Here is a 53,170-nt window from a genome sequence, read left to right as displayed (position 1 = left end):
TGTGCAGCCAGTTTATCACTGTAAATAAATAAACACTGTTATTTTTTACTCTGAGTCTCGTGTCGTTCCGGGTCTCGTTCGATTGGGTCACTCCTGAGATACCAGACTTTCAGGAGGATCAATCCACACAAGGCAACTGGCCCAGAAAACATTCCCAGGAAGGTGCTGAAAGACTGTACCGATCAGCTCTGTGAGGTGCTGGCAGACATCTTTAACACCTCACTTACCCTGGCAACAGTTCCTACCTGCCTGAAGACCACCACCATCATCCCAGTCCCAAAGAGCTCTACAGTGACTGGTCTGAATAACTATCAGCCAGTAGCCCTCACCCTGATAGTCGCTAAATGCTTCGAAAGACTGGTCATGACCCACATCAGTACAACCATCAACATCAACGAGGACCGTCACCAGTTACGCAAACCGCGAGAATCAATCAACAGAAGACACCATCTCCTCTGTGGTCCACACTGCGCTCACCCACCTGGAGCAGAAGGACTCCTACGGCCGTATGCTCTTTGTGGACTTGATGTCTGCTTTCAAGACCATGATCCCCCAAACCCTGATGGACAAACTATTCACACTAGGACTAAGTCCCTCCATTTGCAACTGGATCCTAAACTTCTTAACAAACAGACCACAATCTGTGAGGATCCACAACCTCTCCTCCTCCACCATAACCCTCAGCACTGGCTCCTCTCAGGGCTGTGTTTTGAGCCCCCTCCTGTTTACTCTGTTCACGTATGATTGTGCAGCTACCCATCCAGGCTGTCACATTGTAAAGTTTGCAGATGATACAGCGGTGGTGGGCTGCATCACAAACAATGATGAGTCCAGCTACAGGCAGGAGGTGGAACACCTGGAGAGCTGGTGCAGGAAGAACAACCTTCACATCAATGTGAAGAAAATGAAGGAGATGGCTGTGGACTTCAGAAGGAACACCCCACCCTCGAACATAGAAGGATCTGCAGTGGAAGTAGTCTCCAGCTACAAGTACTTGGGTGTGCACCTGAACAACAACCTCAGCTGGAGCAACAACACCACCAGCCTGATGAAGAAAGATCATCAGAGACTCTACTTCCTCAGACGGTTGAGACGAGCTGGTCTGGAAGCTCAGTCCTCACCTCCTTCTACAGGTGTGCAGTGGAGAGCATCCTGTGCTCCAGCATCAACGTGTGGCATGGAGGCTGCACAGCTGCAGAAAGAAAAGCTTTGCAGAGAGTGGTGAAGGCTGCACAGAAGATGTTGGAGTCAGTCTCCCCACCATCACAGACATCTACACCTCCAGATGCAGGAAGAGGGCCACCTGCATCATGAAGGACCCCACTCACCCAGCACACACACTTTTTGCCTCGCTCCCCTCAGGAAGGAGGTTGAGGAGCATTAAGTGTAGAACCACTAGACTGAGGAACAGCTTCTACCCTGAGGCTGTTAGACTCATGAATAATCACATATTGTTGCTGCTGATCTGTTTCATGTTGCTGCTGATCTGTTTCATGTTGCTGCTGATCTGTTTCATGTTGCTGCTGATCTGTTTCATGTTGCTGTGTTCATGCGTGCTCATCTGCTCACACAGACTCATGTTCGTGCTGCTGTTTGGCGTATTGTTTTTATACTATTAGTGCTTAGTGTATTTTCAGTTGATGTTTTTCTTAGTTCATATCTTAGATCTTATTACTGTTTTTTTTACATTTTAATACTTTTGTTGGATGTAACTGGGACCCTGTGAGTTCCAGTACAATTTCGTTCCACCACATGTGGGTGTGTACGACAAATGAACTTTGAATCCTTGAAAGTCCATTCTGATCTGAGTCCTTTAATGCAACATCTGACTCAGACGTCAACTAACCTGGGTGTTAGAGTGGAAAATGATTTAAAACGATGTGTTAATTAAATCAGTGATCAAGTCCAGCTTTTATCACTTAAGAGATAGTCATAGTCCAATCATTTTCCAGTATTTTACAGCATCATTTTGAGATTTTAATTCATGCTTTTATTATGGAACTTGGCCCATTTTCCTGTGAATGGAGGCATAACGGCTCTAGATTTTCATTTGCAAGACCGAGGCCTTGGACTTGAAAAGTACGTGATCTTCAAGATTCAAGGTGGCTGCTGGTAATAGATGTGGTTTTCTTGGGCTCCATATTCCAGCCAGCTTTTCTTCTAGTTTTAATGGGATTTTGTTTAATCTGTCATTATTTCTCCTGGATGTAATTTCTATATTTGGTTCTGTTGTTTTGGGTGTTCTTCATCACCTTTGGGCCTTGTAATTGTTTCATCGTGAAGACCATACGATCATTTGGAGACGTAAAAGCCATAACCAACAACAAAGAAGGGGTATGGTGGGTGTTTGTTTGCTGTGTTTTTGGCTACTGAGCACCCTGTTCAGGAAAAGTCAGAGCCAAACGACCCCAGAGAAAACTTCTCTACACATGGACAGCGTTCAACTTCGTTTTTTGAGACATGGTTATTTAATTTAAAAAAACTAAATTTAATTAATTTTTGTAATTTTCTCTAACTTCTGGCAAAATGCCAACGGAGTCGATCCACCAGACCAGCTCAGTCGTCACAAGGTAAATAGCAAGGGGCGCCTGCAGAACATCTTATTGGCCTTGCTTCTGTTGAGTGGGTACGTACACCTTAACCCAGGTCCAATAACACAACTTAAAGGTGGAGCCGCGACTGTTCACCAGGTGGAGAATTCCCACTCTGCAATCGACTTCTACACCCAGGTCACACAGAAGATAAAGACAAGTTTGGTGGGGACAATAAATCAGTTGCTTGATACCCCCCCCCCCCAGTGTGGCTGGAAGGCTCCCCTGGCCTGATGGAGAAGTGTAATAATGGGACCTCATCCTGCCGGAACATCTCAAGTCGCCATCAGCCGGTGGAGTACCAACACACCGGCACAGAGCCGCTATGGGACAGAGGAAAGGGAGGAAAGATGACACCAAGCCACACTTCTCACACAGAAACCCCCCTGCACGTACTTTCAAACTGTTAATCACACAAAATAATCTGGGACAAGAACACCAACCTTAAAGGAATTGTTGGAGGACATTTAAACACGAGGAGCGTTTTTTCAAAGGTAGATCAGATTCAACACCTGCTGATCAACTCAAACCTGGTTGAATGGTCATGTGCCCACTCACATACTTGATGTCCCTGGATGTCTGTCTCAGACAAGACAGACTGTCAGGGAAAGTGGGGGGGGGGGGTGTTCTTATTTACATCAGGGACACCCTCAACTGCTCTAAAATCAACGTGCACACTTGTGGACCGGAAGGTTTGGCTGTGAATATTGTTTTATCGCCTAAGATGAACTTTTCTGTTGTTGTTTTGTACAGTCCTTCATCATTTAATGTGTCATTTTATTTTTTTTAAAGTGCCATTTTATCAAAATTTAGATGAATTTCTTAAACAGTTAAACTGGAAAAGTGAAAATATTATTTTTGGTGATTTTAACATTAATTGGAGAAAGTAAATTGAAATGAAAAACAACTGCATCCAAATATACATTACATCAAATGATCAAAACTCCCACAAGAATATCAAAAAAGAAGCACACTCGTTGATTTAATCTTCACTAATAAACCTGAGTGTGTAACAAAAACTTATAATCTTATTACGGGATTATCGGATCACAACTGCACTGTAATTATCAGAAAATTGTCAAAAAAAAGTCTATCGAGGTTTTGTTTTCGATCAGACGTTGTTGTCCACCACACGGGGATCAGAAGGAGTGAGATAAAGCAATTTGACAGTGAAATACAGGATGTGGACTGGGATTTGACTTTACAAGCACATTCAACCTTTATTTATACTGGTTAATCCCACTGAGCCATGACCCCAATACCTGTTGTTCTTACAGAATCGCTTGTAAAGATAATTCATAAATGTACAAAGCCAATTAAAAGTAAGCAGAAAAAGCCTTCACTGCCATGGATTAATAGTGAGTTACATCAGCTGATGACAAAGAGGGACTTGGCATTGAAAAAAATCTCTGAGAACTAATCTGAACACAGACATTCTCATGTTTAAAGGTCTTAGAAATAAAGTGGTTAGTTGTCTAAGAAAAGCAAAAGCAGCATATTTGACTGAACTGATTCTCGATTCAGGAGGCCGGAGCTCCTCTCATTGGTCACATTTCAACAAACTTACGAAAAAAGATATAACTCAGAAAAAAGGTGAACTCAGCTGAACATTAAGGGACACACAATATTGGACTCGACAATAACGGCAAATGCTTTTAATTATTATTTTATTAAATCAGTAGACGAAGTGGCAGTACCCAAAAAAGTTCAGTCTGGTCCTCTGGACATTCAAAAAAATCAAAACAAAGCAAAAAAATGTAGAAATGTTTCGTCTCTCATCCGAGAGACTTCCTCAGTGTGAGGTGCTGAATTGGCAATAAATTTTAATCCCATAGATCCAACAGAGAGTTCAGTTATTGATACATCTGTTGCTTTTCCTTTTAACAAGATCAGTCTTTGTAAAACTCAGCATACCATACCATTTTATTTATAGAGCACTTAAAACAGCAACAAGGCCAACCAAAGTGCTGTACAGACAGAACAACAGGTAACACACAAAGCAAAATACAAAATGAGGTAAATCAGAATATAGACATAAAAACGATGCAGATAATGACGACTAACCAGTGTGGAGCATACAGGATCAAAACACAGATCATCTGGTGTTGAAAGCTACTGAATAGTAGTGGTTTTTTAAACAGGACTTGAAAACCGAGAGGGAGGGGCCTGTCTGACAAGCAGAGGTAACTCATTCCAAAGTCTTGGTCCTGCTACAGAGAAGGCCCTGTCACCTCTGCGCTTAAGACGAGTTCCTGGAACTGTGAGGAGCAACTGGTCCGCTGACCTCAGGGAACGTGGAGGGACATACGGTATATAAAAAAAAAAGCTAAAGATGTTTTTGGGAAAGATACAGAGTTTATAAAGAAACATACCGTTTTGCCAAACCCTATAACCCACTTCATAAATGTATCTTTTACAAAAGGACAATTTCCTGATTCCTTCAAAACAGGACTTGCGACTCCAGTTGTGAAATCTGGTGACTCTGAGCAAGTCAGTAACTATAGACCAATAAGTCTTTTACCAGCAATATCCAAAGTGATGGAAAAGCAGTAGCAGAGCAGCGGATTAGTTATTTAGAAAAAAAAACAGCTTAATTGTCCAGTCTAGTTTGGGTTTCGTTTTGGTTATTCAACAGAACTGGCTACCTCCGACCTTACAGACAATATTAAAAGATCTCTAGATGATGGTAAGGTAGTTGGAGCCGTGTTCCTGGACTTGAGAAAAGCCTTCGATACAGTGAATCATGACATGCTCCTCCATAAACTTAGTAAATATAACTTCTCCCAGTTAGCTACCAGTTGGTTTAGCTCATATCTAAAAAAATAGAAAATAGTGTGTCAAAATTAATGGAATGAACTCTGGCCTTTGAAAATGTATAATGGGAGTTCCACAGGGTTCCATCTTAGGTCCGTTGCTTTTCTGATTATACATTAACGACTTACCGGACAGTTGCAAATACGTCAAATGTCAGATGTATGCAGATGACGCCATCATATATGTATCTGCAAAGACTCCACAACAGGCAGCAGAGTTACTGAACAGGGAGATGGAGGGAGTGTCTCTGATGGGTATTTTTGTACCTAACTGAGAAAACTAGAGCAGAGCACCCATTTTTCAGTCACTTTGGCTCCCAGTTTATTTCCAGATGGATTTATTTTGTGTTAGTTAGTGTTTTTCCACTGTCTTCATGCTCTTGCCCCACAGTACCAGTAGTTCAAAAATACAAATTTATAATGTGTTCTTTTTTTTACAGGTTTTATGCATTTTTAAAAAAATCTGTAAATACAAATTTAAGAGAGGACAAGCTTCAGTAAGTTAGCTAGAGACCATGCTTTTCTCAATAAACAACATGAACAGTAAGTAAAAGAATAAAACAAGTAGATGCATATCACAAGGTGGTTCCTTTACTACTCTATTATTTTGGTGTAATATAACCCATAAATTCAGTTCAGGGTGTTGGTTTTGGTATGTCACTCCAGGATATCCATGTTCCCACACAACCCCACAGTCACGCGCGTGCCACTGAGCTGTTTTTGCGCATGACAGCTTGATTGACTTCCTGTTTTTAAATTCTTTCAACCTTTATTTCTACAAATATTTTCTTAAAACACGCATTTTCCTCTTCGGTTTTTAACTCCGTTTTACATGTTGGCTTTTACTGACTTGTTCTTTGTTGTTTTCATGATTTTAACAGTTCTTTTTATTATTATTATTGTTTTTATTTATTTATTTTTTATGTTTGCTCTTATGGATTTTGAATTGTTGTATTTCACGTTGTTCTTTTATTTTTTTGTGCAGCCAGCGGTGTTTTTGTTGTTGTTTTTAAGGGCTTTATAAATAAAGTTGAATACGTGTGTTCGTTGTTTTTGTTTACAGTGGCCATCCTCGCGCATGCGCGTTGGACGTAAGATAAAACACTTCCGGTCGGCGTTTTCTCAACGTAAGTTCGATAACTCGACCCCATTTGTTTCATTGTAAAATGGTGCTTGTTTTATTTTAGACACAACAAGTTACTTTATACGTTATCGCTTGAACCCAAGGACTTGCAACGGTATGTAAATAAGCTTGTGTGTAACAACTACTGGCAGATTTGACCCCATTAGGAGTTTTTCTGCCATCTTGTGGCCGCACTCGTCTCAGTAACGTGCTGGATGCAACAGTAGCTGAAACAGCTAGCATATGTAGCTCAGGAGGTCCGTCCGCTCACCAGTGGCCCGGCCATCGTACAAACATGCGTCTGCTTACTGGCTGACACTCCTGCGTAGTTTCCTCTTTACCGTCAAGACTCCGTGCGGAGACTCCTGATCTGACAAAGCGCAGCATCTCTTGGTGAGGCTTCATGCTGAGTGCAGGTTCGGCTAATACTGTCCACCAACTTACCTGGTTACTAGTTAATCATTCTGGGCTCATATGCAAATTAACCTCAGATCATGGATGGAGCGGGCTGTGAGGGACTGAGAGTTAAAGCAGGGTGGTAGCTGCTCTTCCTTCGACTCGTCTTTTCAGGAACGCTCATTTTGACTCGTTAGCTTGTAGCCCGGGTTAGCATGTAGCGTTAGCTGGCTAACTTCCGGAGCAGGTAAACTCGGGCAGCGATTCTTCAGGGCGATTAGATTTTAATCGATGGAAGATTTGTCTTTTTATGACAGTCTTTTATTGTAATCTAAATTACCAGTGGACTTGTATAAAAGTGTGCGTGAAAAACGAGCGCCTCTGTTGTTTAGCTGCACATGCACGCTGGCATGTTCCGGTTTGTTGTTGAAAAATCAAGAATATTTCATGTCGTTATCTGATGATTGCTGCCCATGTTGACAGAAATGACTGAATGCCATTAGATGGTGTGCATTATTTGTTCGGTCTGCAGTCATCTTAGTGAGCGGCCGCCACTTCGCACAGCTCAACAAGTTTTACATTTTAGAGCTGAAAACTCAATCCAGGTAGAAAAATCTGTCGGGTCCAAGAATCCGGCCAGATGATCTGACTTAACCTTGTTACATAGAGCCGGACACTTTCAAAAACTAGTGAACTGCAAGAAACTGTTGGCGTTGTCCTGGTACTTTGAAGGGTTAGGACAAATTAAAATATCTGTATCCTGTTCATTTAAACAAATCCAAAATTAGGTTTAAGCTTTTGCCATTTCTGGGAAAAATAAAAACTACTTGCATCCAAATTTGAGGTACAATGTGCATAGTAGTAAAAAACACACACAAAAAACTAGGTTATTTTCTATTTATGTCTCACTGCGTTTCCTCAGAGACTTTCTGTATTCCAGCTTTATATGGTGCAGAGTATTGTTAAAGTAGGTCTTCTAATTAGCACTGTTTCAGAATAACTTGCATATTTTGCACAATGCTTTTTGGATGCACAAAAACTTTGACTTTTATTCCAATTTGCTTCAAGCATGCTGAAACTTGTGCTCTTTTGTTAGGGTGTTAATGAGAACAAGTATTTGCCAGTAAGTTGAATGAACAAAGCGGCTGAAAGACGGAGAAACTACGAGAATAATAATGAAAATTATCGTTGTGTTTTCAAGACTATTTTAGAGCCCATGTGACAGTCACATTCAGCCGGTGCTATGCTTGGTTCAGACTGCTTAGCTCACTTCTGTGGCAGACCTTGTTAACAGATGTTCACAGCAGTCTTTTCTTCTGCTGTATTTATGGCTGGTGCTGGTGCTGGATGTGTCTGACAGAACCAACATGACTGGAGCTCACTCTGGTGAGTTTTCAGCAGTTGTCAGTGAAACATGTCTCTGTCCTTAGGTGATGGATCCCGAACGACAGAAACGAAGAGAGGAGATCCAGAAGGCCACGAGCTTTATCCAGTAAGTGAACAGAAAGATCTAAATGACACTTCAGTTGCATGAACTTTTTTATAACTTTTTCTGTTCACCAGGTCGTCGTTACCTTTCCCAGAGCCGGACAGTTATGAGGTAAGCATTTAGCATTTGTCTCACTTTTTTCCACTTAAAAAATGTATTGTGCACAATTTACATCCACCTTGCGTCAAGAGCAACAACCCAGTTTGTTCCACTAAAACTATCTTCTCAATAGATGTTGAATTTCCCTCTGGGATTAATAAAGTATTATTGAATTGAATAACAGGCGGCACACAGCCTGTAGACACTCACGTGTCTGGCACCGCCTACTTTGAATGATGGTTCTTTTCCTTTGGAGTCAATCGACGCGCCAGCATCATCTACAGTGCTTTGTGAAAGTATTTGGCCCCTTGAACTTTTCAACCTTTTGCCACATTTCAGGCTTCAAACATAAAAATATAAAATTTAAATTTTTTGTGAAGAATCAACAACAAGTGAGACACAGTCGTGAAGTGGAATGAAATTTATTGGATGTGTCAAACTTTTTTAACAAATAAAAAACTGAAAAGTGGGGCGTGCAATATTATTGGGCCCCCTTTGCGTTAATACTTTGTAGCTCCGCCTCTTGCTGCAGTTCCAGCTGCAGTTCCAGCTGCAAGTCTCTTGGGGTTTGTCTCCATCAGGTTTGAACATGGAGACACTGAAGTTCTGCCCATTCTTCCTGCAGAACAGCTCGAGCTCAGTGAGGTTGGATGGAGAGCGTTTGTGAACAGCAGTCTTCAGCTCTTTCCACAGATTCTGGATTGGATTCAGGTCTGGACTTTGACTTGGCCATTCCAACACCTGGATACGTTTATTTGTGAACCATTCCATTGTAGATGTGTCTTTATGTTTTGGATCATTGTCTTGTTGGAAGATAAATCTCCGTCCCAGTCTCAGGTCTCTTGCAGACTCAAACTGGTTTTCTTCCAGAATGGTCCTGTATTTGGCTCCATCCATCTTCCATCAATTCTGACCATCTTCCCTGTCCCTGCTGACGAAAAGCAAGCCCAAACCATGATGCTGCCACCACCATGTTTGACAGTGGGGATGGTGTGTTCAGGGTGATGAGCTGTGTTGCTTTTACTCCAAACATATCGTTTTGCATTGTGGCCAAACAGTTGGATTTTGGTTTCATGTGACCAGAGCACCTTCTTCCACATGTTTGGTGTCTCCCAGGTGACAAACTTTAAACAACACTTTTTATGGATATCTTTGAGAAATGGCTTTCTTCTTGCCACTCTTCCATAAAGGCCAGATTTGTGCAGTGTACGACTGATTGTTGTCCTATGGACAGACTCTCCCACCTCAGCTGTAGATCTCTGCAGTTCATCCAGAGTGATCATGGGCCTCTTGGCTGCATCTCTGATCAGACTTCTCCTTGTTCCAGATGAAAGTTTAGAGGGACGGCCGGGTCTTGGTAGATTTGCAGTGGTCTCATACTCCTTCCATTTCAATGTGATTGCTTGCACAGTGCTCCTTGGGATGTTTAAAGCTTGGGAAATCTTTTTGTATCCAAATCCGGCTTTAAACTTCTCCACAACAGTATCTCGGAGCTGCCTGGTGTGTTCCTTGGTCTTCATGATGCTCTCTGAGCTTTGAACAGAACCCTGAGACTATCACAGAGCAGGTGCATTTATACAGAGACTTGATTACACACAGGTGGATTCTATTGATCATCATCAGTCATTTGGGACAACACTGGATCATTCATAGATCCTCACTGAACTTCTGGACTGAGTTTGCTGCTCTGAAAGTAAAGGGGCCCAATAATATTGCACGCCCCACTTTTCAGTTTTTTATTTGTTAAAAAAGTTTGACACATCCAATAAATTTCATTCCACTTCACGATTGTGTCCCACTTGTTGTTGATTCTTCACAAAAAAATTAAAATTTTATATTGTTATGTTTGAAGCCTGAAATGTGGCAAAAGGTTGAAAAGTTCAAGGGGGATGAATACTTTCACAAGACACTGTAAGTGATTTCAGTCGCTCTAGAGGGGAAGACTAAGCCTCTTAGAGACTCCGTTTTAATTTGTCAAAAGTACAGACTTCAAACTACACAAGTTTTCAAATCGTGTTGATAGTCCAAGTAAAACCAGAGTTTAATCCACGCCACGTCTTTTGTGAAAACCATCGTCATATCTAAAACGTGAGCGAGAGGCTGCAGCAAAGACGGGCAGTTTCAGGGACAAAACCCACTCATCACCCGCCACTTTCACTTCTCACCCCCACCGAACCAGTAAACAACCATCTCCCTCCTTTCTGTTGGAGGCTCAAAGTTATTTGTCAAGCACCAAAAAAAATTATAGGAAGAAGAAAAAGACACAAAAGTTGAATGGAGTTTGTTGCGATAAAGTCACAGCGAGAGCGGGAGTGAGTCATGAGGTTTGAGAGATTTGTGATATTTAGCGTGTTTGGGTTTTGTAGTTCAGATGTAGTTTAGTGTGTTTGGTGTGTAGTTTTATCAGTTTGTGTGTTTGAATCAAAGCAATGAGACTGTTTTTGAACGCGAGGAGGAGCTGCAGACCCAGAGGACTGAACCACAGTCAGAACCTCTCGGACAGAGGAGAGGATCATGATTTGTTTTAGAAGAGTAGACCGAGCCTCACTAGTAGGTCTGACTCTGCAGAATCCCTCTGACTGGACCAACAGAACCAGGCATCACTTCTGAACTCTGGAGAACAGAGGAGGATGTGGACCAGAGGGCACTAATGGAGGAAATTATACTTTTTTAAAATTTACCGTAAAATAAATATTTTGTCAATTAGAAAAACTTGTGAAGAGTTTTTAAACAAAAAAAACAAACCGTTAAAAAAGAGTAATTTAAATAGATATTTCAGGCTGAGACAGCTTTAAAAAGACTCTAGGTTTTTGTGGGAAAATATTTACAAACAGTATTTTGAATCAGTTAGAAAAGGTGGTTGATTTCCTCCTGGGGAACATGAATAGTATAAAGTTAAAGGATTAAAACCACCCATCCATCCATTTTCTTTACCCGTTTATTCCATTTTGGGTCACGGGGGTCGCTGGTGCCCATGTCCATCAATCACTGTGCGAGGGGCGGGGTACACCCTGGACAGGTCGCAAGTCCATCACAGGGCCACATAGAGACAAACGAGACAAACAACCATTCACTCTCTCACTCTCACCTAGGGACAATTTAGAGTCACCAGTCAGTCTAACATGCATGTTTTTGGTCTGTGGGAGGAAACTGGAGTACCCGGAGAAAACCCACGCATGCACGGAGAGAACATGCAAACTCCACCCAGAAAGGCCCCTGTACCGGGGTTTGAACCAGGAACCTGCTCGCTGAGAGTCAGCAGCTCTACCAGTTGCGCCACCGCACCACCGGCCCGCCTCGCCCGCCCCGTCGGGGAGGTGGAGCAAGAGCGCGCGCGGTAGGACCCGAAAGATGGTGAACTATGCCTGGGCAGGGCGAAGCCAGAGGAAACTCTAGTGGAGGCCCGCAGCGGTCCTGACGTGCAAATCGGTCGTCCGACCTGGGTATAGGGGCGAAAGACTAATCGAACCATCTAGTAGCTGGTTCCCTCTGAAGTTCCCCCAGGATAGCTGGCGCTCGGAGCCTCGCAGTTTTATCCGGTAAAGCGAATGACTAGAGGTCTTGGGACCGAAACGGTCTCAACCTATTCTCAAACTTTAAATGGGTAAGAAGCCCGGCTCGCTGGCTTGGAGCCGGGCGTGGAATGCGAGCCGCCAGGTGGGCCACTTTTGGTAAGCAGAACTGGCGCTGCGGGATGATTCAAATGCACAAAATATGATGCTTTTGATGTGGATCAGATTTCATGATATTGTCTGTAGTTAGAGAAAACAGTGTGATGTTTCTGAGCTGCATTCATTCATCTGGGACTGCTGCAATAAGAAAAAAGATAAATTCATTGTGAAATAATTCTTTATTAGATTCTTGAACATGTACGTTATCTGGCTCTACAAATTGATTGACAGCTGCTGCTGATTAGGACTTCATAACTCTTTTCATGCACAGTTCTGCAGGTTCATTTTAAACAGTCTGTGTTCACCAACATGTTCAACGCACACAACATGTCTGTGTTGATGTTGAGAAATGACTCCAGCCTCCCACTCACAAGTTGTCGAGACCGTTGCTAAAACATTGTAACTCACTAGACGTCAGACTGGTCTTCCTTTCTTTAACTTTGCTTTGTGTCCATCTCGTGTAACTCACTCACTGTTTGCTTATGTCAACCTTTCTCACTTGACGTTCAACCCCATTATTTATTTTGTTTCTGCACTTGTTTTCATGTTCTTTCAGGCATTTCTGACGCAGTTAGTGTGCAACTTGCTGGACGAGGGTAATTCTTGTTTCCGGGATGGAGACTGGCGTCAGGGAGCTCAGCAGTACGGAGAGGCAATCAGTGTAGCTCGCTATGCACAGGCCGAGGCCGTCATCATTCCCTACGAGCTGCTGGAGAGCCTGTACGTGAACAGGGCTGCAGCCTTCTACCAGATGGTAAGAGACGTGGATTTAGTTGACAAACATGTTTCTGTTGATCAAAGATTGTAGAGGTTGGGCGTCTGGTTTTAGCAATCTGAGTCATTACAGTCGAACAAGGTCAAGTCAGCTCCTCTGGACGGATTCTTCTTTGTAATGTTTCATCTTTTATCCAAAAGTCTTCTTCAGTGTGAGGAGCTGCAACAAACTCAGTCTTATAAATAGCATCTTCTCATGGTGGATCAACCAGTTTGTTGATGACATCCAGAACCAGCTGTTCACACGATAAAGGAGCATCATCCTAACGATGGATCGTTAGTGCCCTGATGGCCACTTGCTGTTCAGAGGGCTGAGTGATACTAGCAATGACAACATGTAAGAGGGGGACAGTTGGACACGGAGACCCCCGGTATGCAAAATCTGCAATGTGGTTCAGTTGTGTGCACAAAACTCAACCTGTCTGGAAACTGTAATCTGACTTAAAAATAGATACTGCAGTTATTTTTTGTTGAGTTTTACAAGAACGACTTCCTGTCTAAGATTAGCTGTTGATTTCCAGTGACACATTCAGTAACATTGGGACGTTTTTCCTAGAGAAAATGTTTTTACTCTAAACATTGTGAGCAGACAGGTATGAAACATATATATTTGATATCCTGAGGCTCATAATCCAGATAGTTACATCTAACAAGGTTGAGTCAGGTCGACGAAACACGAAACGTTTCACAAAGAAGGATCCATCCAAACACTAAAGCTGACTAACCGTCTACCCAGAGAAATGTAGCATGCTCTCCTCGTGCTGGCATGGGTTTTTCCTCCCACAGACCAAAAACAGTTAATTGATGACTGAATTGTCCCCAGATGTGACAGAGTGAATGGTTGTGTGTGATTTGTCTCTGTGGTTGTTTGGCGGACTGAGACCTGTTCCGGGTGTACCCACCTCTCACACAGTCACAGCTCTCAGTCCGTTCAGACGTCACTTGGAGGGGGTGCAGAAACTCCAGCTCACTCGTTTACACGTCACTTTAGCAGACAGAACTGACTTCTGTTCATTTAACAATCGTTTATGAGACCTTGTTTAAACTGACACCAATATTTCTGCACAAACATCAACGTTAACAAAGGAGGTAAAGTGACGCACTGAACTAACTTCAAAGTTGCCCCTTGAGGTCCTGGAGGAGGTCCTGGAGGAGTGCTGCAGGGCAGCGGTGCTGCCTTCACAGTTTGTCGTCTTCCCTCTTTAAGATCTCTTGATTCTCTTTCCTTCTAGTCCTCTCTCTTTTCCTCATGTTCTTTTCTGTTAAGACAGTGCAGTCTTGGCAAACGATAAAGATGATACTGCTCCAGATGTTCCGCTTGTGCTTTGCAGTAATAAAACAATATATATTATATTCACGTGGTTCCTTATGAGCTCTGTAAATGACCCCTCACGCAGGTTTGGTGCCTCTTGTGCGCAGCTCTGACAGAGGGCAGCATGTCAAACACATTTCTCCACCTCTACTTTATTTAGGGGCGTTTGTGACGCATTCCATCGACGGGAGCTCCGTTTTTTACATTTAAACACTCACCCTGGTCTGTACATTTCTTCAGGCTTTGCTTTGTGAGTTTCCCTGGTGGAGAAATGGGAACATCTAAATATTACCAGGCCTGATTTGTAATGTTCACAGTGTACCTATATTCTGGTTTGTCACTGCAGTTTCTGTCGAGAGCAACTGCTTTAAATTTGTTACAACTGCAGATAGTCGTGCTAAATGTTTAGTCCAAGCCACTGTTTGAAATTGCAGGCACCCCTTTTTGTTCACAGTGGGTTTGTGTGTTCATTATGTTCCCTCAGAGAGAGTATGAGCGGGGTGTTCAGGACTGTGAGAGTGCACTGTGCGTATCGGAGGGCAGCCGCAGGGCTTTGTACAGAAAAGCTCTCTGCCTTAGGGAGCTGGGACGACTCAGGGAGGGGTACGAGAGCGGAACAAAATGTCTCCTCGCTGCGCCACATGTAAGTTTTCACCATTTAAACAAATCCTCCCTCAGATTTTATAGTCATGTAAGTTCTTGAGTTAACAGTCGTATAAAATGGGCATAAACTGGAGTTAATTTATGTTGATGAGTAGTTACTGATCCATGTATAAATTTATCTGAGAGGGTGTCATGCTTGTCTCAGTGGTGGTTTGTGTTTGTAATTGGTCTTGCAGGATCAGCAGGTTATTGACCTAGCACAGGATCTGGCCAACAAACTGGGCCTGAAGGGTCGTAAAGCTTATGTCAGTCTGCAGACGGAGTCTGCGTCCACAGAAGGAGAGGGTCACGGGGAGACATCCCCACCCCCTGGAGAAGTAAATGCTGACACCCTTTTAGTGTCTCGTTGAGGAGTTAAACAATATAATGTGTGAACTGAAAGCTGTTGTTTTCTTTAGATGTCTTCCAATGGTTTGGAGTCTCTGGGGGACATGGGGTCAGGTATGTCCACTCTGTACCATGAAATGCTCTGTTCGCGTCCGTATTCCAACATTTTCGTTCTTATCTTTCATTCTGCTGCTTCAGGTGACCTGTCCAACGCGCAGTGCATCCCTGCTCCTCTGGCCACGCCCATCCCAGTCAGTGACGACCCAACAACCACTGTTGTGACCTCGTGCACTGAGCTGTCGGAGAGCCCCAGCAGCCAGGCTCTGCCCCCTATGCCGTACTCCGTCCCCGTGTCGGAGCACATGGAGGACTGCAGCAGTGTCATGAAGGACGAGCTGGACAGCATTTTGGAATGTATGCCAAAGAAAGTCAGTGAGGTAAGTAAGTTAAAGAGAAAACAGGATTTCTGTGTTTGGATTCATTATGGTTAAATGTGTGCTGTCCTCTCCAGAGTCCAGTTCAGGGAGCTATCCCCACCAACCTTCCCAATACTGCTGTAGGTCTCCGGCCTCCTTACTCGCCTAGACTTCCAGCCCCATCTTCTCAGCTTCCACCAGCCTTCTTCGGCTCCTCCATCAGTGAAATGCACCCTTTAGAGCCTTACACATCCCGGTGTGATCAGGGCTCCACCCAGGCGCAGGACGCACTGGGACGGTTTTCTTCAGAGACTCCAAGTGGAGAGGGAATGGGAGCTGCTCCTGGAGGGCTCGACTCTCTGTCCGAGTACACTCTCCCAGGTTAGTTATCTCTTATTTTCTTTATTGTGTCTGTAGGTTGTCATAACACATTGGATGATCTTAAATAGACAATGTTTTATTTTTTAGTTGGGGTTTATAAAAATTGATGCTAATAAATTCAATAATAAATTCAGCATGTCACATCATCTCATTAATTGAAAACACCTGACTAATTTCACCTTCAAATTAACTGATAGTCCTAGGGGTTCACAAACTTTTACCACTCACAAATATGTAACGTTGGATCATTTTCCTCAATAAATAAATGACCAGGTACGGTAGTCCCTCGCTACTTCGCGGTTTGGCTTTCGCAGACTCGCTCTATCGCGGTTTGTAGCCGTACAGTGCTGTACATAATTTTGTTTTTTTAAAAGCCACCATTTTGTAGTTTTCTTTCATTACGCCTACACTGTTTTGCCAGTCTAAAGAACTACGTTACCCAAAAGTCATCAGTGCACCTCCCTGAAGTCAACACTGCTTCCAGCTGCTGCTTTCTGCAAATGGAGGGAAAGTTTTGCAGCAAAGTCAGAAGTTCTGTCAGGATAAACTCACAGAACTGGCAGGTGTTGGTCAATAAAAATACCTTCTCCTTTTGGATCCTGTAGAACTTTATTCCACCATGCTCATCACAGCTCAACAACACTGACACCACAGAAGAAGAGTGTAAACCACATTCCCATGTGCTACTGGCATGACAGTGCCCCCTAGTGGATTGGCATGCAAACTAAACAAAACAAAGGAGTAACAAATCTCCCACTTTTCTTTAAACAAAAACAAATAATAATAATATTAAAAAAAAACAATGCTTGTATAAGACTCATGGTAAAGCACAGCCACTAAGGATTTTGTTAGAACAGTTTCAACATGAAAGAGTGTGAAACAACTGGTGAATTAATTTATTGAACAGTCCAACGTCCTTCATAAAGAGCCGTAAGTAGTGAGGTTGTAGATGCTCCTTTTTGTTAAACAGTCTGCGAGTTGGTCTTTTGTTTGAGACCACAACACTTGATGAACTTTCATAGTTTGAATCAGTTCTTTAATCGAACTGATTTCCAAGCGTAGCCTTTTCTCTGCAACAAACTTAGTTGACTGAAGTACAAGAGAGAAATTATCAGAGACACAGACTATGGGTGGAGGACAAGCAGTACTACCAGCATTGAGTTCAGAAAACAGTGTGGAAAGAAAAACGGCATTATCAATCCCTTCAGACATAGCTAGTGTTTCACCTGCAAGTGTGCTTCTAACAACTCTCTTAATTCTCTTTGACTGCCATGAAATGGGAGAGAACCACCCATTGTCACCCATTAAAACAATGAGGTGCCCACCCTGAGTGCCCCCATCTGAAAGATTTCCAAAAGATGCATCTGTGAGTGTAACCATCTTTAAGTTACTGTTTTCTTCCTGGTGTTGAAAACTCAGTTCAACTGACTTGGTCTTGAGTTTACACACAACTCTGTTAGCTTCACTGATGGTCTGTACTGTAGCCTGTTTGAGACTAGATGCTAAATTACTAGCATCAAACATGACATCAGGCCTGCTCTGTCTCGCCACCCACAGAAGTTGGCCTATCTTCGATCTGAGCTGCTCTCTCCTTTTCAGTGAGGGGCGAAGCTGACTCTGCTGCTCGTGAGGGCGAGAGGTGTAGGGGCTGCAGGAGCTGAATGTACGTGTCTTGGTGCATGTGTACCTTCTTACCCTCAGCAACAAGATCCACACCCACATAGGAAAAACTATTATGCGCTTCACGACCATCCATACACACATGTTCTCAGTTTCCAAAGCATGCCTGTGCTATTGGCCTCTGGGGGAGGTTTGATGAAAATGTCTCTGGTAGGGCTGCAACAACGAATCGATAAAAATCCATGATTAAAAGTGTTGGCAACAAATTTCGTTATCGATTCGTTGTGTCGCGCGATTATGCGTCTTTCACGGCGCTGCGGAGCCGTTTCGTTTTGTTCACGGGCAGTTCATTGTCAATGCTGACTGACTGAATAAAGTTTGAAAAAAAACCTCTGCAGCGCGAGTTGAACAGAGCGAGGGGGGAGGAGAGCAGAGGCTGTTTTCAAAGGAAATTAAGTCAATTTTACAAATGACCGACGCAGCGAAAACTGTTTGACCCAAGTCCTCCAAAGAGTGGGAGAACTTCACAAAGATAAAAACTGAGAAGCATGCAGCTTTGAAAATCACCGACACGACACAGGAGAACCACGGAGATGAATCGATTATTGAAATAATCGTTAGTTGCAGCCGTAGTCTCTGGACAGTCCCATTCCTTGTAAGAAGGCAGATTTAATGTCCATTGAGCCATTGTTTGACATATAACTGCTACCAGGAGTCTCAGTGACTCTGAAGCACAGGTTGGTGAGTCCTTTTGTAGATCAGAAACTTGTAGCTCCTCAAGTCCTCGTGCAACAAGCCTTGCTTTTGGTGCTAATCCATGTTCACTCTTTCAGAGTGCACACCCAACGAGTGGAGACACACCTTTGTCCTCAATTTCTTCAAACACTTGATTCTGTTTCCAGCTTTTTATTTCATTTTCCTTTGCTTCATCAAACGACATGTCCTTAATCACAAAAACATCCTCGTGTGTATCCGTTTCATGAACATTTGCCTGGACATGAAGATCCTCCAACTGTGACAGATCAGCTGATTCACTGTTGCCAGCCACTTCTACAGCTCAAGCAGCTCCAAGTTAAACCAGTTCTTGTATTTACCAGTTGCTTTGCCGGCACGTCCCAACACTTTTGCTTTTTGTGAGACACCTTCTGTATTTCTGAACGTCACAATTTGACCTGTCTTTATGATGGTGTTCTCAGTGTGCTGTCTCTCAGCCTCTGCATTTTCAGGAGCAGGCGAAGGATCATTCTCAGAATTTACTGCGTTAGTGTCTCCTACTTCCTCTTCATTGACGTCCACTGTATGTTGTCCTTGATTGTTCTCCTCACTGCAGGTAAGCTGAGGTTCTTCATGCTCCTGAGTAACTTTCCTTAATCTGAGCTGGTGCACTCTGACACAGGTGCCTCCATGTCTAACAAAACGACTGCACCATCTTGACCAATGACCACTCCTGGTCCTATTCCTCTTTTAGGAACAAATCATCTAGTTTAGCCAACAATGTGGTCATTCCAGTGTCTTTATTTAGATCGTCTACCAGAATTTCCATCGCCGTGCCTCGCACCCTTCCAGACAGCGCCAGGGCGACAGCAAGCGCTTGCTTTTTCTTCTCCAAATCTGTAACTCTCGTCCAAATGTTGACTTCATTCTTCCAACTTTCATAAGGCTTTCCTTCTTCAAACAGTGGTGGAACTCTGTAGTTGCTAACCATCCTCTGCTACCAATGTTGGTCAATAAAAATAAAAATAACTTTTCCTTTGGATCCAATAGAACTTTATTCCACCATGCTCATCACAGCTCAACAACACTGACACCACAGAAGAAGAGTGTAAACCACATTCCCATGCGCTACAGGCATGACAGTGCCCCCTAGCGGATTGGCATGCAAACTAAACAAAGGAGTAACAGCAGGAAGGTCACAAATACTTCTGAAGCTGAACTCAACCTTAAAGTTGTATCTTCACTGCTGAGTAGCTGGGCTGCAGCTCATCTGGACTCGGTGTGACCCAGATCCTGGGAGCTGCAGGGGACGGATGGCTGCAGGCTTCAGCCAGGTTCTGGTCGTGCAGTGCTAGTCTGGACTGGGCCAGAGGTGGTGGACTAAATCCTGGAGCAGCTGCATGTGCACATCAAGCTGGATGGAGCGGTGGGCTTCATCATGCTGCACCGGGACTTTTTCATCTATCGGGTCGGACAGAACCGAGCTACTGTTGTTTTGCAGAACCATCCATCCATCCATTATCTTTACCCGCTTCTTCCATTTTGGGTCACGGGGGTCGCCGGTGCCCATGTCCAGCAATCACTGTGCGAGGGGCGGGGTACACCCTGGACAGGTCTCCAGTCCATCACAGGGACACATAGAGACAAACAACCATTCACTCTCTCACTCACACCTAGGGACAATTTAGAGTTACCAATCAGTCTAACATGCATGTTTTTGGTCTGTGGGAGGAAACCAGAGCACCCGGAGAAAACCCACGCATGCACGGAGAGAACATGCAAACTCCACCCAGAAAGGCCCCTGGACCGGGGTTTGAACCAGGGACCTGCTCGCTGAGAGGCAGCAGCTCTACCAGTTGCGCCACCGTGCTGCCCCGTTTTGCAGAACCTTTGCAAATAAAATTTAGTAGCTATATACAAGTATGTTGTTAAAATTAGTTGGTTTAAGAGTTTTGAATAGGGGTGCACCGATTGCAGTTTTCTGGCCGATCACCAATTTCTAAAAAAATCTGAGCTGCCAATTCCAATTTAGTTTTATAAGCGACTCTGTCAGGTGTTATAAAGTCACAATGCACCTTCAGTTCTCCATCTTATTTTATTGAAAAACATTCCCTTGAACAATATCCTAGAAACAATACAAACGTGTTTAACTGGCCATGAGGTCGTGCTCTGAAATATAAATGAAGTTCAGACATTTGTTGTTAAAGGGGAGTGGTGGCGCAGAGGTTAGAGAAGGTGGGCCTGTGATCGGAAGATCGCCGGTTCAAGCCCCGGTACCGACAACATAAAAAATGTGGGTGGGGTAGGTGAAGCACCCACAGCTGCCCCCACCCTCATTCATCCCACTCTGTGCCCTTGAGCAAGGCCCTTAACCCCCACCATCTGCTCCTCCGGGTGTCCTAGATGCAGCTCTCTGCTCCACACAGAGGCTGTGGTAGCTCGGTGTCTGTGGTTGCATCAGGAAGGACATCAGGCGTAAAAATAACTGCCAAGTCTTCGTGCGACTTAGTTCACTGCAGCGACCCCTGAAGAAGGGAGCAGCGAAAGAAGAAGAAAAAGACAATTGTTGTTAAAACTAAAAAAAATTGGTAAAATCTGTTTCTCATGCAAGTATCAGCTTGTTGCCCAAGATTAAACAAATCGGGGTCGATATATCGGCCGGCTGATTTATCGGTGCACCCCTAGTTTTGAACATTGCAAGAGTGTGGGAAGGGTCTCTTAAAGTCGTAATATATACTATATATAAATACTAAAATAAACTACTACCACCACTTGTGTACATCATTTTGTTCCATCTCATGTACCATGAGAAGTAATGACAGTAAAGTTTACTTGAACTTGTACTACTATCCCTACTTTGTGGTTTTTCACTTATCACCAGCGGGCGTGGTCCCAACACCCGTGATAAACGAGGGACTACTGTTTAATATTTTGTCTCATTTGTTAAACTGGGTTCTCTTTATCTTCTTTTAGGACTTGTGTGAAAATCTGAATATGTATTAGGTCATATTGATGCAGAAATCTAGTAAATTGTAAAGGTGTCCTAACGTTTCAAGCACCACTGTAGATAACTTCTGTAATTAGCTTTTGTATGTGAATGCTTTTGTACAGTACAGACAACTTGTGTAGTGACATGGCACTGTGTAATTAAACTAAATTGAATCGAATAATCATTTTAAGGAAGAACTCCGTCTAGCAAATAAAAAAAATTGTTTTAAATTAATTTATACACGCAAGTAATTTCCTGTAATACAATTTATTAAAATTTATCTGACAAACCTTCAAAAAGTAAACTAAAGAAAAGTTGTTAACCCTGTCTCTTCCTTCAAAATGATGCTGGTCTGGATGGTACTTCATTAGAGAGCGCTATACTGTGGGCCGCTGTGGCTGAGTGGTTAGAGCAGTCGTCCTCCAGTGCAAGAGTTGGGGGTTCAAATCCACCAGCAGTCACATGCTGAAGTGTCCCTGGGCAAGACACTGAACCCCTCATAGCCTCTGATGTGTGCCCCATCAGTGTTTGAATGTGATAAATCACTGATTAGTCTCTTTAGAATGATTTGTTCAATTATCTTTGTAGAGATCTAGTATAGAGCTGTATGAATGGGTAAATGAAGCACAGATTGTTGTGAAGAGCTTTGAGGATCTGGATCAGATGGAAATGAGCTGTGTAAGTACAGTCCATTTACTTTTACTCAGGCACCTCTTTACGTGATGTAGTGAACTAGGCCTCTGACCTCAACCTGTCTCTGAAGACCTTCAGGGGACAGGAACTGTTATTTCATTGATCTTAATCCAGAAATACAAATGATCTCATCAAGAGACTATTTAACTGTATCCTGAATTAATCAATTGAAAGAACACTCTTCCTTTTTACATTATCAGTACTATTTTACAATATCTTGATAATCCAAAGTGTGTTTAGTTCATACCATTTCTAAATGTTGAAGTGAACCACTCATTTAAATCAACTGTGAAACAGTATTAATGATTTTTAAACCTCATTAAACTTAGAAATCAAGTTAAATGTCTATTTACAAAGTAATTGTGCATTTTGATCTTCTGTCTGAATGAGTGGATTTGATGTCGGTCAGTAGTCAGAAAGCAAGTTATGAGAACGAAGTGCCTTGTTTTAAAACTAGCAGACAGTAAATAACTTCAACTGGCACCTGCGTTTGTCCCACTTCGTCATAACATTTCTCCGTCCGTACTAACCGTTCGTAAACATTCCTGCTGTCTCGTGACTCCTGGTGACCCTCTTGACATCACTAGAACCACCCCCTGCTGGTTGTTTCAACCAATCAGGAAGTACCACGTAACAGGAAGTGTATACCCCTTTAAAAGGAACACTTCGTGGAACTATTCAGTTCGGTCCTGGAACTCAGTCGGAGCCTTAAGTCTTAAAGCTAAGTCTTCAGAACTTGGAGCGGATGGATGGGACCATGTGCCAAGTGGTCCCTCCATTTAGCGGAGTCACGGCTCACATCGCTGTACACTCAACCAGAGCAGTAAATGCTCCACTTCTAAGGAAGCTTATTCGGTGGAACTTAGAATATGCATTTATTCTAAAGATTCCCAGCTACTTTAACCTGAGACGCTGTAAAGGGAGAGTACTAATGGACTTCTGTTCCGGAGTGGAGGTATCCCCCATCTAAGGTAACAAAGTCGCTGCACGTCCTGAAGTGTACTGGAAAGCTGAGCGGGGTGTCAGAGGAAGGGTGCAAAGTTCTGGTTTCACACATAGCTTCCATCTAAACCTCCTTTTAAATCTATGTCTCCTCTTTAACTTTTCTATTCACCAGTAATCTAGATGCCTTCAGAGGTGAATCAGCCTCAATCAGTAATGTTCTGTTGTCTTGTTAGTAAAGCGTGCCAAATTTATAAAGAAGAAACGATGAGCAAATCAATGTGTACATGTTTTGATGTTAAATTTTGATTCTGTTAAATAAATGACCACATTTATTCTGATGGGTCAAAGATAAAATGGCGTCTCATGTCACTGATTAAACACTCCACTCAGTTATCTCGGTCACATGGCAGGAATTTAACTCGAAAAAGAAATAATCTGTTGTAATTAAACAATTAATATTCTTTGTGCTTGAACTAGCTTTAAGAATAATTAATTAGTAGTGTGTCCACAGCAAAGCTGTTCAGGCTCACTACAGTGAACAGCTTTGAGAAATGACCCGTATGAAGGGAACAGCTCTCAAATGTGTGGGGTGGGGCAAACGTGAGTAGACACTAGGTGTACAAAAAATGTCACAAATATATCTTTATATTCTGTAAAAATATATATTCATATTTTTTGTTTTGCTCTAATCTGTGTACTGAGAAAGCAACTTACATACATCTTCCTAAATATTTGAAAAATATATTTGGAAAAACATCACATGTCTTTTTTTCCAGAAAATATTGAGAAAACAAGTGTTTGTCCTTGATCGGGTTTTAAATTGTAATCCCTTGTGAGAATAGTTTAGATTCCTGAGCTCAAACGTCACCCAGTTCAGTGAGACGTTCGAAGGTCCAGTATAGGTTCTGGAGAGAGGCCAGTCAGGTGAATCTGAAGACGTGTTTTCTTAAGATGTTGATCATATTTTCATGTGTCTTGTGTTGAGACAAGTGTTCCATGACCCCTGACCTTACTGTGTCAGCTGGCCCACACTACAGCTTTTACCTTTAGATCTCATCATCCAACAGCCTCTTTGATACTTTTGAATTAGGGGTTAAATGACTACATCTTTTTAAGTCGACTTTAACATGATAAAAGTCGAGTCGACTCCGACTAGTCGATGACGTCATAGGAACTCACAACGCTATATCGTATTTGCAAAAAATTAAAACAAATTAGAAAAAAGTTATTTATTATTTACCAAAAAAAAAAAGAACAGCAAAACATTGGGCATGTATTTATGCTCTGCCATTTATCATTATGCAAATAAGTCAAAACTATTATCAAGCTGCAAAAATGCTGCTGTTTTTAGTTTAATTTTATTTAATCCACCACGTGGATTGGGTGGAATAGGGTTGGGAACAGCAGGGGGGGAGAGGGGAGACTAGTCGACTTGAACTATAAAAACTTGTGAGATGACATAGAATTGACTAGTCGACTGGTTGATTCAACCCCTATTTTGAATATCTATGATTTTGTCCTTTGGAGAAGAAACATGTTGCTTTACATGGCCCCGAGCACAAGACGGGTGAGTGAAGACCGTATCGTCTAAAATCAGTGTCCCCGTCTGTTTCTGTCGTCTTCAGGGGGACGAGTGTGTCACAGCTTCATCCCTGGAATGCGTAACCACAGTGCACACACCGTGAGTGAAATACAGCCTGAAAATATACTGTGTGTATTAGGGATGCACGATGTTGGATTTTTGGCCCATATCCGATATGTTAAAACTTATTTGGCTGAAAATAACCAATATTTTATATTTGTTCCTTTGTCAGAACATAGCATCTTATTTTGGCTTATTTGCTACAAAAGCTGTGCAACAGCTGTAAGATCTGGTGACGTATAACAGCCATATGATCTGCACAGCACTTTAACTTTTATTAAATGAAAAGTGTTAAATGTTGTTCATTAACATTAATCACCTGTGATGCTGTCTCACCTGTGGAGGCTTGTTGCAGGTTCCTATAGCTGCAGTGTGGATCCTCTGCACTCTGTGCATGAAGGACAGACTCTTCCAGTTCAAAGTTTTGTGTATCCATGGTGCTGTGAGACTGATCATGCTAACGGGGCTAACACCTCGTCCAAATGTCCAAATGGTAAAACTCACCCAAGTGCTATCAGCTGTTAGCTTCCCAGTGACGCCAGAAATGACGGCTTGTAACTCCAGTAAGGTTACGTTGGAAAAATATCTCAGACTGGGGACCATGTAGAGAACGTGGTCCATAAATCTTCAGAATCCAACATCCTCACCAACGAGAAAAGAAACTTCCACACCGCCGACATTTTGAACTTTCCTGTCCGCCGTGAGATCAGGTAGGTGCACGTGACGTCATCGTGTTGTGCTGGTGCTGCAGACGTCCTCGTCACTGGGTTGTTCTAAACAAAAACATCGTCTTTTATATCGGGGAGTTATTTTGATGGAATGCCTGATGTCCGATATTGAAATTTAACGCTAATATCGGCTGATAGATAACTATTACTAATTAGATAGAGAACTTTACTAATTGTCTTTTATGTGAATGTTCCTGTAAAGTGCCCTGAGACAACTTTGTTGTGATTTGACGCTTTATAAATAAACTGAATTGAATTGAATCGATACAATACCATGCCGATAATATCGTGCATCCCTGGTATATGTTTTTCCATTTGATGAAAAAATAAAAGATGGTTTTGATTGTCCACATTTTATGTGAAATTTCTTATTTTGAATTTAATAATAATGATTTTCTTTTTCGTGTCCTGTCTTCTTCAGAATGGACCAGCAGGAAGCAATCTCTCTGTTCTCTCTAGGAACCCTCTGGTAGCCACTCATGAGTTTCGCCAGGCTTGTCATGCCTGTTACAGCCGAATAGGTAGGAAAAGTGAACGTTTAGCTGGCCTTCTGTTTTTAACATTCACAATTTGATGTTGTCCTCTGGATATTCCTGATGTTTCACACGTGGTCAGCAGACCATGTGTGTTTATGTGAAATATCCAGAATAGGGGCACAAAGAGGATTTTTCATATCTTTATAGAGTAGAAGGAGACATCGAAGAGGAATTCTTTAACCCTTGAACAAACTGGATTCCAAAAAAGTTGGGACACTAAACAAATTGTGAATAAAAACTGAATGCAATGATGTGGAGGTGCCAACATCTAATATTTTATTCAGAATAGAACACAAATCACAGATTAAAAGTTTAAACTGAGAGAATGTTTCATTTTAAGGGAAAAATCTGTTGTTTCCAAATTTCATGGTGTCAACAAATCCCAAAAAAGTTGGGACAAGTCCATTTTTCCCACTGTGTGGCATCCCCCCTTCTTCTTACAACACTCAACAGACGTCTGGGGACAGAGGAGACCAGTTTCTCCAGTTTAGAAATAGGAATGCTCTCCCATTCATGTCTAATACAGGCCTCTAACTGTTCAATCGTCTTGGGCCTTCTTTGTCGCACCTTCCTCTTTATGATGCACCAAATGTTCTCTATAGGTGAAAGATCTGGACTGCAGGCTGGCCATGTCAGTACCCGGATCCTTCTCCTACGTAGCCATGATGTTGTGATTGCTGCAGAATGTGGTCTGGCATTATGGTGTTGAAAAATGCAGGGTCTTCCCTGAAAGAGATGACGTCTAGATGGGAGCATATGTTGTTCTAGAACCTGAACATAGTTCTCTGCATTAATGGTGCCTTTCCAGACATGCAAGCTGCCCATGCCACAAGCGCTCATGCAACCCCATACCATCAGTGATGCAGGCTTCTGAACAGAGCGTTGATAACAACTTGGGCTATCCTTGTCCTCTCTGGTCCGGATGACATGGCGTCACAGTGTTCCATAAAGAACTTCAAATCGTGACTTACCTGACCACAGAACAGTCTTCCATTTTGCCACACTCCATTTTAAATGACCCCTGGCCCAGTGCAAACGTCTGAGCTTGTGGAGCTTGCTTAGAAATGGCTTCTTTGCACTGTAGAGTTTCAGCTGGCAACGGCGGATGGCACGGTGGATTGTGTTCACTGACAATGCTTTCTGGAAGTATTCCTGAGCCCATTCTGTTATTTCCTCGACAGTGGCATTCCTGTTTGAGGTGCAGTGACGTTTAAGGGCCCGGAGATCACGAGCATCCAGTAGAGTTTTACGGCCTTGACCCTTACGCACAGCGATTGTTCCAGATTCTCTGAATCTTTTGATGATGTTATGCACGGTTGATGATGATAACTTAAAAGTCTTTGCTATTTTACGCTGGGTAACACCATTCTGGTAATGCTGCACTATCTTTCTGCGCAACACTGGTGGAATTGGTGATCCTCTTACCATCTTGGCTTCTGAGAGACACTGACACTCTGAGAAGCTCTTTTTATACCCAATCATGTTGTCAATTGACCTAATTAGTGTTAATTGGTCTTCCAGCTGTTCGTTATATGCTCAATTTCCTTTTTCCAGCCACTTATTGCTTCTTGTCCCAACTTTTTTGGGATTTGTTGACACTGTGAAATTTTGAATCAAAATATTTTTTCCTTTAAAATGTTACATTTACTCAGAATAAACTTTTGATCTGTCATCTATGTTATATTACGAATAAAATATTGACATTTGCCATCTCCACATCATTGCATTCAGTTTTTATTCACAATTTGTTTAGTGTCCCAACTTTTTTGGAATCCGGTTTGTATAACGACAAACCAGTGGGGAGCGTACAGGTTCAAAACACAGTTCATCTGGTGTTGAATGCTACTGAATAGTAGTGAGTTTTTAAACGGGATTTGAAAACCGAGAGGGAGGGGGCCTGTCTGACAAGTAGAGGTAATTAGGTAACTCGTTCCAAAGTCCTGGTCCTGCTACAGAGAAGGCCCTATCACCTCTGCGCTTAAGACAAGTTCTTGGAACTGTGAGGAGCAACTGGTCCGCTGACCTCAGGGAACGTGGTGTGACATACAGCTGTAGCAGATCAGAGAGATGGGGGGGAGCGAAACTGTTCAGTGATTTGTAGACATACCTGAGTATTTTGAACTGGATTCGAAGGTGAACCGGTAGCCAGTACAGTGAGGCCAAAACTGGTGTAATGTGCTCTCTTTTGCCTGTACTGGTTAAAAATCGGGCTGCTGCATTCTGGACCAGTTGTAGTCGTGCTATGGTGCTTTGACTTATATCTAACAGGAGTGAATTGCAGTAATCAAGCCTAGATGTTATGAATGCATGTATTACTGTCTCCAGGTTATTTTTGGACAATATGGGCTTCAGTTTAGACAGCCGCCTCAGTTGGAAGAAACATGATTTAACAATCATGTTTACATGATTGTTAAGTTTAAGGGAAGGGTCCATTATCACACCCAGATTAGTGATTCTTTGTTTTTCTGACAGGGATAGAGTGGAGAGGTTGATGCAGTGGTTTGTGATCGTGTCGTTGGGAGGAAACAACATGACTTCAGACTTCTTTTCATTGAAACTTAAGAAGTTTAAAGCCATCCAGTCCCTGATGTCAGCCAGGCAGTCGAGCAGAGGTTGAATAGAGCATGTGCCATTGTGTCTTAGGGGGAAGTAAATTTGACAGTCATCAGCCTAGAAGTGAAAGGGTATGTTGTGTTTCCGGAAAATAGCACCAAGTGGCAGCAGGTATAAAGAGAATAGGAGGGGACCCAGGATGGACCCCTGCGGAACCCCCCATTTAAGCTCTGCTGCTGCAGAACTAAAATTTTTGATGGAGACACAAAAGGATCTGTCAGTGAGGTAAGATCTGAACCAATTGAGGCTGATCCTGTGATGCCCACCCACTGCTCCAACCTAGCAATGAGGATCTCATGGTCGATGGTGTCAAAGGCGGCTGTGAGGTCCAATAGGACAAGCAGCACAGAATTACCAGTATCTGTAGATAAGATTTCATTAAAGACGTTCAATAGGGCCGTTTCAGTGCTGTGGAGAGGTTTAAAGCCAGATTGGAATAGCTCTAAGATGGCGTGATCCTCCAGGAATCACTTCAACTGGGACTCAACTATTTTCTCCAGTGGTTTAGAAACAAATGGGAGTTTGGAGACAGGCCGGTAGTTGGATACGACTGAGGGGTCAAGGTTTGGTTTTTTTCAGGAGAGGCTGGACAGCAGCATGCTTAAAGGTTTTTGGCACCACGCCAGTGGATAAACTACTGTTTACTATGGCAAGAATGGACGGACCTAGAGTTGGAAAAACCTCCTTTAGTAGTCAAGGGGGGACCACATCAAAGGGGGAACCAGAAGGTTTCAAGCTGCACATGACCTGCTCTAGAGAAGATAGAGTGATGGGTTCAAAATGGTCAAAAGGAGCTACAGATTGAGGTGGGATGGATGGGTCATGAGTTGGAGGGGAAATGAGAGCCCTGGTGGTCGCAATTTTTTCCAAAAAGAAATGTAAGACGTTCTCGCACAGCTCAGTCGGGGCTTCCAAAGGTGATGGTTCAGTGAGGTGGAGAACAGAGTTTAGGGTGGAGAAGAGGACACGTGTGTTGCGAGAGTTTGAGGTAATTATATCAAAAAAGAATTTGGATTTAGCAGCTTTCACTGCTTTCTGATAACGGCGCCAACTCTCTTTAAGTATTTGGAAAGAGACCTGCAGCCTGTCTTTCCTCCACTTTCTTTCCGCCCTCCTTCATTGCTGCCTAACGGCCTTGGTGACGTCACTCAGCCAAGGTTCTGCTCTGAGTTTTGATTTTTTTGGTTTTAACAGGTGCAACATGATCCAGAGTCTTTAAGCAGACAGAGTTGAACTGGGATGTCAGTTCCTCAGTGGTGGAGAGAAACACCGGGGGCTGAATTATCATTTCAGAGTTATAAACATCTGTGAAACGTGTGGCAGTGAAATGGTTAATGGCCCGGCTACTACGTGCAGGAACGCACGGCTTAGGAATTAGATGGGGGAGGGTGAACTCAAACTGGACTGGAATGTGGTCTGAAAAAACATTATCACCAATAATAAGATTACTAACAGTCACATCACGTTTTAAAACAAGGTCCAGTGTATGTCCGCGCTCTTGGGTGGGACCGTTTACATGCTGAGTTAAATTAAATGAGTCCAATAAAGCTAAAAAGTCCTTAACCAAGGGCTTCTCAGGACAGCACACATGCAAATTAAAGTCCCCAATAATGAAAACATGCTCATATTTTGGTGTGATTTCAGCCAAGATGTCAGAAAACTCATTTATGAAATCCTTAGATCGAGGTGGGCGGTAGACGAGTGCAAATAAAGTCTGAGGTGAATGTCCGAGTTCAAAAACGCTCAGCTCAAAACTGGCGCGGGAAACTGGGATGGGCAGTTGTTTACAGTCAAAAGTTGATTTGAATATTGTTAATAATCCACCACCGCGCCGGCCTGATGGCCGCGGTGCGTTAAAATACAGACAGTTCGGTGGCAATAATTCCGTCAAGGCGCTGGACTCAACCGGAGACATCCAAGTCTCTGTGATACAGAGAAAGTCCAGATCATGCTCTTGAAAGTAGTCCCTGAGGATAAAAGTTTTGTTGGTAACAGATCTTGCGTTGACCAAACACATCCGGATACTGTTCAACGTGAACCCAGCAGCGGTGGAGGGAGCACGCGCCAGTGGCTGCAGGTTTTCAATAACAGCCTCTCCGGGTCGGTCCACGCGTCGCACCGGCCGACAACTCCCGTTGTTTACCTGGTCCAGGCTCGCGGGAAGCTGGCGATGGAAACCATGACCACCAGCTGAAGAGGAAGATGCAGCGCGCAGAGCTTTAAGCTTTACCAGCACGTTTTCCCCGGTGTCTGAAGTGATGTCTCTGGGCAGGGAGGTGAGGAGCGCAGCGGAGATAAACAGGCACGTTTGCCAGCAGTGGGGGGTGGGGGGGGTGGGGGGGGGTGTTTCCAGCGGTACGCTTCTAATGATCCTGAACTCCTTGTTGCCTCTGATGTGTGTCCCATCGATGTATGAATGTGATAAAGCTCTGATTAGTTTCTAGATTATGTTGTAAAGAGCTTTGAGTATCTTGAAATAAGATAGAAAGGTGCTATATAAGTACAGTCCATTTACCATTTACCTTCTTTATTCTACAGGAATGTTTTGACAGTAAGCCTCGCATCATCAGCAAACGCAGCAAAGAAAATTTAGCTGTCTGCTCCAACCTCACCGCACGGCACCCATTTGATGATAACAAGTGAGTGCAGGAAAGTCTCTGCGTGTATAAAACCATCATTTTGGTGTGGTAAATTGAGTACTATCTGAAATGTTATGCCATTTTTAAGCTGCCAGTCTGGCAAAAGACAAGCAGCCTTTATTATAAAGTTAGATGGAAAAAAAATCTATAAAACTTTAGCACAAAATGTTCCAGTATTTGAAGACGACTAACAAGCATTTCACATACAGTGGTGCTTGAAAGTTTGTGAAGTCTTTATATGAACACATGCATCAAGTTGGAAATGCGTCTGCCTCAGAAGTGCGGCGCCAGCAGATCTGCACCACCACCACGTTCAGTGACAGCAGCAGCTGCACACACTCAGTCACTCCTCTTTGGTTTGATACATCTGAATTGTCTTTTGTTGCATTATTCACTTTTCACTTTTTGTCTCCACACCAACTTTCACTATAAAAGCTGCACACTTTCATACATGAGGCTCCTGAACTCTTGCTTTAACACGAACTCTTGTCTGTAGGTGCCTAGTCCATGTGGTGAGGTCAGCTAATGTGCGTTACAGTAAGGTACGACCCCTGCACCCCCTCTGCCAGTTTGACATTTGTCGTCATGAAGTTCGCTATGGCTGCCAGCGTGAGGACAGCTGCTCCTTTGCTCACTCGGTCATAGAGCTCAAATGTTGGGTTCTGCAGCAGGATACTGGTACGTACATCACCACCACAGCTAGATTTCTCACTCACTGCCATGAAAGGTGTTCAGCAAGTGTGTGAGTGTGTGTGTTGTCTGTTTTTGTTTTTTGTTTTCCAGTAGGTCATGACCCAGAGGAAAAAATGTCTATTCAGCCAGTGTTACAGATTCAGATCTAAAGTTTGATGTGGTAGTAGAGTCATTCACAACACAAAGGTCTTGTGCTAAATAGGAGTGCATCAATAAATAAATTTCCTTAATTTGGGGAAATTGTCTGATACTTGCATGAGAAACCAATTTTATTTTAGTTTTAACAACAGCTTTCTTAACTTCATTTATATTTCAGAAACACGACCTCATGGCCAGTTAAAACAAGTTTGTATTGTTTCTAGGATGTTGTTCAAGGGAATGTTTTTTAATAAAATAAGATGGAGAATGGACGGTGCATTGTGACTTTATAACACCTGACAGTGTCGCTTATAAAACAAAATCTGAATCGGCAGGTCAGACTTTTTAGAAATCGTGATCGGCCAGAAAACTAATCAGTGCACCTCTAGTGCTAAATGGTTACGGCAAGACCTTGCAATATTTCTTTGTTATTTTCAGGAGTTTACCAGAATGGCTGTAACTCCATCATTTCTCAGTACAAGATGATTTAACCAAAACTCTGCCATTAAATGCCAGGGGTCTGCAACCTGCAACTGTGGGGCCACAAGCTGCTCTTTGATCCCCCTCCTTTGACCAAAACTAACCTGAAATGTAATCACTTGACACACATTTATGCCATTTCACTTCAAAGTGGGACGCCTAATGAATTGTTCCTGAAATACAAGGACTCGTCTAGGACTGCAAAGTTCAGTGTTTTAATTCTTATCAAAATTTGTATAAGCAGTAATATTTATTTTTGTTCCTTACATGACTATGGTCTTTACTTTTGTCCTAAAGTGTTAAAAAAAAAAGTCAGATGTTAAAATTCATTTTTTATTACTGGCTGGGGGGAAAAAAAACCTTTAACAAACTAGCAGTGGCCCATGGGCCACCAGTTGATAACCACAGTTGTAGCTGTAGTTGGACACATTTTATTTAGTGAGCAAAGGGGCAGAAATGACTCAAGGTTGCAGACCCCCTGCACTAGACAATGTGCATTCAGTTCATTTATGTAGCACCAAATCACAACAAAGTTGTCTCAGGGACTTTACAGGAACATTCACATAAAAGACAATTAGTAAAGTTCTCTATCTAAGGAATCCAGCAGACAAGTTGAATCTTGGCTTTGTTGCAGTCTCCCATCCTGAGCAAGCACAGTGGAGACAGTGGAAAGAAAAACTCCCTTTAACAGGAAGAAACCTCCAGCAGAACCAGCTCAGGACAAGAGACCATCTGCTCTGACCGGCTGGTTGAGAGGACAGGGAGGAGAAGTCCAGATGTTGGTGCAGGTTAGGGCTTTAACAGACTTACTCGAGTAATCTACACATCGATTCCTAGGACACCTATCAAGGTTTTTAATTTCATGTCGTGTATTCGTGGTGACATCATTACGCCACAGTTACGTCATCGTGTCACGTGATCTGCACCGGGCGCGGGTTACAAAATGGATCCCTCCGAGCAGACGGATGGAGCAGAGCAGGTCCAGTCTTGACAAACAGGTAGAGCTGCATCAGTAGTGTGGAAATATTTCACTAAAGATGAATCTTCTGGTTCAACTACCGTAAGGAAACAGAACATGAATCAACTTCCTGACTGTTTGGAGCTCGTTGCGAACCGGTGTTGCACCATATTCTGTGACCACCGTATATTGTGACCGTAGGGGGCGGTGTTGCATGCACTGTTGCAGGTCACAGAATATGGTGCAACACCGGGTCCAATCGACCAAACCAGAACCAGCTTCCTCTGACCTTGTTTCACAAATTAAAAGCAAAATATATTAATCTCTAAACCTATAAAAAAATCTATAAACATATTAATCTCTAAAACTAAACCTATTGAGCACCACAGCTGGTGGTGGTGCGGGGCGGTCCCCCCCCCCCCCCCCCAAACACTGCTTTTAGTTTCATTTTTGACGTGCTGCATGTTTCTTCACGTTTGCAGCTTAATAATAAAAACTAATAGTTTAGTTTTTCCTGTGACTTATTTGCAGTATGATAAATGGGAGGAGCATAATATACACTCCCAATGTTTTGTTGGTCTTTGTTTTGTAAATGATGACCTTTTTTGCAGTTTTATTTATTTATTTATTTTTGTATCTAGATCCTATGATGTCATCAAGTACTCGAGTTCTACTCGAGTTTTATTATGTTAAAAATTATGTAGTTGTTCAACCCCTAGAGCAGGTGTACCTGAAAGACAAAACACATGTCAAGGATAGAAAAAAAATGACCAATACAAAACATCCCTTAAAAATGTCAGGTATTTCATTTTGTTATATTTTTAAAAATCCAATAAAAACTTATTTCTTTCAGGAATTACCCATGAAGAAATGGTGCAGGAATCCAAAAGGCACTGGCAAAGGCTAGAGCAGAATGCACAAAAGCAGCAAAAGGTAAGGCTGTGATGGATCCTTCAGGAATCTAACAAAGTTAAATCTGGTCCTCTGGACATTAAAAAAACAAAACAACAAAAAAGTGTAGAAACGTTTCGTCTCTCATCCGAGAGACTTCCTCAGTCTGAGGTGCTGTATTCAGCTCAGTCTCTTAAATAACACCTTCTCAGAGTGGATCAACCAGTTTTGTTGCTGACAACCAGAACCAGCTGATCACATGCTCAAGAAGGACCATCAGCCTAACAATGGATCATTAGCACCTGATGGCTGTTTACTGTTCACAGAGGGCTGTTATTGCTAGTATCACTCAACCCCCTGAGACCCCCTGGGATATCTGAGAGGATTAATGATGAACCTGGAGCCAAAAAGCAATTTATGGAAAAAGTAAAATAGATTTAAAGGTTCTATAACATAACTCCTCGTATCCTGATGCATGCTCAATGATCCAGGTAGAAAAATTTAAAAAAGTTAAATCTGGTCCTCTGGATGGGTTCAAAAATAAACTAGAAACATTTTGTCTTTCGTCCGAAAGACTTCTTCAGTCAGACTTCTTCAATGAAGAAGTCTGACTGAAGAAGTCTTTGTGGCTACTAGCACTGAACAATCAATTGCATTTGCAATAACATCCATCCATCCATTTTCTTTATCCGCTTATTCCACTTTGGGTCACGGGGGTCGCTGGTGCCCATGTCCAGCAATCACTGTGCGAGGGGCGGGGGACACCCTGGACATGTCTCCAGTCCATCACAGGGACACACAGAGACAAACGAGACAAACAACCATTCACTCTCTCACTCACACCTAGGGACAATTTTAGAGTTACCAATCAGTCTAACATGCATGTTTTTGGTCTGTGGGAGGAAACCGGAGTACCCGGAGAAAACCCACGCATGCACGGAGAGAACATGCAAACTCCACCCAGAAAGGCCCCTGGACCGGGGTTTGAACCAGGGACCTGCTCGCTGAGAGGCAGCAGCTCTACCAGTTGCGCCACCGTGCTGCCCTGTTATTGCCATTTGCAATAATGTCCCTAAATGATAAAAGAAGATTTTGTATTTGCAAGGGCTGCAGTTTGCCTGGTCACGTGATCTGGTTTTGTGACTTACGAGTGAGCGGAGCAGAGCAGGGAGCAGAAGTCAACACTGAGCTTTAACTGGTTTCACAACAGGCTCAGGCTCGACAGAAGCTGACACATCTGAAAGTTTGGTACCAAAGAGCGGCAGCACGTCCGTTCTTTGAATCATTTGGCTATAAACAAGAAGACGCTGAAAACAACATGTATTGTGCAGAACCTGCCGTGCTGCTGTTGCTACTTCTCCAGGTAACACCACAAATCTTTATGAACACTTACAAAAACACCACAAAGTCATTTTTGAGAGTTGCGTGTCTAGAACGCCAACAACCAGTGCTTCACCTTCAAGTAAGCAAAGTATCGTCCGACAGGATCGCTGACGAACTGTTCCAAGGTGTTACTCCGTATGAACATGGTTCAAAACGGCACGTGGAAATAACTCGAGCACTGACGGAGTTCACAGTGAAGGCACGATGCCCATTAATACAGTGAGCAGGCCCGGCTTCACAGCTTTGGTAAACACAGTGGATAAGTGGTACAGAATGGCCTCGTGCACACATTTGAGCCACGTTTCTGTCCCGCAGCTTTACAAAAAATGTAGAAACAGAGTTGCAGCGGAGCTGAAAACAGTGGAGTTCAATGAAACTGAAGCAGATTGATTTATTATCGCTTGTGTTGTTTGAACAATACATGAGAAGAAAAATAATCACATATTCAATCGCAATATTAAGTTCAAAAATCACAATTAGAATATTTTCCAAACTCGTTCAGCACTAGTTGTACATCTGGGTGTAAAAAAAGGACATTATCAAAAATTGGGTCGTCACATGAAAATCCAAGATGGCCACCACCATATATGTCACCTTGATCATTGCAGGAAGCTACGGTGCACCTCTTGGTTATTATTTTGCTGAAGGCCTCCATTGGCCCTCTTGGCTTTGCCATTGTGCCTGGTGATGGATAAAATTGTTCCCTTCGCTCACCATGATCCGTCACTTTGCTCTGCAAACTACAAACGTTCATTATACAGAGCGCTCAGAGATGGGGGGACATCAGCGTTCCATTCATTTATGTAATGCCAAAGAAAAACAGAAGTCCTCTCAGAGCACTGTACAATAACATTCACATTATTAAATGCCAGTTAGTGAAAGTGATCCATCTTGTTTTTTCTCACTCTCTTTCAGCCACTTCACATACCCCACCTGAGCAACAGCATGCCGTCTGGGGGGTTCGGGGGAATGGGTTGTGGGCTTAGTGGAGTTGGTGGGGACAGCATAGGAGCAGGTGGGGTGAGTCCAGTAGGAGGATTAGTCTCAGGTGCAGTAAGGGGGCGCCCCCTCAACTTAAAAATGAAGTTTGTGTGTGGTCAGTGCTGGAGAGAAGGTCAGGTCAACGAGCCAGATAAGAACCTGAAGTACTGCACCTCCAAAGCACGGCACAGGTAAGACTCGGCTTTCTGCCTTTTGTTGTCCTCATTACACACCAGTATATTGTTCAAGGCTCATTGCTCACTGTGTAGCGTTTTCATTATTATTTGATTTTCTTTGTTCAGCTGGACAAAGGAGCGCAGGGTCTTGCTAGTGAAATCGTTTGAAAAGAAGAAATGGGTTGTTGTTCGGCCTCTTCCCTTCTCTCGCTCCTATCCACAGCAGTACGACGTGAGTCCTTCCAGATGTTTGTTCACATCTGTAGAAGCACGTTTATACTGTTTGATTGATTAGTAGAGCACTCATGTACCAATGCAGTTGTGGAATTAAATCCAGATGTGTTGGTCTTTGTACCAATAAAATTATTTCATTTATAATTGAACTTGTTTTGTTCCTACAGGAATCCACAATAAAAAGCTAGAAATGTATAAAAAAAGATTTTTTTGTTTGGAAAACATCCCCTGTATTAACTTCAACTCTTCTTCTGGTTACACTTGCTGCTCTTAGGTATTATGTTTTTTAGCACCAGTTTCTGGAACAAACATGGAAAATGTGCTTTACTTGGTTATTTTTATTTAATTTATTTTTTACTTTGACCTTTATTTATACAGGTAGTCTCACTGAGTCACCAGGAGTCATTTTCAAGAGAGACCTGTTTGGGAGCAGATGGTGGGGGTTCAGGGTCTTGCTCAAGGGCCCAGGGTGGGGCAAATGAGGGTGGAGGCAGGTGTGGATGTTTCACCTTTCCCACATTTTGATGATGTTGGTCCAGGGAGTCAAACTGGCAACCTTCCGATCACAGGCCCACCTTCTCTAACCTCTGCACCACCACTCTCCATGTTCTGTCGACTAATAAGTAAAAAGGTTGACTTGTGTTTTGTTATTTAGATTTGTGGTGCAACACTCGTGGTTATGGCTATCGCCTTGGGGCGAGGTGGTTGACGGTTTGCCACCCACCTCGAGATCCTTTCTGTGTGGAGTTTACATGTTCTCTCCAAACATGCCGGGCTTTTCTCCAGGTACCTAATTTTCCTCCCACAGACCAACAACATGCGTGTTGTTGGTGAGTTTTGTCCCTGTGATGGACTCACCGGGGTGCACCTGCCTGTTGCGCAGTGACCACTGGAGATAGACACCAGCCACCCTGTGACTGCACAGAAACGTGGACAAAAGAAAATGGATGAATGGAAACATGTTTTGCTGAATTATAGTGTTGAACTAAACTGCTGCCTCATGAGTTTTTAAATTTGGCACTGTGCCTTTTTTAATCTTTGTTGTCTTAGTGGGGTCACAGAGGCCATAACAAGACTGTCCTCTCCCTGTCTACTTCCACCAGCTCTTTTGGGGACCTAAGGTGTACCCATACCCTCTGTGAGATATGCAGTGGTGATGGAAAGTTTGTGAACCCTTTAAAATGTTCTATATTTCTGTAGTTTCCTCAAATGAACCTGGGGTGGCCCAAGGTGACTCTGTGATGGCCTTGGTCACCACTGGCCACCCCCTGGCTCTGCCATTGCACCTGGTGGTGGATAAAATTGCTCCCTTCATTTGCCAGGATCCATCACTTTGCTTCGGACAGCCAGAAGAAAAATAAATAAATGTGTTGTTGAACACGGTGCCACTCCAACCTGTTTAAATGTCACCTCAACATCATGGAGGTTTACTGACGTTCCCCGTTCCATTCCTGTCAGTAAACATTTCAAAAGCTCCAATCACTGTTCCAACCCCTCGGAGACAGGGACATCATGGCTTGTTTTATTTTATCTTTTCATTTTTCTTGTTTGTTTTTACATGATTTTGTTTTTGTTCTTTTATTTTCAGTTTGAATTGAAGCATTCATGAGTTCCTTGTTTCAAACAGGAAGCTGGATAATTTAAACAGACATCCAAGAGAGAAATACTTTGTAACTTATCATGTTTTGTGAACCATTATTCATAAAGTAATACTGTTTATGTCTCAACCAGATGTGTGTGCATGTGATGAAGCAGAAGAAATGCCATTATATTGGGAACTGCTCGTTCGCCCACAGTCTGGAGGAAAGGGACGTCTGGACGTACATGAAGAACAACAACTGTGAGTTCTTAGTTCTTCCAAATAAGACTGGGCATGCAAAAATCCGCTGTGGGGTCTGAGCAATAGAGCCTGATATGTGACGTATAGAAAGTAGCTCTGTGGTGTCAGTACTGATTGATGAACTCCTGAAGTTAGAAAAGCACATTCAGTACATGGATAATCTTCCACGTCCACAGTATCAAGTGCCATCAAGATGATCAAGTTTATTAAAAGTGTATGTATTCCAAAACTGAGTGGTCCAGAAGTTCCCAGCCCTGGGGCTTCATGTACCAAAGAGCTTCGTACGGAACGTTGGCGAAAGAAACGAATTGGAAAAGTGCGTGCAACGAAATCTTCAGCTGCATCAAACTGTGTGCTCCCATGATTCTGTGCTCCATTCCTGCATACATCCCAACAAACATGAACCGAGTGCACGAGACAACTTCCCCGACACGCGTCCATTTACACCTGCACATGTAATCCAAAGGTTCGATGTCAGACATGAAGGTGGGAAGACACTGAAGGACGGCTGTCCCCCAGTCAGTGATGTTGGACACCACTTCCTGTGCATAAACTACTGTTGTTGTAAAAACAATAGAAAGAATCGTGATGGGGTGTGGGGATCTGCCGGCGGTGCACTTCTAAGACTGAGGCATTTTTAACTTTACTCGTGTGTGTAATACTGTAAACTAGAGTTGCATTCGGGCCTAAAATATCTGACCCGCCCCAGCCCCACCCGGGACATTTAATTAATCTTTGACTTCTTATAGTTATTAACGGTCAGTGGACGCACATGGCTGAATAAAAGGAGCAGGTGATTGGAGCTGAGGGGGTGTTTGTCCTTCAGTGGCCGTCAGAGAGCATTAAATCTCTGCTTCTGCTGCATTCTGCATTATTCAGACACGGACCCTGCTCTGGCATGTCTGCTTTGGGATCTCACCTGTTTGGGTCGTCAGCCGCGTGCATCCGCTGAGTGCTGCGGTTGAATGAACGTCCATTTGGGCGAAGGATCGCAGCCTGTCAGTACAGTCCCATCTGAAGCTTCACTGAACTTTTTTACTTCTTTCAAGGCCGATCAGCGCACGGTTAAATGGCTGCGTGCGGCTGGTGAAGGTATGGCAAGCCATGTTTCCATATAATTGAATCGACAGCTACGCGTGTCTGTTGACGCAATCAAAAGCCCGACGCTGGCCCGGCCCTAATGCGGGTCGGGCCAGGCCTAGCTCCGGGCTCGAGTTATAAATGACAGCTCTAGTGTAAACACTTGAAGGCTTGGAGAATTCATGCCAGATTATTAAACAAGTGATGTCAACCACCAGTGGCTGAGCGTCGTCTTCCTCTGCTGTAAGGAGCTCCAGCGTGGTGAGGACTGGAGCTGGCGCAGGCAGTGCACAGCAAGTTTACATTGAAGGCAGATGTAGTGCTGTTAATTGCACACGATATAATTTATGTGTTGCAGTGTTTCATATTTACCATGCAGGAGAAAAGCAACGTGTGTGTTATGCAGGGCGTAAAAAACTGTCATGTTTTTTCCATTTTGAAAGCATGCACCCGTCCTGTCCTGACTCCCTCCCTCCGCGTACGGTTTGTAAGCTTGTGAAGATGTTGACTATCCTGAACCACCTCTTAGTGAATTTATCCTTTTCACAACCACTCTCTCACATGTCCAGTATTTATTACAGTTTGTTGCCGTTGTGAAAAAACATGTTTCACCATTTGTGATTTCTTTCTTCAGCCGTTGAAACCTTTTTGATGCTTTCCCGTTCCATTTGTGTGTAGTGAGAGACATGCAGCAGATGTATGAACTGTGGCTGCAGCTCACCAATCAGAACAGACGAACAGAAAACCTGGCTGTGACGCCGCCGCCAGACGACAAGCAAGTCACGATAACAGCAGATTACACCGACGGCTTGGTACGTGGTGCTGGGGGGTTCTCTGCGGCTGATTGTGAATGTTTACGAAGCATTCACAATATGTGATCCATTTTTCTTCCATATGTTTTTCAGCATCTTTCTCATCCCACAGTTTTCAGCTATTTCAGCAAATTATAAATCAAAACGTTCAGCTCTTTCAGCACAATCCTGCTATGACTTTTGGTATTGGTGCAACTTTAGCTTTTTGAAATATTTAGCCTTTTCTGACGTTTTTTCCTGATTAACAAATGAAATGAGCTCATTTTCCGTCCTTCACATCTTCAGATCTGTTACAACCTTTTACTGCTCCTTTCACATTTTGTTCTGCTTCCTTCTGCAAATATAAACTTATTTTCAGCTACTTTCAGCTGTTTTTTTTCCAGCTGTTTTGTTCTCCTTTCAGATTCTTTCAGCTAACTACAACATTTTTGTGCTTCTTTTAACTTCTTTCTGCTAATTTCAGCTTATTTCTACAAGTTTAAGCTTTTTTTCTGCCTTTTATTTTCCATTTCATCTTCTATTTAGCCATTTTTATTCTAATTTAAGCATTTTCAGCTAGTTCTACGTTTTATGCACTCATTTCAACTGTTCTCAGTCTAATTCAGCAGAGATGTGCTCTCTCCACTTCCTTCTTGTACCAGTAATTTAAATGTAATTTCTTTTCAGCTGTTTTTTTCCTCCTCGTTTCAGCTTTTTCCAGATAATTTCCACTTTTTTGTGCTAGTTTCTGCTTCTTTCAGCAAACTTGTTATTTCTGCTTTCTTCTGCTAATTTAAGCTTGTTCTAACTTTTCAGCTACCTTTTTTAGCATTTGTAGCTAATTTCAGTTGTTTTCAGATAAAGTCAAGTTTTTTTGTGATCATTTCTGCTACTTTGAGGTTCATTAACTTTTTGCTAATTTCAGCTTGTTTTGCTTGTTTCAGCTTTTTCTGCTATTTCAGCTATTTAGCCATTTTATGCTAATTTTTGCCTTTTCAGCTAATTCCACTTTTTTTATAATTTCAGTTTTTCTGCTTCCTTCTGGTAGTTTAAGCTTATTTCTGCCTTTTTGGCTTTTTTTTTTTTTTAGCAAATTTCAGCTTTTTCAGCTAATTTCCTAATTTTTAATATGACTTCTGCTTATTTAATCCTAATTCAGCAAATCTATGTTCTTTCTGCTTCTGTTCATTTAGGCTATTTATTTATTTCAGCTACATTTCAGCTTGTAGCTAATTTCAGCTGTTTTTCAGCAAGTTCTTTCGCAGTAAGCATTCACACTGCGTTTTTGCAGGAAGTATAATTTCCCTGGTTTTCATTCTGTCCCTAAATGTTCAGGTGCTAACTGTGAGCTGTGTTTATTGTTGGTTTGTGAGACGTGCTGTGTCTTGTATCAGGCAGGCCAGCATCTTTCAGACGGCGATGAGCTCTGAGAGTCACTGAGTGATGGACCCGCCTCACCAGCTCCGACCGAACCTCCTTATGATCTTCCACCAGTGAGAAGCAGATGGACATGAAATGCTCCAGCCCATCATTTACACCAAACACACAAGGCCAGAACCAGCTTATCATAACAACAGTTTTCAAAGTCCAATATGAACTTTGGTTTGAACGTTTCTCAGATGCACCTTTAGGTTCTCCTGAAACAGTTTTTTTATTTCCTCTCAGAAATTCCACACAAAACGAGTTTAGCTTTAAAACAATCTGTTTGTATTTTTTAACGTCAACCTTTGACCTTTTATTTCCTGCTGAAAACTCCCCCAGCCACTGGAACGGTTGTTGGGAGCGTGCGCCGGTCGCGGCCCTCACGTAAACATGATGCGTGGCACTTTCACACCAACTAGTGAAACGATTATTGCTCCAAACATGCCAATCTCACAGTGCATCACGATCTTAGAGCCACAAAAACCGAACTATGAAGCCTTGACGAGAGACGTGCGCATCACTAAATTCAACCAGATCCTGGTTTCTGTCCTTCACTGGGATTTTACAGAGATTCATGCGAACACATGGAGTTTAATGGTTTTTTTCTTCCAAGGTGGGGTACACTTCCTTGATATATTTTCTGCCATATTGGTGGAATGTTTTGAATGTAACGCCTGCGTGGGCCTTCTAAACAAGAAAATAAAGAGTTTAAAAGGTTTGTTGTAAAACAAAAAAGACAATTTCCCACAATCCTGTGCAACATTTCATGTCCCGTTCTGTAGTTATTTATTCTGATCAACAGTTTCTGCAGCAGGTGTGAACACAGATGCAGCAACATTCAGGAACACAAGCTTGTATGTGGGCGGCATGGCTGAACAGTGGTTAGAGCTGTCCCCTCACAGCAAGAGAGTCACAGGTTCAACTCCTGACCTGTGGACTTCATATGTTCACCGTGCAGCGTGGGTTTCCTCCCACACACCAAAAACATGCATGTTAGACTGATTGGTAACTCTAAATTGTCTCTAGGTGAGAGAGAGAGAGTGAATGGTTGTTTGTCTCGCTTGTCTCTGTGATGGACTGGAGACCTGTCCAGGTGTCCCCCGCCTCTCACACACTGCTGGACGTGGGCACCAGTGACCCCCACGGCCCGAAAAGGAAGAAGCAGGTCAAGATAATGGATGTATCAAATATGAAAAATATACATATAGTCTACCAAAGTTCATGCTCAATAATCCAGGTGATAATCCAACAATGTTCAGTCAGGTCCTGGGGGGAGTCGACTGGGGAGAGGACGGCCCCCATAAACCATCTTATCACCAGCAAACTGGTTGGTCCACTATTGGAGTGTGCTGTTTGTGGGGAAACAGTTTGTTTGTAGCTCCTGAGACTGAAGAAGTCCTTTGGATGAAGGACAAAACGTGTCAACAAGAAGAAGAGTCCGTGCAGAGGACCTGACTGAACATTGTTGAGCTTATTGAAACAGAGCCCGTCTAAACAGGAGCTTGTACACGCTCAAGAGAGCTCTTTAAATGATTATTTTAAAGGTTAAAAATATGAGTATGTTAACGGCCTGTCCTAATTAACACTAGAAAGAAAAATTAAAAAAAAACAATAAAATGAAACACACTCCGACATGTCAGCTCAGAAGTGTAGGTGGGCGGGGCACGCTAGATTTAATAAACAAAAATCAGCTGTTCCAACTGAAACCAAAGTAATCAGCCCCTCATGCACTCCTTCACAATAATTAATAATTAACACTCAACAAAACGGAATCATCTCACTGACTGCACTTTATGTAGAAAAATAAAGAGTGTGAAATAAGTCAGTTTCACCTAGTTCATACCAGGAAGAGAGATCTGTCAATAATAATAATAATTATAATAATAATAATAATAATAATAATGACAAGTCCGTCGTTACGCTCTCAAAAATATCAAAATACAAACAAATCAGTTTGTTGGGGCCTGTGTGGTTCACCAGTCTTGGTCTTTTAGAACAGAAAGAAAAAGATAAGGACACGTGTCACCGGGTCGAGGTTTCCTTCTCCAGGTCTGGAGCGCTCCTCCAAAAACACTCCAGGAGTCTGCACTGATCCATATCAAGTCCTCTTAACCCTCCAGGCTTGGGTCAAACATCAGCTATGCTGGCCAAACTCTGGAGCTGCACCAGTCTGTATTGGTGCGTCTCTCCACGCTGCTTCACCTGCCACACCCCCTGCTGTCAAACCCCCGGTTCAGGTAAAGCTGTGACCCAGATAATTTTCTCCATGGATACTTTTCAGGATAAAATGCATATAAACAAGACATTCTATTTTGTATAGGCTTCGCCCTTTAAGGCTGTCGCTGATGGGTTTATCCCGATATGCGAAGCATTGCACTGAAAAATTTAGTCCACGCCCACCTGCTGTGTGGGCCCCACCTGGTCCGTATAAATTACGTTAAGAGCGGGAAATCGGCTCCCATTTTTTCTTCAGCAAGCTAATAGCACTGTCAGAAGAAGAAGAAGAAGGAAAGTTGTGTAGATGACCAACTTTTGTTAAGAATGCTTGGCCCGGCACGTCGACCTTCGGTCATCCGGTGAGCTCTCCTCCCCGAGGAGAAGCTGACGAGCAGTCTTGTTTCAAGGTAAGCGCCGAGGAATATTTCTCAGTGACAGGTCGCTACACGCTGGACAACGCCATCTTGTAATTTTCCTCTTATCGCCGACCCTCAAAGCGAATCTAATGGTTCCTCCGGGACAGGCGGCGCTCAGCTGCAGCCCCCCGCTGCTCATTCCCTCCTGGAGAGCGTAGTGTCGGTGGAGGGGGGCTGAGCGAATGCTCACCTTATCCCACCTCGTTTCGCATCGGCTATCACACTGCTCCCGGCCGACGGCGCCCTCTGGGGTTGCCCGGCGTAACCCAGGAGGCGGCTGGCATGAAGGGACCCCTTTTTACGTCCCATGCCTTTCCCGCCAGTTCGGATGGTCCGGCGGGAAGGTTGTTTTTTCTAGGTTCCATTCCAGCTCACCATCTTGATCCATCTGGCCTAGTTTTCCCAACAGGACGTCCTACGGGCGAGGCCACAGCCGGTTTTCCTGGTAGATTGGGGGGCCGGTCTCCACAGTCCGCACCCATCTCCAGAGCAGGGGTTCACCGAGCGGAAATTCCCTTAGTGCCCCCTAGAGCCGAGCCTGATGGAGGCTTCATCGGAGCAAGATGTCCAGGTGGACCAGCGTCCCGTGCCTCTGGTTAGCATAACCCAGATGGTGACACCGCTCTCCAACTGAGCTCACCAGCATGCGTTCCAGACGGCCGCAACGAACAACACATTACACTGTTGGCGTACACGTTCAGAGGTGGGAAGAGACGGGCCCTCTGACCTTCGGCTCGCTCCGCTCTTGCAGCGGCTGTTCGCTAACAACGCTATCGGCCCCTGCAGTACGCACCGTCTACAGGCCAGCTGACGTCATCCCCAACGGTGCGCCTCTTTTGCTGTCTGCCGCCCCGCATCGCAGCCGGAGAACGAGGTCCGAGAGGTTCTCCTGGCTCATCACTCCACCTTCCTCTCAGGAGAGCTGCAGAAGCTTTTGTTGGAGGGCCTTTTCATCAGCGAGAGATCATTTCAAGATGCTCCACGGCTGCACAACGCCTCCCCAGCTCTGCTACGCCAGCCCCTCCAGTCAGACGTCCTCGGCATCCGGAAGTTCAATTTTTCCCGGACTCCGCCAACAGGTGGCCCTCTAGGACAACAAACAGAGCTCAGGGGAAGATAACCAGGTGTCGGTTTGCTGGATGTGTGTAGATGACACGATGTGGAATAAACAATTTTATGATGAAGTGTCTTTTTAGCCAGGCTGTCAGCACGGATGATCTGACAAGCAGCCCCATCACACACACTCATCACGAATGAGCCTTTTAAGGTTGTTTCATTCACTGCCAGCGGTGCCAACACGCGCTCCCGCGGCACGAGCAGCCTTCACCTATAAGGCGCTGCGTTATGAAAGCACACACGCAGCTCTCAGCGCCCGCCGTTCACGTCAACGTTAACGTGAGACCGCGGTACGAGCCCAGTAACGTATCTCGCTCTTGGCAGGTGCGACACGCGTTTTCATCGCTTTGGTGCCAAACACGCGCTCCCGCGGCGTCAACAGTTTCGCAAGCCTCATAGCGGCTCTGCTCCTTCATCCTCGAAGAAGGTTTTCTGAATTAATACTGCAGCTCGTGGAATCATTCAAAAGCTCACGTGATTCGCAGCCAAGAATGAACGCGTTTCTGCAGAACGAGCCCAGTGGTAACCTCGCCCCACCGATGCCGCGCGCTGCTTCCTGACCACACCAGCATCAAACGCGTGCTCCCGCGGCAATCCTCAGGCAATCCTCGCTTAAGGCGTCGCATGAATGAGGGAGCGCAAACACACGACTCTTCAGGGCACGTCGGCTTATACGTGCACCCGGTCCCCGAGTGTTTACACGGAGCAGCTGCACACAACGTGAGCACAACACATGAGCTGCATCCTACAGCTTCAGCAAACGCACAACAATTTGCATGCTCGAGGACGCGCGTTTTTTCTTTCTCCTTCAACGCGCACCAGCTCACATCAGCATGCATGTGATTTCACAGCATAAACGCGTGCCCGCTTGATAACTTTATAACGAGTGGCAATGAGCGCGCGCTCCAGACGGATAGGCGAACCGTTTTCATCCGGGGATTCACGCTGCAGTACAGCTCAAACCTGGTGCGGAGGAACTCGAATGACGTTTTTCTATCATTTCGGGGACATGGGACCTTCCACCCAGAGCTATGGCTCAGACACGGCAGAAATCCTGGGAGCGGCTGTGGACCTGTTGCAACACGAGAGAACGCTGGATGTCAACTATAATTATCATGGAGCCACGGGACGATCCACCGCTGGGTGGACGTGTCTGCTCACAGCCTGTGGTCGTAATGCTTCTTCACCTCCCTCTCTCCCTCTGATATCACGGTTTTCTGAATCGAGCTCAGGAGGAGGGACAGACAGCTCCTCTGTCCCAAGTGCGTGAACGCATCATGGTTCCCAGGCCTATGACACTTGTTATCGGGACGCTCTTGGAAGCTGCCGTGGAGGGAGGACGCTCTCCTCCAGGCGGGAGGAGCGATCAGGAGTTAATCAGAATAGGCCAGCACCTGTGGTCTGGCCAATGTGCGGATCCTTTTGAGGATGGATCTCCCTCAAGATGTAGTGCGTACGATTCAGGATTCACGTGCTGCAACCACCACAGCGCTGTTCACATCAAGTGGTCAGTTTTTCAGCGCTGCTGTACAGAGAAAGGTGTAGAGGCCATTTCGTGTTCACTAGGTGGTGTGCCATCCTTTCTGCAACAGCTGATGGACAGAGATCTGGCGTTCAGCTCGTGTAAAACGTTCACTGCGGCCATCTCTTCCTGTCACAAAATTTTCGAGACAGAACAGCTTTAATCCTCCGCTGATGAAATGTTTTGTAAAAGGTGTACAGATAAGGCGTAGAGGCCACTTCATGTCCACTGGACGACATGCTGTCCTTTTCTGCAGCAGTCGATGAACAGAAATCTGGTGTCCAGCACGATTATCGTATGCTGCAGCCATGTTTTCTTCTTGTCTCAAAGTTGTCGGAGACAGAACAACCTTTAATCATCCTCTGACGGACCATTTTGACTCAGATTGAAATGGCAGCTGTGGACCTGTTTGCGACACGAGAAAACACTCAGTGTCAATTATGGTTTTCTCTGAGCCTGCGAGACGAACCACCGCTGGGGGTGGATGCGTTTGCCCACAGTCCATGGCCCAAAATGCTTCTGTACGCGTTTTTTTTCTCCACCTCCTCTGATTTTACGGTTCCTGAACCGAGTTCAGGAGGAGGGATTGACAGCTCTCCTGGTGGCCCCCGAACGTGTGAGCGCACCATGGTTCCCAGTCCTGCAACGCCTGCTGTCGGGGCGCCCGTGGAAACTGCCGTGGAGGGAGGACGCTCTCCTCCAGGCAGGAGGAGCGACCAGGAGTTACCCAGAAATAGGCCAGCACCTGTGGGTCTGGCTGCTGAACGGATCCGCTTAGAGAGAATGGGTCTCCCACAGGATGTAGTGCACACAATCCAGGATTCACGTGCTGCACCTACCACAGCGCTATACACTTCAAAACGGTCAGCTTTTCAGCGCTGGTGTACAGAGAAAGGTGTAGAGGCCACCTCATGTCCATTAGGTGGCATGCTGTCCTTTCTGCAGCAGCTGATGGACAGAAATCTGGCGTTCAGCACGATTAAAACGTACGCTGCAGCCATCTCTTCCTGCCACGAAGGGTTCGGAGACAGAACAGTTTTTAATCACCCGCTGATGAAGCGGTTTCTAAAAGGTATACAGAGACGCAGGCCTGTTTCACGCCCACTTGCTCCATGGTGGGATTTAACACTGGTCCTGCAGGTCCTGATCAAAGCTCCATTTGAGTCTTTGGATCAGGTTCCACTTAAATTCTTGTCTCTTAAAACAGCCCTGCTGCTGGCTTTAACATCCGCTAAGAGAGTGAGTGATTTATCTGCCCTCTCTGTCGCTCCGTCATGTCTCAGAATTCAGGCTGACGGCAGCTCAGCTGATTTAAGACCAAATGCAGCTTTTATGCCTAAAAACATCACGAGCTCTTTCAAATCAAGAGCGATATCGTTGGAGGGGTCCCGGGTGTTGACGTGTTACATAGCGCGCACAGCTGTAATGTGTCAAACTCAACATTTGTTTGTGCATTATAGAGATGCATCTGCAGGTCGACCGTTATCCACCCAGCGCTTGTCACACTGGCTGTGTGAGGCCATTTCTGAAGCCTACAGAGAATCAGATTTAGAGCCTCCTGTCAACCTCAAAGCACACTCGATCAGGGGTATCGCATCTTCGACTGCTTTGCATAATGGTATGACAATGCAGGACATTTGCACTGCGGCCGCGTGGTCAACACCCTGCTCATTTATTTGCTTTTATCTAGGTGATGTGACGGATCGTCCCATGACACATTCTGTCTTTAGTGTTTACAGAATGAATATTGTTGTTTCATGGAACTCCGTTTTACTCACATCTGTCTGCATGCATTACAGTGTGAGATGTTATCAGTCACAAGTTGTGATTGTTATTTTGGTTCTATTGTCATTAATCAGATCATGACTATTGTTACCAATCAGTTCATTTGATTAATAATCAGCTCTCCTGTTATTATTAATCTGTTCATACTGTTCAGCCATAAACCGGTTGGTTCATGGCTCTTTTCAGCTTTTTTCCCTCCCCGTTGAAGTTTTCCGGGGCGTTCATGTTTTTCAGAACGCATAGTTACACAACATGCGTCTGTGCATGGCACACATAATTACGCAATGCGTAATTACGCACATGGGAGCTGAGTGACAAGACGTTTTTTGGGCAAGCTTCTGCTTCATACGGTGTTCGAATGGACCCAGTGAGGCGAGGACAACATCTGCTTCGTCCTTAACCCATCAGCGACAGCCTTAAAGGGCGAAGCCTATACGAAATAGAACGTTGGTTACGTACTGTAACCCCAGATTCTATGAGTATAAGCGTAGCCCTTTAAGCGTCGGGCCTCACTGGCTCCTAAATGGCTGAAGAAAAAGCTATTTTTGGGAGCCAATTTCCCGCTCTTAACGTAATTTATACGGACCGGGTGGGGCCCACACAGCAGGTGGGTGTGGACTAAATTTTTTTCAGTGCTTATGCTTCGCATAACGGGATAAACCCACTAAAAGACAGCCTTAAAGGACTATGCCTATACTCATAGAATCTGGGGTTACAGTACGTAACCAACATTCTTGCATCTACAACAAGACAAACATTTTATTTGTATTTTTTTTATTTAGATTTTATTCTCGGTGGTAAACCATTTTTTCACCAACTATTTTAGTGTGATGTCACATTAATGCTTAACTTGTAGTTGCTAAAAGAAAGTTCAAAGTGTGTGCATCTGTCCATCTTTACCTGCTTATTTTCTTTTGGGTCATGGGGGTCACTGGTGCTCATATCCAGCAGTAACTGTGCGACAGGTGTTGGGACACCTGGACTGGTCTCCAGTCCATCACAGGTGTGTGTGCAAAATTCAATAATAATAATAATAATAATAATAATAATAATAATACTATCTTCAGCCTTCAAGGGAAACATGAGATCCTTGTGCACCCAAACGATGTTCCCTTTAGCTAACATTTTCTGGGGATCCAGCTGGTCTGAGTCGGGGAGAGGATTCACACACATTCAGTGCCTAAACACACACACACACACACAGAGGCAGGAACCTTGTTGTCATCTTATTCTAGCCTTTGTGGACAGAGACAATAAAAGTATGTCTATATTCAGAGACACACATATTATACATCTATATAATATACATACTACTAATAATAAATGATAACTTAGTGTTTAAGCTCAATAAATATATAACCTGAAACTTGTATTGATTACATAGAACTTCTTGTTTATTGCTATAAGACATGTATCACTAACTAGATGACTATAGGGGTTTCTGTAAAGATTCTTATTGGTATGCGCGTTGTTCCAGACAGGGTTGTTTTTTGTTTTGTTTTTAACGGGTTAAATTTGATAATGTAATAGGTTTCAAAATAAAAGCGTAAAAGGTGTTGTTTCCAGCAGAAAGTCTAAAAGGTTTTTCTCTCGGTGTATGTGTCGCAGCTCTCCGTGTGTATCTGTGTGTACACAGTCTGTTAAGATTTCTGTAAAGTCTGGATCAAAATTCAGAGACGCTGCATTTTATGTTTAAAGAAAAAAATCTTTAGAACAGAATGTAAAACATGAAAGGGAGCGAGCTTTTAATTAAATTAAATTTTTTTCGATGTGTGCAGACTTGTTCTGTCTGGACCCTGGTCTGGAACAGCTCAGCTCATAGCTCCTCTGAGGGATTTTATTATTATTACTCCTAGTATTATGACGAATATGATGACTATAATGATTGCTATTCTTCTTCTTTATGCTATTGATATATGTATGTTAATTGCAATGTATAACTTTCTCTTTATATATGTATCCATGTATGAATATAATAATTGACAGTAAATATGCCTCTGTGTGTGCAGCTGTGTGCTCAGTTGGAACATGCACAGAGGCCCATATAGCGCCTTATTTGTTATACTTCACCTATATGATGATACATACCCGTATTGTATAATCCTACTTACTATACACAGTATATGATACCTCTGATAATACTTAGACATCCTTATAAGGTCATTTAGATGAGAGATGGTGGCCTGTCATTTAATTTGTGGTTGTGTGAAACAGTGCTGTGGTCTGATGTCTTTGTTTTTCAGGATTTAAAGTTGAGAGTGTGACCCGCACTCGTTCTTTTCTCCTCCATGTCAACTCAGACCTTTATTCTCAGTCGAAGCAGAGAGGGATCAAAAGAAAGTGGCAGGAACAGCACAAACACTGACAAGAATGAATAAAACCTTCACATGATGAACTCTTCACCTGTGTAAATACCAGCCTTTAATTAAATGTTGATTAAAGTAAAGGTGCGTTAAAATGAACCTTATGTTCAGTGTTTGAGAAAAGACTTAATTATTTAACAGACAACTGCGTGCTCTCGATGTGTTGAAGGCTGCAAATGAAAAGCAAAGTCATGGGAAGATGTTCTGCTGTACGTTTTCTTTCAGTCTGGACCGAAGCGACCGTGATGAGGCGACACACTGACAGCCAGCTTTAATAACTTCTGATCAACCGGTCTCCACGATCACATGATTTTTGCTAATTGTTTTCTTCTTCTAGTTAATTTGATCATAAAAATATTGTGAGGGGAAAATATTGGAAAGCAGAAACGTAGTTTAGCTTTTTCCTAAACGCCACGTGGCTCAAAGTCGATGTGTTGTTGACCAAAGTTGACGAGCTGCTCGTAGTTCCGTCATCTTGCTCACAGCTCCAGATCGTGTCATTCCTCTCCCACCACTTCTTTCATTCATTTGCAGCCTGGACTCATCATCAGTCCGTGATCCTGCAAACGGTTTCCCTTTCAGGGATTCTCAGCACCTTAAATAAAGCCAGCAGGGTTGGAAGGATGAGCAAAAATCAGACCTCCACGTTCTTTTTCTCTTTATCCTGACTTTTATTTTTTATTTTGTTTGCTCTGGTTGGAAATCCATGATCACACAATTGGACCAAATCTCTTGAAAGCAATTAATAAAACTTTCAGAAAAAACCCACGCTTGACTGATTTATTATATACATTACAGTGATACTTTGTGTACACGACCTTTTTCAGGAGTTGAAATAATGTGAGCCCAACTGAACCTGGACTCCAGTCAAACCAGCCTCCACTTTGAAAGTGACCGTCAGCCCTCGGGCAGTTCTGTTGACACCATGAATTACTGGCAACACTTTCACAATAGAAGCTGATATGTGACTCCAGTTGAGTACAAACACTACATGAAACGTGTTCGATGTGAACCTAGCAGTCAAAGACGTAACGGAACCAACATGTTCTCACGTTTTAATTGTTTCATTAAATTATTTAAAGTTTTAATCCCGCTCCATATCCAAAGCTCAGTTCAATTCAGTCTATACAGTATATAGCACCAAGTCACAACAGAAGTCGTCTCAGGACACTGAACTAGAACATGCACATACAGGTGCTGGTCATCAAATTAGAATATCATGAAAAAGTTGATTTATTTCAGTAACTCCATTAGAAAAGTGAAACTTGTAGATTATATTCATTCATTACACACAGACTGATATATTTCAAATGTTTATTTCTTTTAATGTTGATGATTATAACTGACAACTAATGAAAACCCCAAATTAACTATCTCAGAAAATTAGAATATTAAGACCAAATTTAAAAAAAAAGGGGGTTTTAAAAATGTTGGCCTACTAAACATGAAAAGTATAAACATGAAAAGTATGAACATAAAGTATGAACACAAAGTATGAACATAAAGTACG

At 43.4% G+C, this 53,170-nt stretch overlaps 1 protein-coding gene across 1 annotated transcript; it reads left to right on the top strand.

Annotated features, from left to right (window-relative positions):
• The first annotated feature begins 6,713 nt into the window (after window positions 1–6,713).
• Window positions 6,714–42,960, top strand: zc3h7bb (zinc finger CCCH-type containing 7Bb). Its single transcript, XM_037691559.1, has 19 exons — window positions 6,714–6,920; window positions 8,354–8,415; window positions 8,487–8,523; window positions 12,739–12,936; window positions 14,753–14,911; window positions 15,108–15,248; window positions 15,330–15,372; window positions 15,457–15,695; window positions 15,770–16,055; window positions 24,642–24,697; window positions 25,808–25,879; window positions 31,074–31,174; window positions 31,671–31,852; window positions 34,297–34,376; window positions 36,633–36,889; window positions 37,001–37,106; window positions 38,840–38,948; window positions 40,707–40,840; window positions 42,214–42,960. Exons 2-19 carry the CDS (start codon window positions 8,357–8,359, stop codon window positions 42,247–42,249), a joined length of 2,295 nt encoding a protein of 764 aa, XP_037547487.1. The 5' UTR covers window positions 6,714–6,920; window positions 8,354–8,356; the 3' UTR covers window positions 42,250–42,960.
• The last annotated feature ends 10,210 nt before the right edge of the window (window positions 42,961–53,170 follow it).

This window comes from Nematolebias whitei, chromosome 17, assembly GCF_014905685.2.
Source record: "Nematolebias whitei isolate Nwh7 chromosome 17, NemWhi1, whole genome shotgun sequence".
Classification (NCBI taxonomy): Eukaryota; Metazoa; Chordata; class Actinopteri; order Cyprinodontiformes; family Rivulidae; genus Nematolebias; species Nematolebias whitei.
This window is presented reverse-complemented; position numbering and strand designations above follow the sequence as displayed.

Excerpts from the sequence above, each read along its gene's own strand:
- zc3h7bb (XM_037691559.1), top strand. The coding sequence starts at position 8,357 with ATGGATCCCGAACGACAGAAACGAAGAGAGGAGATCCAGAAGGCCACG. Across the intron at positions 15,696-15,769 it reads TGCCAAAGAAAGTCAGTGAG|AGTCCAGTTCAGGGAGCTAT; the intron begins GTAAGTAAGTTA and ends TGTCCTCTCCAG. Across the intron at positions 36,890-37,000 it reads ACCTCCAAAGCACGGCACAG|CTGGACAAAGGAGCGCAGGG; the intron begins GTAAGACTCGGC and ends TTCTTTGTTCAG.